This window comes from Lipophrys pholis (assembly GCF_963383615.2).
Source record: "Lipophrys pholis genome assembly, chromosome: 14".
Classification (NCBI taxonomy): domain Eukaryota; kingdom Metazoa; phylum Chordata; class Actinopteri; order Blenniiformes; family Blenniidae; genus Lipophrys; species Lipophrys pholis.
The window spans coordinates 7,127,957-7,188,904 of NC_137633.1; the positions used below are offsets into that span (position 1 = coordinate 7,127,957).

The window sequence follows — 60,948 nt, forward strand, 5'->3', positions numbered from 1 at the left end:
TTTCATTGCAGAAGGCCAAAAAATAAAAAGTGGCCGCTGTAAGGATTTGAGTTTATTCTTATACTAATATCTAACATACCTGCATTGTATGAAAACTATGTATGTTTGGAATGACAGGAAGACCTTTTGACCTTCGCGAATGAAATTTAGGTTGAAGGTTATGTTTTAGTCCACGTGTAATTATTGATTTATTGGTTTGTATGTATGTATTTTACCAAGTTTTCGCGAAATCTATTAATCTGAATGGCATTAACGGTTCAGGGATGATTTGTCATTCAAACATGAGAGACAATTCTGCTCACATTTAGACCTTTGGGCAATTTCTAGTCACCACTTAACCGTAAACACGTGTTTAATGGGAGGAAACTGAAGAAATCCGCGTGAAAACCAAGGAAAACAGGCAAACTGCACAGAAAGGCCCCGAAGCAAGTCTGTCCTGAATCAGAACAGGAAGTTCTATGAGACTATGAGGCCGTCAGTAACTGTCATCAGTCACCCGAGCTGTAAAAACACACACGCACACACACAAAGTACATACATCGTCACGACAATATAATCAGAGCAATAAAACCCAGAGATAGTCTGAGCCGGTCCTCGTCCCCTCCATTCCCTCCTGATTAGGACGGACAGGAACATTAAAGCGGTGCGGAGGAGCAGCGGCACGACTCCGTCCTGTAATTGTGGGCCTAAGAATGGAGGTGGCAAATGATTCCAGCTGTGTGTTTTTTTTTAAGCGACAGATTAAGGCGTAGATCTGCGCCGCTGCCCTGCAGTGTAGTTCTCAGCTAATCTGTCAAGCTAACACACTCCACCGGTGATTGTTTTCTCTGCTTCATTGATTGTGTGTAATTTCCCCTCAAGGTCTTGTGCCAATAGTTTGCTAAGTATATATTTTGCTTTTAGCCGTATTATCTTCGGCACTCCTCTCTCCCCGGCGATCCCCCGCAGCCTCGCGGCTTGTAGCGCAGCGTTAAAGCAAACGATGAGTGTCGGCGCCGACTGTTAGCCTTCGCTTCAGACTGTGGGAGATGAAGTTTCAACATCCTCACCTGAATTAGTAATTAGCTAATCCTTCCTTATAGTTACTAGCTGTTAAAAAAAAAAAACGCTAATTTGAGGTTCTAATAAATTATTTTTTTTATTTGGGGGGGTGGGGGGGGGGGGGGGGGTAGTGACTGAAGTGAGAATGTGAATCCCGCCTGCTTTCGTCTGCCTCTTCCAGGCTCCTGGCACTTGTTCCAACACTATTTTTGGATTTGATTTTACACGTCACTTTGGAGACATTCAGCACTTCCAGCTTTTAGCACAACTTCTGACACTTTCTTTTTTTTTTTTTGGGGCCTCAGGTGAGCTTCAGCGTGGCTCGAAATCTGCCTTCAACTGAAGACAAGACGTGACGGGTCATGCGGCCCGAACAGCAGCCGCGTGCCAAGATCCGCGATCTTCCCCGCTTCTCGTTCCATATTCGGGCGAGGCTTCGTATCCCTATTTAGGATATGATTCCTCCATCTCTTCCTTCGCCGTTCCACCTGGGAGCTGCCCGCCATAATTACAGAGCTGTCCTGTGCAGCCACGTGCGGCAGCTGTGCGGATGAGTGCCGCCTTCATTTTTTTTTTCTTTTTTGGCCAGACCCTTGGGGATTGGGACTGGCAGCCGTCCAGCCTGCCGCCGCCGCGCCGTCCTGTTTATCATCAAGCCCTCGCCATGTTCACAAACGAGCGCGCGGGGAATAAATTGACATTTTTACGACAAAATTACTGAGGGGCAAACAGATTTACGCCTCCGCAGCGGCGGGCCGTGCCAATTCAAGTGCTCTCGAATCCAAATGATTCAGTGGGGCGATAACACGGCTTCAGCCACGCCCACGTTCAACTGCTCGCTCGGTGTGAGGACGCGAACCGGACGTAACCTCCATCAGCACGAAAAATCAGATAGAGCCCATCAGATAATTTCTCAGGCAACGTGAGGCGTGAGGCAGCCTTGAAAATAAATAAATAAACGGAGATAAGGAGTTGTTGGAGGGTCTCTCTCTCGGCAACATGTTGGAAAGCAGGACAGGCGATAGGATCAGAGTGCCGATACCCACACTGACAAACACCGAATTAATTTGCTCGACCCGAGAAAAATTTTTTTTTTCTTCTTTCGCCACACTGGTGTGCGTGTGTGAGGGCAGTGTTGTTGCCATGGTGATAGTGCTTAAAAACCAGGGTTGCTTTTCATTTGGAATCGCTCCTTTTCTTTAATGTTAGTCAAAGAAAAGTATTACAAATATTTTTAAACTGTGTGTGGGTGTGTTTGTGTTTTGCGTATTGTTGATGTGTGTGTGTGTGTGTGTGTGTGTGTGTGTGTGTGTGTGTGTGTGTGTGTGTGTGTGTGTGTGTGTGTGTGTGTGTGTGTGTGTGTGTGTGTGTGTGTGTGTGTGTGTGTGTGTGTGTGTGTGTGTGTGTGTGTGTGTGTGTGTGTGTGTCTCTCTCTGCAGGGCGAGTTATTACAGGAAGGGGGGACGCGCCATGTTGCCAGTGAAGTGGATGCCACCCGAAGCCTTCATGGAGGGCATCTTCACATCAAAAACAGACACGTGGTGAGGACCCTGTCCGCCTCCGTCTGACGCTTCCTGTCCTTCACTCTTCTGTTTTTTTTCTTTTTCGTCCCTCGTCTTCGTCTTTTAAAGCTTCGCCCACCTTATAAATTGATGATGTCTTAGTGTCCTCTTCAGTTTCGAGGGTAACCGATCTTCCTCCGTCCTCCAGGTCCTTTGGGGTCCTGCTGTGGGAGATCTTCTCGCTGGGCTACATGCCATATCCCAGCCGTAGCAACCAGGAAGTGCTGGAGTTTGTCACCAACGGCGGAAGGATGGACCCGCCCAAAAACTGTCCCGGCCCAGTGTAAGTGCACTTCTTAGAGCCTATGGTCTTCTTCACTTTCTGAGAGAAGGAGCCTTTTTAAAAAAAAAAAAAAAAAGTGGCCTGTAAAGAGTAAAGCGTTGAAGAAATCTGCCTCTTGAATGTTCGAAATGAGATTACTGAATTCTGTAACAACAATCATGATCAATTACAGTTTTTGTGAAAATTGTGGGTTTTGAAGAGCTTTCGTCTTTACCCGTTTTTCAGCGCTCACTCATTTCAGAAACTAAAGAAAATAATGCACGTTACGTGTCGGGTTAACAGAATATGAATAAAATGAGATAAGAACATGGTCAAAGTATTCATAAGTAATTAGTAATTAGCCTGAAACATTCAAAATTCAAACACGAATAGTTTCAAATCCCTGTTTGCTTACAGCCCTCATATTTCTGACACTTTTGATAAGATACATGCTAAAAGGAAAGTGTCCAACAATCCCTGGGCATAAATCAGAATAGCTTGAAAGCATGAATGCTTGTGGATTTGGAGCTGCACTCCTGCAATCTACACCACTTTTTTTTTTCAACAGGTTATAGGTTTCTTTGCTTGTTGCTGAGTACATTGCCAACATTTCACAAAAAAATGAAGGAAATCCAGGATGGCCAGACGGGACATTTTGAGGAAAACTGCTGATTTTATGCGCAGTGACCCAGATGCTGAATGCATTCACACCCTGTTAGGTCTCATTACAATTCTTCCAAATGTCAATATTAAAAAGGGAAGGCTGCTTTATTGTACATGGTTGAGCCGTGTTATACATCCAGACAAAAGCACACACACACGCGCACACACACACACTTGAAAGGCTCTGATGGCTGTCTGATATTGACATGTACGTTGTGACCGAGAAGGTGTCAAGAAAATTTAACGGGAGATTGCGCTCAGTGCTTTCAGTATGGAAGCCATGCGAATGCTCCTCTTTTCATGTTCGCCTCTCAATTTGGTCAAAGTCATGGGGAGCTGATAGGCAGCTTAAAAACCATTTCCAAATCACACTATATTTTCTTGGCTGGCTCCCTAATACACTGCCTTTCATGTGAACTCTATTATAAAATATATATATATATATATATATATATCTATATATATATATATGTCTGCAGACACGCTCTCTCTCCCCATGTCGTATTGGCTGTCTGCTTGCACTTTGGCCTCCCTGTGATTTCGCGGCTTTATCCGTCGCACCTGTCGGCCACAGCTTTGCAGATTACTGCTGCTGTATCGCTTTGCCACCCGCCTCGCCTCCCTTGTAAACGTGCACCTTCCCTTCCAAAAATGAAAAAATGAAAAAATGGCCCTGTGATGCCGCATTAAGCCCGAGTTCTCGTGAGCCTCGCAACAGGACACAGATGAAAGCACATCAGCGGGATTTGAGTCCACACTGTGATGAGACCCTGTTTAAAGCTGCCATTCAAATGTGTCTCGCATCCTGATGTGATTTTCTCCTGATTGCATCCAGAGCTTCTGTAAAATAAGACTCCAGAGTCCATATCGGGATCCGATTGCGATCTGATGGTTACATCGAGCTAATATCCGTGCAGTTCCTTTGCAGTAAGACTGCCATTCTTGATCTTGTTTGTGTACTGGCCTCTAAGCACGAGTAAGACATCCAAGGTCGATCTTATTAACTATAGCTATAGTTCCTCCGTCACCGTTGAGTGTTTGGGTGGAGTTCAGTTCAAAGTGTCGACAGAGGCCACTTCCAGGTCTGGTTTGTCCACCTGGTTCCCAATCAGATCACTCTGCAGTCCTTGTCGCCTTTTCCATCACTTCTTTTGTACTTCTACACTAAAGAAAAATCCAAAATTTATATTGGTCTTAATCTGGCCTTTTGATAAAAAACATAAAACTTCATATACAACATATTAAACCTTGTGTGTCTGCTCCATTTTTGTTCGTCTTCAAGGTATCGTATAATGACTCAGAGTTGGCAGCACCAGCCTGAGGACCGGCCGAACTTCTCCACCATCCTGGAGAGAATCGACTACTGCTTGCAGGTGAGGAGGTGGAACACACTGCGGGATTATAAAAAGCCATGTGGTGAAAGAAAATACCTTCCTTCAATTTTCTAGTATTTCTTTTTAAAAAAGGGCATTGGTTTGCCACGAAATATCCCCCGTTTAGTTGTGGCACTGCCTTAAAGAGGTCTGTTTTTGGTGCTGCAGTAGTTTCCTATTCAAATGAGCAAGAAAACCAATTAGCACTGTGACAATAATACCATTTTCAGATGCATAACACTACTGTTTTTATCGTTACTGATAAGAATCATACCTACGTCAAACTGTGAAACTGTTAACATCATGACCACCACTAATATTTCCTACAATGAAACCACACTTGACTTTTAGGAGACGGAACAAAACAAGAATCAACTGAATTTCATAGTTTGCTCGATGATTTCACTCCTAATATTAATCAGCTGCATGATGAGATTTCTGGTCCTAATTGTTTCATGCAAGTAACGGCGCACAACTTAACGCACCGCGAGTGAGCTGTTTTGTGGATACGCACACCAGTTCCAGTAGCCGGCGCTCATTATCAATCTGTCCACCCATGTGCGATCATGTGTTCTTAAACAATCACGTTGTTGGTTTGAACTCTGCCGCTGTGGGAGCAAAGTTGGTGTCCAAAAACCTGACGAATGTGTTCATCTGCTCCTTTTGCTTCCAGGACCCTGATGTGGTGACGATGCTCCTCCCCGTGGAGTATGGACCCGTTCCAGAGGAGGAAGAACGTGCCCCCGTGTGCCCCGATGACCCCTCGGCTCCGACTGTGCTGGTCAACGCCCAGGTGCCTGACGGAGAGGCTCCGCAGCCGCCCCCGTCCTACCCGACAGAGGAGAGCCGGCGGGGGGGGGAGCACGCCGTCTCCACGAGCACAGCCTCGGAGGTCAAAGCACAGACGCCAGCTCCGCCGCAGCCGTATTTCCACCAGCACCAGCAGCCTCACACACAGACCGCCATGGCCATGACGACCACCAACACGGTCACCTGCGCCGCTCCGTCGATGCTCACGGCCAAGGGGCCTCACGTCATGCCCCAGCCCACCACTGAGGGGGGCCACATCAACCTGGCTTTTGCCCAGGGCCTTCCGTCTGAGAAGGACGGCAAAAGCACCAGTCTGTGGAATCCTACGTACGGCTCGTGGTTCCTGCAGCAGCAGCAGAGGAAGCAGCAGCAGCAGCAGCAGCAGCAGCAGCAACAGCAGCAGCAGCAACAGCAGCAGCTGCAGAGGCAGGGTGGGGTGGGGGGTGCAGGAGGCAGTACTGCCAGGGTCCCCGGTGAGGGGCAGGAGCACGTGGGCCGGACGGTGGCCGAGGTGGCGGGGGCGCTCGGCCTCCAGCATCAGCACAAGCAGTTCCAGCATCAGCTGCAGCAGCAGCACCAGCTCCAGCTGCTGCACCATCAGCAGCAGCAGCAGCAGGGGCTCTGCAGGCCGCTGTTACCCCCACCACCCCCTCCCGCCACCCAGTCGCCTCTGCTTTTGGATTCGGCCGCCTTGCCCCCAGTTCCCCTCTACAGACTGAGACGCTTCCCGTGCGGAAACATCGGCTACGGCTACCAGGAGCAGGGTCTCCCCCTGGAGGCCACCCACGGTAACACCAACCCCCCTCCTCCGCCCCCTCAGGGTATGTCCTCGGCAACCCTCCAGCGGGGACCCTCTATCCCCACTTCAGTGTCCCTGGCCCGGCCGGGGATGCCCGAGGACAGCCGCCCGTTGTTGGTCACCATGGGGACGGTGCAGGACCCGAGGCTGCCCAGGATGGAGGGCCACAACGCCACCGTGCTTTAGCCCCAGCAGCGCGTACCGCCGGGCCTTCTGGGCTTTTTGTGTCGGGCCCCCGTCTTCAGAGGCATCAAACACTGTGCCAGGACAGAGACCAGTTTTCACCAACACCCTACCGTCCCGCGTTCTTTTTTTGGTTTGTTCCTCGAGTGCAGAAAAAGCCCTTCTCACGGACTCGGTCACGTGGACCTTCGAGGTGCGTTTGAATCCGCGGCAGATCTCGAAGCACATCAGAGAAACTCAAACGGCTTTCGAGAGGCAAAATGCAGAATAAAGGCTAGTTTTAAAAGTTTTCAAAATGTATTTTTTCATTGCCGGAAGGATCAGGTCTGAGAGAAAGAGAGTCAGCCGAGAGTTTCGAGCACAGGAAGACTTTCCCGGAGTCCGGGATGCGAGCACTTTGGTCTGTCGGAGTGGACTAACAGGAGGGTCAAACCGGACTTCAGCTCCCCCCAAAGTTTGGTGACCTGTTTGACTGGAGCAAGTTGTTTACAGCTTGCAGCCAACATACCGAACCCACACACTGTTCCCTATCCTTTGAGGGAGAGGGGGGGGGGAAAAAAACTCAACTAAACAACGACAAAATAAACAAAAAAAAAAGCAAGTTAAGTAACTTGTATCAGACTATTTTTCAAGAACATCACAGAAACAGACACTGGATTACCAGACATTTATATGGAGAGAAAAAACAAAAAAAAAAATACTGGGAAAATGTGTTTGTTGATGTTTGCTTGCCTGCTTGTTTATTTATTCATTTGTTTATTTATTATTTGGAAGTGGCTCTATAAATTATTAATGCTTCTTCGGATCCAAACAAATTCATTTCGCTTCTGGTTTCGTTTTAAGGGGCGGGACCTTTTATTTTTAGCCGGAGCCCCACGACACACAGGTAAACAGATGTGTTCTCTTCAAGGGTGGAACAGGTGGAGGAGATTATTTCACTGGAAGAACACAAAAAGGAGCCACCTCGGCGGCATTCAGGAGTTATATCCAAACATTTGAAGCAGCTTGTTGCCAGCTGTCCTCTTTCAAACCCCCGCTTTGTTCTGCGGCGTGTCGAGCGGGAGCTTTGAGACGGCGAAGCCGAGGCTCCTCTTTCCCTCCTGGCTTTTTTTTCCCCCCGTAACCTTTTATTCATCGGGCTCTTGTCAAAAAAATGTTTCTCTCCCCTCCTCGTCGGGATGGAGAAACCGTTTGGATATTGCTGAATCAATCTTAACCTTCAAATCGCTATCTCGATGCACTCCACGTTCTTAAATTTGCATATTTTATCTTTTTCTATTACAGGACGGCTGTTGTGGAATACAAATGAGTGCGAGTGAGGAGTTTAAAAGACTCCTCGTGTGAATGAAACCCGTGTGACTCTGCTTCCACGCCGGTCTTTATGTTCAGGCCGACAACAGTTGCATACAGTGTCTCTATCAAATTAATGCCAAGAAGGTTTGAATATTTAGGTGGATGATGATTTTTTATTACTTTTTTTTTTTTTTTTTTTTTTTCTTTAATGCTTTTTGCTTGAGAGTATTTGGTAATCCCTGTCAGTCGCTCTGCTGTGAAGAGACGACGAACTGCAACCGGGCGAAGTCGGTGGCTGACGGCGACTCTTTCTGCTTCATTTCTGGTGCCTGTGTTCACTCGCTCTGTGTTCCCCTCACAGCTCATCCCCCGCTGTTTGATGTACAAAGACAACACCTGTAAATGTTGTAATTATAGAGTATTGTACTATGGCTCTGGTAAAAAGCTGTACATTGGCCTTCAGAAGACATTCGCCAAAATTAATAAATTACTATATAATATGTCTACCTGCTGCTGTCTGTGGTCGCCGTGCTCGGCTTGTTGATGGGTCAACCCGGCGGCGAGGACTCGCTGTCTCTCCTTCAGTCGCAGCAAAACATCTGAAGCTGTTCAAAGGAGAGAAAGAAGAAAAAACAGGAGGAAGAAAGGGCAAGACGCTCTGCACGCGAAATCAAACGGTGCCTATAAAGATGCCGGACCGGTTGTCACTGGTATTCAGTTTGACCTCACTTCCAAGAAGCGCTGCAATTCAGCCGCGTTGTTTCAAGACGGTCGGTCCGTTTTCACGAGCCGCGCGGAGGCGTCGCAAACAAAACCTCAAAGTCAGATCCGACTGGAGTCCCAGAATCTTCAACGAGTTGATGCCTTTATCATTTCTATGGGTTCACGATGCACACACAAATCGGTCGGTAACATGGATGTAGTGGATTTACAGAATGGCGCATAAGAGAAGTCGACATTCAGTGTAGTTATATTTTTTCAGTTAAATAATAATTACCACATTGCTCAGTTTGCAGTAATCAGACATCTTGTGACCACAGGTCAGGAAGGGCATTTCTTCTCAACTGAAACAGCTTCACCAATCAAAGTCAGTCCGATTTTATTTTTTTTTTCCCAATTTAAATTTTTTTTTTTAAATAAAGCACCTTTCTTATCCAGTTTGCATAGGACAGTGGAACAAAGGATTTCCATTTCAACTTCCCGGCCAGCCGAGTTGTAAAAGCCATTAAGTCATCTTTAGGAAAAGGGTAAGTGGCAAAGGCCGTTCACCAAACCGGGCGTTCCCCTTAATGAACGTTCAAATGAGAAACATCAATGACGATGATTTCTGCTCGCTGCGGGGACATAATCACCTGCCCAGGGGCCCGCGGATGATTTCAAACCCGAGACCTGTGTGTATTTCTGCGACAGTAATCTACATTGTACCAGCACAAGTGAAAGTGATTAGAACAATACTTAGCGTCATGCTCCTGCAGCTCACTTCGGTGAAGTGCCTGCGTAATAAACAGGATTACGTACAGTGAGCTGGTCATTATTGCACGTAAGCCCTGACAGGATGAATGGAGACCCCAGCAGGATTATCCCCGGATTGTAAACATGTCTAGAAACGCTCCTGGTACAGCAACAGCACACCGCTCCGACTCCGCCACGACCAAAACAAACAAACTTGACTTCGACCTCTTTGTTCAGATCGTTTGTCTCCCGTCAGGGATGGATTTCACGCTCTGCACAAAGCGCTGATGGTGCCGCACTGTGACTCAGCGTATCCCAAACATCTTTCCACTTTTTGGTGTTCATCACCATTTTCTTTATTTGGAGGAGCAGTAACAAGCCCGACGTTGCTCTGCATCGGAATGAGCCAACAAGCTGCAATGAAGACTTCACAATGAGCACGACCGGCTCGGATTGGATTCTCCCGCGGCCGCGCGTTACCTGAGAATCGGCAGGCGCCTTCATCCACATCTTCCATTGCTGAAGTATTTCACACTCGTGTGTCAGAGGGAGGCCTGTGCAACACTTTAAAAGATTAAAAAGAAAATCTACATTTCTTTGCTTTTGTGCCGATATGAGCTTCAAGCAACCACCGCCATGCAGAGAGGCCACATTCCTCACGACTCCGCTCGTCAACCGGAGCTCTCTCCAATTTCCATTTTTAAACCATTTGCACAAATGCCGACGATAATGTACCGCAGTCTGTGTTCTGTCTTCTCCTCGCAGCTACTTTATGAACGAGCGACTTAAAAGCGGCCTCCACGTCCGACTGAGACAGTGTCTCATATGTATTCACATCTGTTTAGGTCACAAATGACCTCGGTTGCAGTAATTAATAAGTGTAAATAGTCACCCAACCTGTGCATTGCAACTTTTTTCCAATTCATTACCTGTCGTCACATCATTAACACAATACTTTACAACATTACATGTTTAATTACTCAAAGGTTAATAACAACAGAGAGAAACTAAACAGAGTTCTGATTCTTCTGACTTCCACATGTTGGGTGCAAAGCTGGACCTGGACCTCAAATGGTTTGTATTTTCATCCCATATTTCTTTAGTTAACGTACCTCACACTCCAGCAGCAGGAGGAAACACCTTACTGGTCCTGCACATCTGGAACGGAAACGGAGAGGCTTTGGATCGACTCTTTAAATTTAATGAATCCTCTTGAGTTTCACGGAACAGAAGTTGTTTTGTCGCAATATTCTAACACTAAGATGTTATTAAATCTAATAAAGCAGCAATAATTCCTTCAAATTACTCAAAAGTAATTCAATTCATGACGGGACCGCCGGCGTTATTTTCAGGATAATTGATGAATAAGAAACACATTTCACATTTTGACAAAATGATACACAAAGTTTAAATATCTAAACTCTTTTCAGACGGTTTAGATGAGTTGGGTTACCGAGTTGGATGGAATCTGATCTTACGGCGGGATCAGACTGTCCAGGTCTTCCTCTCCTCGTGGGGGTTTGTTCATCTATCACTCACATCCTGATTTCTAGAACGTCATGGCAGAAATAGATTTTCTAATCGATGCCGACAATATGCTGAGAGTTATAGAGCGATGCAGAGAGATCTCGTTGGAGTTCTTGTAATGTCTGGTGGTGCTCTAACCTACTGCCCTGGGGCCTCATTTATAAAGGATGCTTACGCACAAACTGGGTTTAAAGATGCGTACGCCACTTCCCCCGCAAACTTTGTGATTTAAGTGAATAAACATTGCGAGGGAACGTGCGCCACCTTTGGACCTTCCCCACGCACATTTTGGAAATGTTGGAAACCGGCGGAGCAGACGGTGAGGTGGTGAATCAAAGCCAGATTCCTCCACGTCACCTTAAACAGCCAAGCAGCAGGTGTTTCTTCACTGAGCCTTTAATATGTTCATGTGTATTACTGTCATCTTCACATGATACAGAGCGGTGGGTAGAACTGATTGATTATCAATCATCACAAGGTGTGTAACAGTCTGAGTAAGCACGTGATTTGAGCGGCAACAGTCGTGCGTCACGCTGCACTATGGACGCGCTGCGGTGAGTCCACCGAGCCTTTTCACGAGTTCCTGTTATTTTCATTTATACACGTAAGAAACAGATCAAACTACTTTACTGATCTTCTCCTAACGTGTCTCTCCTTCACTCTCCGACACTCTGCCAGACCTGCTGACCGTCACAAGAACGATGTGCCAAGTCCTAAATGACGGTGCCATGGAGTAATCAGACTGTATTAAGAGAGTAACAGACTAGTTTTATTACTGTAGCCTGAATACTATATTCTGGTTACTGTCTTAATATAGTCTGATTACTGTTTTACTGTAGTCCGATTACTATATTCTGGTTAGTCTTACTGTAGTCTGATTTGTGTAGTCTGGTTACTGCCTTACTGGGCTGATTACTCGTCTGCTTATTGTAGTCTGATTACTGTCTTACTATAGTCCCATTACTATATTTGCTGAACTGGAGGAATTAAATCAACCATATTTGGCTCAGGCATCTGTACTTCTAAATATAGGATCATGTATGTTTTGTACTGCATTTTCCATGTATGTTACTTCATCTTTGTAACGGTACATTTTGCCGTGTTTACTTCAACCGCGCAGAGTAATTATGATGCACCATTTGCTTCACTGGAAGTTTTTCTTACAGATCAGATGAAACTTCCACAGTATTTCTACCTTGTGTGTCTGTAAAATGTTCCGTCCTGGTCCGTAGCATGCTCTTACCTCTCCAGGCTCGGGACTCTGCCGCGCCGTGTCTTTTTTGTTCGTTGTGGAGGCTGAAGTGGAGAGAAAATCCATTGTTGCACAGCAGGTGAGGGTTTAGCTCAAAGAAAAGCTGGGACACAGCGCTCAGCAAAGTCTGTGCTCGGTGTACTAGTGAGAGGATAAAAGCTTCGCCCATCAATGCCTTTTACTTCAGTTAGTTGTTTTTTTTTTTATTTGGGGAAGTTAAGTGATTGAACGTAGGACTCTTGTGCGATTTAGTGGTAGAAAAAATAACCTGCTGACATCATACCGGATTGATGCTTGATGACAAACATAAGCCACTTTAACCACAGAGAAGTATTTAGAAGAACATGTATTTGTTCCACAGTCGGGGCATAATGGACTACGTCGCTCCCATTCAGGAATGACTCGGCATGTACGCGGCGGCGAGGACACGACGCCGCTCCGGGAGAGAGCGGGCTGGGAAAGCACACAGACGTGGAACTGTTTCAAAGTGCTTGTGCGACTTCATTTTTGCTCCCCGGGGGACGACTTCCACTCTGTGTAAACGGTCCAGCCCTCTTCGTTAGTCCAACCACGCTAGCGTGGCGGCAGAGTTACAGGGAAGATAAAGAAAGATGAGAAAATACGAGGTAAAGTGAGAATAGACTTTTTATTTTACAAATACTGTTCGTTCTCTTTCCCCACACAACACGTATCAGACGCACACCCACATAACTGAAAACATTTTCTACGGAAGAGGAAACTCAACGAACGCCTCGGACATTTTCTCTTCGCTTCATTTGTGGAAGATATTTATCAAAACCTTTGCACTCGGACGACCGCTGTGTTTCAGCGGGGGGGTGGGGGGTGGGGGACGGCTCAACGAGACAAGGCCACCGGCGCTTCTGCAACTGCTGCTGTGGCCCACATGCAACTACTTGGATTGTAAATGAGCGTCTCGCCAAATAGTGGGGCCCGTTTTTTCACGCATGCACAATCGGCGAGCGCTGAAAACTCCTGCATGGTCGTATAATTTCATGCATCCAGTTATTTTAATTAATCAGGCATCAGTTGGAAGGACCTCCGTCTCCCAAAAAACACAATGACTATTGAACAAGCTTTGGCAGATTTAACAGGCTCGAATCAATGTGCAGTGAGATCCACTAATGGGTTTGTTTTAACTTTACCAAGAACGGCAAGAGGGGAACATCGTGTAAGAAAACCCTGCACGTGAATGACTGTTTTGAAGCTCCTCTGCCCTCATCTTCCTGAACGACCATATTTAGCTGCCATGTTTTAAATAGCGTCACCACGGCTGGAAGGAAGTTAGTTTGAACGCCCATCTCGACCTCGAATTGTCCAGGGGAAAAAAATAAATAAATTAATAAAATGCTGTCTATCACGCTTTGAGACGCCTGGAAATGCTCCATGTCAGTAAAGACCGTTTACGGGTATTTTCTTTCAAGTTTCTCACACTGGCAGATTGAAATGTAATAACAGTCTTTGCGTAAGGTACGTTTACACTATGTTCCCGGCAGCCCCGTTTCAGGCCACCGTGAACAAAACAGGATGGACGTGAGACAACGCAGGGGGACGGGTGATGGGCAAAACGTAGCAGGTGGTGATTGCCGTGCCAGATTTTGAAAGTGTCAAAAGAAATTTGCCACGGCGCAGGTGAGAAACTTGGTAGGCCGTAGCAAAAAAAACGGGATAAAACGTCACATCACGGTTCTCACGGCGTAGTTGCGGTGTATGGCAGTCGTTTTATCACGTCCAATCAACGACAGAACACCTTCTACAAGCTGCGCCACCGAAAAACGATGTCAAGAAGTATGAATGCATCCAGCAAAAGTCTCAGGTCACAATGATTGCCTTCACTTTTGGTGGCCCTTCGGGGCATAAACGTGCTTGAAAACGGTCCGGCGTCCACATTTTATCCGTGGAAAGCCTAGACAGAAAGTAAAAAAACGTGCAAGACCTTCCTCAGAATTTCCCCGGCGCACTATGTTTTGGGCAAAACGGGGCTGCCGGGAACATAGTGTAACCCTATTCTTAGTAAATTCTCCGAATGTGAAAAATAATGGCGTGAAAATTGAGGCCTCCTTCATCAAGGGTGTTCCCCGGTGGAAGTCGATGTGTCTTTGAAGTGAAACTTTCTCATGAGATGCGACGACACCAAAACCCCGGGTCATTCGCCTCTCGCTGCTCACGACCCGAAGGGCAGACGCCATCCGCTGTGCTTCCAGTTGGTTGCAGAGACAAACAGGAAAGGAAAACAACCTCTGCTTGTGTGGTTGTCGTGCGGCGGAAGTTTAATTAAATCTCTCTACCCCGCCACTGCTTGGTGAAGTAAAGAGTCGGGCGGTGAACGCGACAGCCGTCTTTCCACGTCTCCTGCAAAATCAATCGCTTGTTTTCAAAGTGCTCTGAATTAGTCGCCACATGCACGCACTCGTATGCTGGTGCAGACTTTTGGTTTCCGATAGCTCTTAAATTATCTGATATAATCTCTCAAATGAAGACTTGTGAGTATGGAAACTGGTTTGCAGGTGTGCACGTCTACAACATCCGCTTATTCTTATTCTAGTCTACCACACATTGACGTCTCGACAGTGCAATCTGACTGGAAGTAGTGCAGAGTTTAACGTCTTATTCAGACCGCTCAGTTCAGCCAAACAAAACTCTTAAGATGTTAGCTCTATAAAGTGCTTTTTGTCGCCTACATTTGTCAAACATTAATCAGTGCATTCAAGTTGCTTCGGACCTCGGCATTCTTCTCATAACAACCAGGATCTTCGGGCTGATTCATTAACCCCGATTTCAGTTTTGTCTGAGCGCAGTGCGACATCTTGTCATTACATCATCTCAAAAAGATATACAGAGAGCTCCGTCTTTGTTTTTCCTGAGGGCATGAAGCTCCTCTTGAGAATGAAATATCTCGTCACGTTGATCCAAAACAGCTTTAATGGAAGCATTTATACCCATTTCCACCCTGCAGTGTTGTGATTAACTGGAACGCTACAACCTGGATTTCCCGAGGAAAGCCCGGCTCGAGGACGCCGAGGTCAGAGGCAACTGGGCTGCAGCACAACTTCTTTTGGGATTTTCACCTCCGACACTACAGAGGATCTTGTGCATGGAGGAATTCATGAATGCAAAAAGCAATAAGGTGGATTAATCTCAACTGAAAGCTTCTTCTTTGAACCCACCCACCCCCCCGGTCCACTCCCCCCCCCATCTTCTTCAGCTGTTGTCGTTCACCAAGCGCGAGCCGTTGATGCCGCGATACGTGACGCGGCTGGGCCGGACCAGCACGCCGTGGCCGTGCCGGCAGCTGAAGTAGCGGCGGCCGCCCACCGAGCCGTCGTTCTTGCCCTTGGCGCTTCGCAGCTCCAGGCCCAGCCAGAGACCCGGGGCAAAGTCTGCCGAGCCCAAATAGCGGATGAAGGCCATCTCATTGGCGCTGGTCAGCAGGACCTGCATGCCCACGTGGAGGCGGACCGTTCCCTCGCAGACCGGCGACGGGCTGGAGTCTCCCGTTCTGCTTCCGCTGAGCGTGCTCCAGCGTCGACGGTGAGGATTGGAGCGACTTCTTTGTTTGTGGAAGGGTAAAAGGGTGGGGAAGATTTATGAGAGAAGATATGCAGAGTGAAGGAAAACATCAAAAGGAAGAAGGAGATTGATGAGCTTTGAAGGATTGATCTTCCACTTCCTTATCGCCTCTCTCATTATAAGCACAACCATGCACTGACCCTTTTCTTTTTTTTTTAAAGGAACCTTTTGCTGAGTAATACTGTGACCTGTTATCAGTATTGATTCTGTCACTGCTGCAGGGGATTAGAATGAAGGTGGGAAGAAATAAAAAGAACGGGCACCTGGTAGCAGGACTTCTTCTGCTCGTCTCCTTCGGGGTGGCGATGGCGGACGAAGTGCTGAAGCTGCGACGAATCGTCCCTGCACGCCAATCACAAGAGTCAAGTGCCGCCGCGCAGACACTCGCAGGAGAAGAACTTTGCAAGTCACTTGCCAGAGTAATAAATGCAAAGGCACATTTCAAAGAAATCTCAGACAAAGCTCGCAATAAAGGCAGGATTCTCACCGCTGAATGGGTGGCTGAGGCGCGCCGAGGTGAGCTCGGAAAGGCAATCAACAGATCCGTGGATCCTGCGAAGAAACAGAATGGAAACGGTGCAGAACCTCGACGGACACCGATACCGAGTTCATTCCAGAGGAGAATATTACAATGTCCACTGTGAAATTTCATTGCAGCTGCCCTGATTTCCTCGCTTTCCTCCCCCCAAAAAATACTGCTCCCAGACTTTAGAAACCTTTTTTGATGCAATGGTCCGAAAATACCTTATTTGTGTCATAGTGGCTCTTTCTGCCACTACCATCACTTCATCCTGTGTTAGTGCCCGTCACTGTAAAGCCCTTTCTGCCTTTAAGGACCATTTTCTTTCCATTGATTTGCATCCACAACGTTTCTCTCTCCCTCTCCCCCCCCCCCCAACCCCCCAACCACCAAGGCCTCCGGGTGCCAACAATGAGTGTCTGCCTCATTATCTTTCCAACTGCTGCAAAAATAGATGAAGAAATTAGCTCACATCTCAATTAAACTGAGCCTTGTGTTGAAATTTAGCAAAATTATTTGATACTTTCATACACTGATCGCCCATTAGAGTAACTCAATTTGGTTAAGAGTGTCAGATTTACATAGTCTCATCACATCTCGGCTCCAGCTGAAGACTCCAAAGATTTCGATAATTGCACTTTCATGCAGCTTCTCATCAGCTCTATGCATCCGTTCTGATCAGACTGTGTGGTTGTAGTTTGACACCAGCATCAGTGCCTTGTTGTGGCCTCCGTTTTGTTGTGAACGAGTCACCATTTAACAGAATACTTTTTCATCTGAGGTCCCATCCAGACTGGACATCGAGAGCGTTCTGATCAAATAAGTTACCTCATGATTTTTCATATATCATCTTTAGAAACACAAGTTCAAAAACAAGTCCATAAAGGGATTTCATAAAAAAAATAAAAGCAACAATTAAACACCAAACTAATCAGATGGATATTTCATAAATTCGAAATGTGAATAAAATTCGACAAACGGTAATAAAAGGGAGGTGAACTAGGACTTTCTCTCTGACTTGGTCATATTCGTTATGAAAACCCTTCACCAGCAGGTCACAAATCACACATTCAATATAATGGTAGAACACACCTGCTAAACATAAAACAATGTCAGATAGAACAGCTGTATGTCTGACCGTCCGTCTCCCCTGCAGACTCGCTGCGACTCCAAAACAGTGCGTCTAAAGGAGCTTTAAAAACACTTTTAATTTAACATTCTTCATTTGCATGTTTATTGCAGTGAAATTGCCCAGAAGAGGAGCCTCGTCATGCTCCGAAACTTATTAACAGTGTTTTTCCTGAATTTTTTGAAATTCGAAATGGGTCAACTCGACTCGTAAAAGAAAAAAACAAAACACCACCGGGGGAATTAAACGCCAGCACGTATTGTTGATGACCTCGTATCTGAGAACTGTTTGAATAGCAAATTCTGGCTCGACTGCATGCACGCGGCACCTGTCCTGCATACTGTTGTCTTTTTAAGCCAATCTGCGATACTGACTAATGCACTGGAACGCAAGAAGCCATTAAGAGGCAAACTTCCAATATTGATAAAAGAGCACAAAAGAAAAGAGTTTCTTTGTTTTCCAAGGGATGAGACGAGAACAGTTGAGGCATAAAAAAGGAAGAAGAAGAAGAAAAAAAAAAAACAGCGGCATGCTTGTGTGCGTGCGTATGGAAGGGGTTGAAGGGAGGCAGCGTTTGTTTTTCTAATGGGTTGTGATAGCTGCCGACAGGAAAAGAAAGGAGAGGAGGAAGCCAGCTCCTCGATAGAGAGAATATGATATTCTTCATTAGACAGCAGGAAAGCATGAGTTCACCGTGTGCCCCGAGGTTAATTAGCAAACAAAAAAGAAAGGAGAAAAGGATGGCAAGGAAATATGGAAGCCGCATGCATAAAAAGCTGCTTTTATCTTATGAATGGCCTAAAAAGTGCAACAACAAAAAAAGGATAAATAAGGGAAAAAGGAAAAAACTATTGAGATGTGTGAAGAAAAGAGGAAAACAGCAGCCTGAATGTTGAATCTATAATGAGAAGACGCCACAACAAAAGAGGAATGAGTTTAACCACTTCAGGTGAACAGTTCAGGTGAAGAGCACGTCAAGCAGCAAAGAGGAAAGTAGTTTGTGCATGTACATGTCTGCAGTTTCCACATTCTGGGGATTAAACGATCGCCATAAATAACCTTCTTGGCTCCTCCCGATACCGCTTGTTGAGTCGACACTTTGTGTGAGCCGGGTCCATCAGAAACAATCTAAATGAATACTAACCCCTTAACACTGCACAGGCTTGTTATGAGATGAGACATTAACGCTGATCCACTCTAATGGAGCTGTCCACACACAGTTCTTCTTACAGTATATGAATGAATATAGATGTTGTGGTACTATCCGATACCAGCGTATACACGTCAAGTCCATCATCTATCTTTCCCAGCTGAAGGCTAATCCAGATTCAGAGAAAGCTAATAGCCATGATTTAGCATAATTTAATGGGATTGAAAAGCTATAACTTTTTTAAAGTATCAAGGAAAGCATTCGTCAAAAAAACCACTGACTGGAGATTATAACGATTCATATTGTCACAGGTTTCAGTCACATCTCAGCCTCGTGGAACAAACTGTTCCCAACACTCCAACTTCAAAACTTCCAATCACAGATTAGATTCTAAAATAATGGCGTTCGCCGCTCCAGAAGAATTCAATAGGCTATAGACATTCCTCGCGGCACTGACGTTGTTCCATTTACCATAACAGAGCAGAGCTGCTTTTCCTTTGAGTCGTCACCCGTCTATATTTCACGTACACCCGATACAGCTGACGGCAGCTAGTGGTGGGCCAAATCTCTGCAACACTGTGAACAATAGGAAAGGAAAGTCGGCACAAGGCCAAATGTTGATTTTTTTTATTTTTAAATTTTTTTTAAATCGGCCGTTTTACATTTTGAAACCGGGGCTTTATCATTGCCCACTGCAGCAATGTTTATGAATCTATAGCACGATACGCATACATCATGAAACCGATGTCAATTCTAATGCTATGGAAACTAAAATGCGCTCATTTGCTTCGATGGCACATAAAGGTTCAAAATCTTTAGTTTTCACCGGATGCCATGATAGCATTTGAGCAGTATTGACAGCACGAGACACCCGACCACTCTGAAGCCATCATTCATTTCAATCTCCACAGAGGCAAATTACTATTTACATGCAAACATTACTATTATTAACATAAACACCGCGGCAGCGTTTGGAATCACCCTGAAGAGGTTTTCTGCTGAAAAGCTCGCCGCATTTTGGCTGTGCTTGCCATTAGCTTCAGTGTAATTATGTGTCTATTTTGAGAGGACTTGCTTGAATGCGTGGCGCGAGCAGACTGCACGCATCACAGAACTCTCTGTGAGCCTCATTAGGCACCTCCAGAGAACAACTGTACGGGAGGATTTTCTTCACCGGAGCTCCAGAACCTGTCTATATATGGACCAGTGTCCAGCTCACGTCTCTAATGGATGCAAATGCAAAAAACACTGTTTCGGTCCCGCCGTCTTGACAGAGGCGTCGGGGATTTAGTCGATTTTCAAAAGTTTGGGAAACTTGGCTTGAAACTATACATGACACAGAATTGAATTCAAAAATAGTTTTGAAAAAGAAGGATAAAAACAAATACATTTAGTAAAAGACGCTCGATGAACCCATTTGAATTCAGCCAGTTCTTTACTTTGGTTCCCTGCTGTAAGTTACTCCAAGTTCCAGGAGGGGAAAAATATGTAAAACTTCTTTCCTACACGGCTTGTTGGCAGGCTTGTGATCTAAGATTAAACAAAAGCAATCAGAGCGTTTTGTTGCATATCTTTTAACACCTTTTAACACGAGACATGAACGAACCGCTGCAAAAGCGTTTTATTCAAACCGCTTGACAAGCCGTCACAAACCTTCAAAGTTGAGATGAAGCGTATGTCAAACTGCCGGGCTGATGGCGGCGATGTGCTTCAGAGCTACGGAGGAGGCTTCGCACAGAATGCCGACGCGGAGCTCGGTGCAGGCCGTGTGTATTACGGTGGCCCTCGTATAAACAAAACAGCGACGTCCATGATCCGCGGCTCAGCTGATGTTCCAACAGTGTAACATAACGCTCTAATGGCAAATAACTACAACCTCTCAGGTATGGTCTTATTATCATATCTCATACCCTGTCGTGTAAACAGAACCCCCCCCCCACCACGTTTGTTATCCAAAATCCATATTTAAAAGCAGGGATGATTGCCGTCTGGGTCATTACAAGGTACCACAATGAATGGAGGAGTCACGCTGGGTCAGAGGCCCCTGGGCTGCACGTTTGACAACTCAGACTCTAGTTAATCACCAGTACAGAGGAGCACTGTTCGCCGCACACGGGGCAAAGTCAAATATGTCTGCGCTCACCCAAATGGCACTGTCAAAGGAACTCATTAGTGCCATCCGATGTATTGATGAAGGCGATGAAATGCAACCTCGGGCTTTGCAGAGCCCATCGTCACATTCATACTGTCAAATCTGCTCTGAAGTGCGGACGATTTATTGAAAAGACGGACCTTTGACAAATCTGTTTATCACCGCCGTGGATGACCACTGGCAAAAGTGAAAAGTCACTATCAATCAAGAGGTGAGGGGGGGGGGGGGGGGGGGGGGGGGGCTCCAGCTACCTTAAAGGACCGGCACTCACCTTTGAACACGGGATGGTGGAGCAAACACCCCGTGCTTTGGAGGGCAGGAGAAGTATCTCACGCCTCCCACCGAGCCGTCGTTTTTACCGCTTGGCTTGTCCAGTTCGATACCCAACCAGAGGCCTGCTCAGACACAAAAACAGCAGAATGCAAACACACAATCAAGGCTCGTGACCAGCCACCATTCATTTATTTATTTTCAACAATAGGCTATACAAGCATGTTCATTAAATTAAAGAGATGTTTTGTACTCAGACTGCTAACTGTATCTTTCAGGGTTGATTCCCTTTTGCTGCCGGTCTTAAGTGATTCATCATCTCTTACAACAAACAGTTTTAGGTTTTTAGCCCAAACAATAAAGCTTTCAATTCATTTATTGGCACCTGAACTGTGTTGATAACATAGAAAAAGAGCATTGGATAGCTTTTCCCTTCATAAACCAGCCCGTCCAGTACTTCTAACAGGGCAGGATCATACTGGTGCTGGTGGATGGGTGCCGAGACTCATGCAGGTTAGACATGGAAACATAGACGGACGCTAAAACGAGATGTCAGAATTTGTCAACTCCTGTTCCTTGATATATATATCGCACTGGTGTATAAGATGCTTTTTTCATACCCTGATGTAACAGCACAGTTAATGAGAGTCATCCAGGAGCTGTTATTCAAGAACCTCTATGAATGAATGTCACATGTGCAATAGATGCCGAGAATTACCCGAGTTTCCCCAACTCCCCACAAGCGTCAACAAATGGTCAAATTTACATATGAATCAGTTGCAAAGCTTTTAACAAGATGAGTGTAATGTGATTTGGTACGTCTCACGGCAAGTGCCTCAAAAGCACAATCATATTTCCTGCAATGCATATGGGGACTCGGATAACACTGTTTCGTCTTGCATTTTTTAAATACGTGTGCATAGATACTATTTAATTTTACCTCGTCGCATGATTAAATAGTTTACTCAATTTTCCAACATTTTTAAAAAGATTTTCCTCAATATTCTCCTCATGTACATTAATAGGCGCTAGATTAATTCTGTTGCTGGGCAAAAAAAAAATTGAGGGAAAGTCAAATATGGGCCGATTATACAAACATGGATAAGTCGCACCTCTGCTTCACTGTTAATATTATCCAGCAGAAAGTTAAACAAATTCACACACCACTACGACAGTCGAGTACAACAGTTCTGTATCAAATAAGCAAAACTCACAAAAAAAAAAAAAAAAGAAAAAGAATGTTTTTGCAATTTAATCCTGGCAACTTTAAATATCAGATGTGTTGGCAAGACAATTATGTTTGCTGGATAAACAGGCGCCAAGCAAGGCACACAACAGCAATCGGCTGTTGACAAAGCATGCCATGCTGGAAGGGGTGCTTCATGTCTGAAAAAGGGCTCTCCGGGTGGCGGCACACTGAAAAACCCACACTAACCAATACTAACCAAGAGATTGCTTCTACTTCCACTTCAAGATGAACTCAAGATACTTGCCAGCTTCAAATTTAGACACCGGTGCGGGGTCAAAAATAAATTAGCTGAGAAGTTTCTGGGGCAAAGAAAAAAAAAAAAAAAAAAACAGCTTTGATTTCGGCATTGAAGGGTGACTCCTCCGGTGCACTGAGGCTGAGATAACAGAGCATTGCAAGCACCGATTTAAAAGAATCAAAGGAAACTTAGGATCGAGAGCCCTTCAAACGGGTTTCCCAGCAACACGAGGTGCATTTGTGTTTATTCATACATGACGGACGCCTGGGCAGAACTGCTCCCTCATTATTAAAAGAAGAGGTAACATTGCTGGAGTTCAATTGGACACAATCCATGACCTCTGCACTGATATGTTAAAAGTTTGCAACTCCATTGGTTCATTTCTGCTTCAAGAACTGACAAGATTTCTTACAGGACAAAGAAACAGTTTGTAATCCCCCCGCCCCCCACTTAACTCCAAAGTTGAAGTGCCGTAAGTACTCACAGCACTAAATCTTTCCTTTCTGTCTACTCCAAAAACCCTGAAACTCCCAAAACCCAAGGGACATCTTAAAGAGCCACTTTGTTCGGTACAATTGTACAGCGTATGTGACCTGGCGCAACACCTTGGGCCTTAAGTGAAACTGGACATTTCTAGCTTTTTAGAGTTGAACAGAGACATTTTTGATTTTATTTCCACTGTGATAGTCTGCTGAGGTGTTGAGCTTGACCGTCATTCATGGAGAGAGATGTTTCGACTATTTTGATCACCTCATTCCCCAAAAGGTGCAGAACAAATCAAGGCAGAATTGAGAGCAGGAATTCTGTACTGGGTCACCACAGACTGCAGAGGTGTGCCTAATGCAGTGGCTGGTGAGTGTTCAGTCCGACTGCGACAGTCAAATCTTCAAAAGGGGTCGGGTTGATTTCAATAACTGACCTGGAGCAAAACTGGTCTTTCCATAGAACTGGACCACACCGGTTCTCTGGCCCACGACCAGTACCCTCTCCCCCAGGCGTATCTCGGAGCCCTCACACAAAGAGCTGCTGCCTGAGGGGGTTCGACTCCGAGGACCTGAGCCGGTAGAAGAAAGAGAGCGATAAGAAACCATCTTTGACAACGTGACACGAGGTGATGAAAAATACGGTGACCTGCAGTGGAAAGTGTCGCAGTCCCAGAGGAGGAGCGTAGGGCCGGCGAGGGCGTCGTCCTTGGACTGGGGGAGGCCCTCTCCCTGCGCTGCCGGGGGGGGAGGCGCTGCCTCAGGAAGGGGCGAGGTCGGGCGGTCGGCCCGTGTCGAGAATCCAGAGAGGAGGACGAAGACGAGAGGGAGCGGGAGACTCCTGCAGTTAAAAACACACAAGGGAATGAACAATGGCAGATGCAGCAGACTGTCACATGCACAACAACAAGTCAATCAGAAAAGTAGAGAAAAAAGCTGTGCGACATTAGTTGTTAATGTTAGACTCTGCAGTCCAAAAGGATCACACAGCACAAAATGTGCTTCCCCACTTAATAATGAATCCATCATTCATCTGTTTGAGCCAAGATAAGGAAGTGGAAAGCAACTGAATTTAATAAAGCCTGCTTTATGAGACACGTTCTATTGGTGTCTTCAGCGTATGACGGTGTCTACAGCATCAGGATACTGACCATCAAAACTGGATTTTTCAGAAATGTATGCGTCCAAATGGGAAGAAAGGTGACCGGTTTCTCCCAAGTAGTATTACCAAACACTTCACATGCCAGAACTGATTGTATTTTTTCAGATTTCGCTGTGACCTCATGTTCAAAGGCAATATCCCAAAGCCGTTTATTCGAGGACAACCTCACATATAGCACCAATTCCAGAATCAACTGATGTCAAGGTTCCAGGTCACTGCAAACAGACATATCCCATTTACATTCTCTTTAACTCCCTGAGGAAATGAGCAGATTGTGTTTGGGATAACCAAAAATCTAAATCCTTTTCACATTTTGTAAAAGCGGTATCGCAAAAAGCCTTTTGAAATGAATGTATTGGCATATGGATTGTATGACGAATGCAATTTTCTGAGAACGATAAATTTTTGGGGAAAGAAACGTCACCTTGATTCACTTTTTACCTTTGGAAAGTCCCAGCTGTTCCCACTGTCGTGCGCACAGACTGATTATAATGTTGGATTCAAATATTAAGTTGCACAGATTGACCACACCCAAGTGACAAACTTTGATTTGCTCAATCTCTACAATTCTAACAAGGACAATGCTAAAAAAAAACTAAACTAAACTAAACAAAAAAAAGAAAGCGCACACGCATTCCTACGTCAATTCTGCGGCTCCAAGTGCACTGAAGTCTGCTCCTCTGTAACAGCGTTACCTGTCTTTAAGTCGCCTTCTTCAGCTCGACTGTGACCAGGTGGGCTGTTTTGCACATCGGTTGCTTTTGTAACACTGATAGATAACCCTTTTCACCCACACACAGACAAAAGAAACAGTGACTTCATCAGATTCGAAAATTTATTCATAAGGGCCACTCTGACAACTAGGACCTCTATTAAGGATTGTAAATTGTGACAGGTTAAATTGACAGAATGAGGAAAAAAACAGGTCTGTCACAAGGATTTCTATTTGTGGCACAGCATATCTGTTTAGGGCAGCCTGAGCATGATGATTATGGAAAAAGCACTTGGACCGAACATGTCAAGAGGAAATATTATGAAAAGGGGAGGAACAGTTTTGCATGTAAAACAGGCATCAAATTTACAGCGTGTGCAAACGTCAATCCAACGTGTAGAAGTACAGCTTATGGAACCCATGAAGGGAGGAAGTAATGGAACAAAAACCTCTAAAAGGTACACTGAAAAGGTACCAAAAAAACAAACAAAAAAACAAGTACATGAGAAAGAATAAATGCAAATAAAGTACAACATGACATTGTGAAGCAGCACTTAAAACAATAATCACTGACACTGATGGTTTCTCCGTTTCCAACACACAAAATATGGACTAAAATATGCTAAGACAAGCACCTGGAGGCACACAAAAGCCCTGAACACCAAACTCCTTAAAAAAAAACCTAACATCTCAGTGTGAGGAATACCAGAAGAAAATGCATTAGTGTTCTTTAACTGGAGCATAATGATAGCATTTTTCACATTTCAAGATTTTTATATTGCTTGTTGACTTGAATCAAATCTACAATTAAACAGACAAAAGCTTTTTAGAGACTGTTCTTTATTAGGCAATAAAATCATTGTGCATGCATTTAAACAGGAAAATATAAAAATCTTTGAGGAGGCTAAGCATTTATAGTCTGATCAGCCACACCAGTGAGACGACAAGTCAATAAATAAGTCAATAAAAGAGAATATGCACGTCTGATTTATGGAGGCCTTGATGTTTGGGCACCGAGAAGGGAACCTAAATGAGATGAGGTAGTCATATTGTTATGGCAGATAGGTGTCACTCTGACAGATTAACTGTCTCTGGCTCGTCACTTCATTAATAAGCTGCAATACTTTAAGGTTTATATTGCCGTTTGAAAAGGTGATGGAAGGAGCTCAGATCAGCCCTGGTATTCATTTATCGATTCAGTTCACATTTACAGGGAGCTGCTGGGAAATGCTCCCCTCCAGAAACTGTGGCGTTTCTTTCCCCAGTACTGTGAGCAGCAGACTCCACTCCAAGCCGGAATGCCCGACATTTCTTGTCACATGACCTTTAGCTTGAAGGGACCTCCTGGCTCCCAACAACCCCTCTGCGTGCAGACGCTCACTTTAAGTGACACTGTGTGGCAGGCGACATGAATTAAGTGAGTGGGCACACACACACACACACACACACACACACACTCGCACACCAATCTTTGGGGCCTGAGTTGCAGTCGATGCACAGAGGCCGGTCTGGTGTTCCTCCGAGTTTCCTATTAAGTTAGAAGGGACGGTTTCGTAATGATCCATCGATAAAGATGAAGGTGGCGCCTGCACAGGTGCTCAAACATGGAACGGTCAGAGAGTTTGGCCCGTGTGAAGCTCACTCAAAAAAGAAAAAGAAAAAGAAAAAAGCCCTGTAAAGCCTTTGCTTTTAAATCAATCCAGTTCCTAGGTTGTGTGAAGGTGCAGCCACACATGCGCCCTCACAAGCATCGCACAAGACACACAAACACTCACACACCTTGTGATGAATGGCTGCCAGGATACTCAGCCTGTCTATGCCCTAGTTATTAAACCCTGCTTAATTGGACTATCAATCACTGAATTCTACAGGCTTCTCTGAGGTCTGCTATTCCGCTCACGCCCAAATCAATGGCCATTCAAAACCCCCACTGCATATTACAACGGCACGATGCAGCTGTAAACACTGGAGGAAGGAGGATTGGCAGAAACATGGCAAGACAATGTTCGGAGGTGACCAGAGTCAGAAAATGAGGGGACGGGTGTCCAAGGACTCTGAGAGCGAGGTCCTGTCAGCGGTCTAATTTATGCAATGGCCCTTGGCACCAGTTCAGAGCCCACTTTTTCAAAGTATTCTGGAGAGATTAATATAAAATCCCAGATGCCATAAATCCTGCCACACAGTGACAGGGCTCAAGCAGGATAGGGACGTGGAAAAAGCCTCATTTTAGCAGAAAATAAGAGGCTGGAGTCACGACTTTCGCTGATGACCTCATCTGAACAGTGACTCAGGTCCTCCGCGGTGGGTTGAACAGCCCACTGTGCGTCACAATGACAATTGTCAGTAGAAGCACCCATTAAGACCTCCAGAATCAGCATGCGACAGAAACTTTACTCAGAGAAAACGAATTCCATGCGATAGAGCACGAGTCTATAGATAAATTGGGTGTTTGCCAACATGTGACATCATTTTTAAAATTTTGACAGCAGCAGGTAATGGCACACGATTGCCCCAAAGAACCTTGTGACTGTAATAACAGTTTCAACAAGAATTCATTACCGTTCACAGAGAACTGACCAGAAGTTGCTAACAGATGGTCTTACAGTCTGCTGCCAACAGTAAGTGCAAAAGGCCACAATGACCAGTTCTGTAATGTTTTATACAAACTACCAGGAGCACTCGTAAAAGACGGCATTATTCCATCTTGAACTGCAACAAGTAACCTGATCAACACTGAAACACAAAAATACAATACCTAAAAGAGTTTAACTAGAAGAAAATATTGGATTTACAGCATTTATTAAAGTCACTGTGAGGGGGACTGAGTTAGCTCAGGGTTAATAAGATGATCCTCTTTCAGAAAACAGGAGTTTAGTGGAATAATAACACAGTTGTTTTCACTGAAGACAACCGCTTTTGGTAATTGTAAGATCAGTGTCAGTATGAGCGGGACAGAGAGACCGCAACTCTCCCACAGGTTTCAAACATAAGAAAAATACTGTTGAAACCAGTGAAGCTGGTCGGATCGCTGAGGGGATATTGTGTTGGAATAAACAAACTTAATATTAACTTTCTGTTATTAAAGAGTTTTGGACTACAGTTAGAAAATTATCAATTAATTGCTTAGGTTTTTGGACTTAAACTGTTATAACTAAAAATTATTGCAAAAAAAAAAAAAAAAAACTTAATTCAAGAAAAACACTTTTAGGTTGGAGTACACAAAGCTATCCAGTATTAAGGACGCGACAGTAAGCAGCTGGAGGAAAGCTTTGGTAACAGCATGTGTGGGAACACGAGCAAAGACGTCAACATCACAAACAAAAGGCCAACAAATGAAGCAAACTGCAGTCATCTCTTTTTGTTTTTCACCCATAGGGATGACCTTCCCTCACCATCAGGATGACCCCGAAGAAAGATGAAGTCAAGAGTACAAATAACACTGATATCAAACAGGCTGGATCGTTTTGAGAATCCGCTCATATTTCATTGCTTTCAGGAGAGATGTTTGGCCGTAGGGCCTGCCTTACTTCAAAAAGCACAGATAAGTAGTCTGTGGTGGGCTGTATTGAGCAATGCTGCGCGGCACTTGAGAATATTAGTATCTCTCCTTTAGAAAAAAAAAAATTAAACATACTTTCGGGAAAAGAATATGCTTCTGTACATGATGATGATATTAGTTATATAACGGAGAGAGAGAGAGACGAAGGCGATGATCGCCACAATATCACACATTATGTGCTGTGATCTAGTTAGTGGAGAACTGGAGGGCCATTATCATCAACCCTCTCTGCTATTTCTCTCTTTACATCTATACAAGCCTCTCCTCAACCCCTTTGAATTAGGGAACGTTTCTTTAAAAGACAACATAAGGAATTATTTGTTTAGACTAATGTGGCGATAGTAAAATGCTTCTCTCAATGAGATGTGTGTATATACGAGTTGTACTCTCCCAAACAATGTATCCGTGGTCGTCTCCAGGGGACCGTACATGAGATTACCTGTGACATGAGCAAACACCTGCCCCCGTGACATCTTATTTTCATCTGCGCTCACAAAAGGTTCCTGCACTTCTCTGCCTTCAGGGCCCCACCGGCTATTCTGCCTCCCTGTCTGTGTAGTTTATGTTCTGAATCATCAGTTTAGGTATTTCATTAAAGAACAATGTGGCAGAGCTCCTTAGGCTGTTCTCCCAAATCCTGGTGAGGCTCACCCCGACTGGCTGTGTTTAGTGAACCTGCCGGGCCCCGAGCACAGCTTCGCTTGAGCTCCCGCATTCAAGCAGTCACAGCTCTTAAACAGACCTTTCCACTTTCATGAGACATTTCTTGGATGTTTGTTAGGGTTTTATTTTTTTACCAGTGTTGATCTTTGAGGTGATCCGGGACAGGTCGATGCGGCGAGAGGGGCGGATGGGAGTGGACGTCTTTATTGCGCTGCTTTTGTGTCTTTCTGAAGGTTTGCTTATCTTGGACAACGGAGCAAAAATTCCTGGAAAAAGGTTAAAGGATACACATGTCAGAAGGTTCAACATACTAATACCACATTAAAAACACTTTCCAACAGTGTGAGATTTATTTACAGGACGTTTTGTTTCAACGACTACATAATGTCCCGATCTGAACAGTTTATTTTTCCATTTTTATTCGCCTGGGTTAATACAACTGATGTGGCCCCCGGTTAACAACTTAAAGCGTTCGATTGAGTTGGGACTGCAGATTTGTGTCCTGGTCAGCAAAAACAGTGAAAAAGGTTTCTGGACTGAGCTTGGGAGGCTTTATGTGAGTAGGTCGTCACAGGATACACCGATTTTACATCTCTCAGTCCTCAGAAGCATTCGCTCCGGATCAATCTGTGACTAATTTGATCATCGTGTGTGACCTGTCGAGGGCGTGCCCTGCCTTGAGATCAGCCATCTTGGATAAGACAATATAGAAGATGAATGGATCCATTAAATCCATCAGTAGTGTTTGTAATACCCACCATGTTTGATTGGGCAGGTGAAGTACTGAACCCCCGCCACCGAGCCGTCGTTCTTTCCTTCGGGTTTGTCCAGTTCCACTCCGGCCCAGAGGCCACCGGAGAACTCGGTGCTGCCGCAGAACCTCAGAGTTCCAACCTGCGCGCACACACCCACACACACGGACCAAAACAGATGGGCCAAATGAACAGAAAGCAGAAGAAAACCCCATTCTGTGTAGCAAAAGGAAGTGCTCCAGTCATTTCATCTTCTTGCAGCGCGTCGTGTCAAGGGCAGAACCCCTATCAGAATCTCAACAGCATTTTAATACATCCGTTTCCACCAAGGCAGCAGAAGCCACAAATAATTAAAAGGGAAAATAGAGATCAAAGCACGAGACTGAGCCAGAAAGTGGAGGGGAGATAATAAGAGTTTTGATTAGCCAATCTCCACAACTTGGCACGCTGCGATTCTGTTCTCAGCGTGGAAAAAATAAAAGCTATTAAAGGCTCATTCATTCAGAGCGCATGTCTGACTGGGCGAGAATTAGAAATTTTGTGTTGTCTGCATGCCTTTGTTTGCAGCGTGGGTGGTGTTAAAGGAAGCGTGCGCGCACATGCACACACACACATCCAACACCGTTACTTTTACGTGGCAGGGTTTTAGAGGTTCTGAACTACTACTGGAGAAGACGGTAGACTGACTGGTGGTTTTCTGTCATTCTATATAGTAGATTTTCTGAACAAGCACTCAGCCGTTGGCGCCATATTAAAATGCTAATGGCGTGCACAATAAATGAATAAGAGAGTAAAAGAGTGACTGCTCGATCATAGGGACAAGTTATATTTTATGTCATTGGTTAATGGTGACCCAACACGCCCCCAGGATATTCAATTTTAGAAATGTGGCAGACACCGTTTTTTCCAGTCTGTGATCAGCCCAAAATGGACGCTCCCACTCGAGTGAAGGTAACAGACAGTTTCCCAGGTCTGTTGGGAAGTGTAAGCAGGCCCCAGGGTGGAACAGTCAAATACTGGCTGGGCCTTTCTGTGTGGAGTTTGCATGTTCGTTGGTTTCCTCCCACAGTCCAAAAGAATGCATGTGAGGTTAATCGGTATGAATATGAGTGATTGTTGGTCTCTCTGTCTTTGACCCGTGACGGACTGGCGACCTGGCGACCTGTCCAGTGTGTATCCTGCCCTCAGGGGACTGGCTGGATGAAGATTAGTATTATTGACATATTCAAGACTTCAGGCTGGGGCACCGCTAATCAGTTTTATAACAAAATGACATAGCATTATACATCGCTTGACATTTGCTCAAAGTCCCTTTAAAACAAAACAAAAAAAAAACACACACACTTGCTAAGAGTCTCTACTGTGTTTAATGTCACGACAACATTGGATTTTTTTTGCGCTCTCATTCTTGAAACAAACTAACTAACAGAAAAGATGAGCTGTACACAATTGCCGTTATCCCGTTGATGAAACAGGTTCAGTAGTTGTGTTTGACGCGGAGTGGCGTGGCCTGAATGAGCCAGAACAGATCAACGGATTGCATTAAAAGTATATGTGTGCTTACTGCTTCGTTTGGTGCAGAGATGTCGGGCAGCATCAGAAATGCTGTTATTTAAAAAAAAAAAAACACAACTCATACAGATTCACATCAAAGATGTTTAAATCCTCATTTCGACATCTTGTAGATTTCAAGTAGTTTCAAAGCCAACAGTGTTACTCAAGTGTTCAAAGAGACTCGCTGAATTTTGAGTGAAAGAGAAACTCAAAGAGGGAAGCGTGATTCCTATTGACATTATGCACACAATTCCCGGGTTGGATTTCAAATTGTAAATTCACAAATAATACAACAAAATGGTCCGAGTTGTTGACGAGCTGCATTTTCAGTTATAGATTAATATAGTTATTAAAGATCTACGATGCGCCTCATCTTTAGGCAGGAGTTCCCAAACCTGATGGTCACAGTAGAGGAGAGACTATAGAGAGCAAACGTGAACGCGTATCTTAGTTTGCAACTCAAGGAAAAGTTTTCAATGTGGAGAATTCAATTTCATGCTACTGTCAATTTTTTCATACACGGCGAAGAGCAGCCAATCCTATATCCACAATAAACTTGGCTCAACGGGCTTAGTCGCTACGCTGAAATCAAAACTAATGACCAGCTTCGTCGCTGTGCACTCAAAGCAGCAACATCATTTGTGTTAGCAGCCCGCAGCCTTCCTGCGCCGACTGTCTTCCATTTGCAGGTTACCCTTGCGTGGTAAACCCGCCACCACGAAGCCACTGTTTACCTGGACAGACAGATGGAACTAATCCAGCCAGGGAAGCCCCGCACCATTAGCCGCTTAGCGCTTTCTTTTAAACAAATTTTTAAAATAAAATTCAAACTTCTTCAAATCATTCAGGTGCGGCAAACACCCGCATTGCACAGTGTGTTATCTCCAAAAGCCTTAAATTCAATAAAACTGTATGATTTTCAGGGCACTGTTGAATCCTGAGAGCAGCATACACACTCCCTCATCTAATAAGAGTCAGCATCTTTTTCTTTTTTCTTTCCTGAACATAAGAGTTCCTTTCAGAATGATTGCAGCACTTTCTGGCCATGTCATGGGGTCAGGAAGATCCAAACTGTGCACTTCAGCTACCCCGGTGTAAATTTCAGCACATTGGTGTTTCCATGAGGCAATAACAAGCATATTGGTTTATTTCCCCCCTTTTAGTGGGTTTATAGAGGGAGCACATTAAAGGTCAGAGAAAAAGGTGTTATATGGCGTCGAGACTGCGGAGAACCTTTAGAGTATTTGTAACATTGTGTTATAGAAATAAACCTGGCTGACCCATAAGGTCCAGCATACACGGATTATAGTGCTCTTATATTAAGTGAACACAATTTGAATACTTGCTGGTTTACTATGCTTTCTCTCCTATTTTTGGATGCGGTTTTTAGTCAGACGGCGGCAACAACCTAAGTCAGGAAGCTAAAGGAGCAACTATTTGCTTCACTTAAGTTCCCTCTGAATGCATCAGATGTTTCAGGAGCGACAGCACTGTGGGTCTTTAGGATGCAGGCAGAGAGGAGTTTATTTTTATGCTGACTTTACAGCCTCGCCACCACAGAAACGTGCTCCCCCTCTTTCATGTGTACGGTTTAGCTTGTGTGCACAGCACAGAAGACGGAGTAACTCCAGCAACACACACTTTTCTGCTCTTGATATCAAACAAGAAGCTGTTGACTCTTAACTGATTTACCGCGACTGAGGCTACAGCCAAAGTTGTCGCTTAATGTCTTATTCACCAATAGCTGGCTTTTTGAGAATGAACAAAATCTAAATAAAGGTGCTTGATTTATTTATTTATTTTTACAGATCGAGAGGTCAGTGGATTGCATTTGGGGCGAAGTTAAAACTTTAACAAAGACCTAGAAGCTGCCATCCCTTTATGATGGTTCACAGAATCCTTCAACTCGTCGGTGAGGTGTTCCTGTTCGACAAACAACACTTCTGTGCAATACTGTCACTACTTCACCTGGACTGCGGATCAGGGATGTGTGAAATGTCAAGAGCAAAAGAAGAAAACAAACCACATTGAAGAAGTCCATCTTAGTAAGCCAATACTGTAATTCATGGGTTTGAACCTGACCTACAGTTCCTTTTCCTTTTGTTGGCAGAATTGTGGCCACTATCTCACTTTTTTTTCCCCCCCCCATCGCTCTGGCAGTTCTTATGTAGCTGTGTCATGCTGCACTCTTTCGGCACGGTGCTTCTATGAATTACCAATGTTGAATTACCTGCCATAAAAAGTTTTTTTAAAAAGTGACTTTGGCACAGAAGTGGATGTTTCTTTCTCCCGCTTTGTTCACCCTGACTGAATACACGTGTGACTTTAACACACGCTTTAGAAGAGAGCGCTCAAGACTTCTTGTGGAAGATTTGAAAGTTTGCTCTGAGGTGCTCCTGCTTCTCCTGCGCCATGAAACTAGATAGGAAAGTCAATTCTACAAAAAGAAAAAGACCTTTGGGCCTCCACCGCCTTGACTGCTCTTCAAGTGCGTTTCACGTCAAGAGGATTTCGCACAGCAGCAAACTGAAGGCAGGGACTTAATGTTGAGCATGTAAAGTGAATTTTGATTGAAAAGCATCTGTTATTAGACCGGTCTTTTTGCATGAGTTCATAAAAAATTGAAATGCACTGAGAAAAATGTTGCAGCAACAGCTAAACTCAAACATCAGATCACACACAGAGCTGCAGTATGCAGATCCCCGAGCCGACAGAGGAGCCAGTGTGTTGAAACCATATAGTGTGAAAATGAAGTGCATTGATTGTTTTTAATATTTGTTCCAGACCGATTAAACAGATCAAGAGATTTATACTCGAAACGCTGACGAGGCAAAATTTAATCTATAAAATATGATCGTGAGTGCTTGAGCGCAATAATAAACGATCCCTGCTACAAAGAACCAACACAGTGTAGTAACTGAGGAGGAGGATGATCCTTGACACAAAACAAAAATGAGCACAGGCTTTTTAAAAACTTCTCATACTCTCCCTAAAATTCAACAATATAATAACCATTGTTCGTTGAACATGCACAGATAAAAGCTGGTGATTTGCCAGAGTGAGGAGACAGACATAACCCTGGATGCTGGAAGGATGCCAAAAAGAGAGTTGCTAAGCAACTGGCAATGACTTTTTTTTGTATTTTCTTGGTGGAGGCCTGAAATAATTGTAAAAAAAAAAAAAATAAATAAATATATATATATATATATATATATGTATGTATCAAAAGCTTATGTCTTTGTTTAGGATAACCCACTGCATGGCTGCGATATGAAGCGAATGCAGGCATGTAGCTGATGGTGTGAAAATGCAAACACATAACAGATTATTATACTTGGTAAAACACATTAAATCCATACATGACCTCATAAGAAATAAAGTCCATGTCCTGAGAAAGCACATGGCAGGAAGTCAGCCTCAACCTTCGTGGGACTGAGCAGGTCATTACTCTCAATGCACACTGAGTATAAAAAAACCCCCAATAAACGAAACAGTCGACTGACGTAAAGTATTATGCACGCTCTGCAGGAAGGAGTTTTCTCATCACCGAAGCAGTTCCAGCTTAAAATACCACTTTAACATGAAGGATACGTTAACCGGGGGATTCTGATGACTTTTCTCATCCGAGGCAACGTCGTAAATAAGAAGCGGTCAGCTCTGCTCTCAGACATTGTCAACAAGTTATTTTGTCTCAGGAGCTGGCTGAAAATGTTGTTAAGTGTTGTTGAGTGCACATATAGTCTCTTCCTTTTGCCATTTTCTCATGCAAAATGAAACGAGATTAATACAGATTAAAAATGAATTTTAATTGTGATTAATCGAAATTGATCCAAACCAACACTGTGACTAAAATGATTTAGCACTATTTCTAATATTAAATGGCTGCACAATAGTGAGGAACATGCATTTGTGGCATGAGAAGTAGAGTATGTACCCAGAAAAAAAGTTTTTTCTGCTGTCGACACATGTTTGGTGTTTTTTGGTAAAAAGGAAGATTTCCATCTAAAGAAATACATACTGGCAATATAATCATTTAACAAATAAGAGTTTTTACTTTGGGTGTGAAAGAACCACAAACAGCCACAACTACACCAACCTTCTCGTCATGCTCTTCACACACTGATCTGTCCAACGTGGTTCTATTGGGCCGTTAGATGTGAAGCGCCAGCACAAGCTGGGTTTAGGTCACCTTTTTGTAAACACATGGAGGTACAAAGGGCTCAATTACAAGCGCCAAATAATCATTTTCTTATGGGTGCAACCCACACACTCAACTTCCCTGATCGTCCCACAACACCTGTTCCTTTCAAATATTTAAAGGGCAAATAACAGTACAAGATTTATTGCCAACATAAAGCAAATACAATGACCAAACACAAATTTCTTGACTTGCCATGTTTACATGAAGAAGTGCATATTTCATACCTGGGAGACCCTCGCCGTCGCCACCTGTCATGCGTCTGAGCTGACATGCAGACACTGCTAATGTGAACATTTAAATAACAATATAATCACTTTCAGCCTTCTGCTGGAGCGCTTCCAGCCTGCTTCCGGCGGCTCCATCAAACACCAATGACTGTTTTAGTGCGATGGGAAGCTGATGAGAGATCTTGTTAATGTCACAGCGCGAGTGACTCATACTGAGTGGTGTGGCTCCTGTGCCGGGGTGGGGGTGGTGGGGGGCTGTGGACATAAAGGTCCCCTCAATTTATTTTTATAGGTTTGGGTGGAGCCTTCTTACAAGTGTGTTGTCCACTGTTAATGTCAACATGATGTAATGATTATCACTGGGGATTTCTGAGCTGTAACTTTGTGCGACAATTATTCTTTAACAATTATTCTTCTACTTTTGCCTTTACTTTATTTTTAACATTAAAGAACAGGACAGACCTGCAGAGTGATTCTCTAGTGTCTATCAAAGCAGTGCAAAAAGACTAAAAGAGTGAACAACAAAGGTGTTGACAAATATAACAACAGTGGGCTGGAATAATGGGACCATGGGATTACATGGATGCTCTCTGTTGTACACTTCAACAATGAAGGTCTGCTGCAAGGACACCAAGGCTTTGTTCACTCAGACATTCTGCAGCAGCACAGTATTTCACCCCGTCTCTCTGCTGGTCATTAGCGAATTACACTGTTGGTCAAAAACACCCCGTGTGTGATTTCCAGCAGCCATGGGCTTTCTGTGACGGAGTCCCTCGACTTTGACTTTGTAGCCAAAATCAACAAATCAAACAGCAGGCAGGCGCCTGACTTAAAGGATGCTGATGTTGATATCACCGTTTCTTCAAAGATTTGTTTTAATTAATACTTAAAATAAAGTGAATGGTGCAATATATTTTTAGATGAACGAATGAAAATAGGAAAGTCTCAAATTCGTAATTAGCCAGTTTTTGTTTGAGTCCAACATTACAGCAGGGACTGCAGATTCACGGTCTTATAAGTCCAAAAAGCCTTTGTGTTTTAAGCACCATTAATAAATGAAACTGTTTCAGTTCAGGAGGCTAACCCTGTATTCTCATTATCAGGCTTCAAATTTCCCTATTTGATACAGCTTACAATTTAGCAGGCTGAGGTCTCTCTCAACTGTTATCTATGTTTAGACTAGTGGGGAAATGATTAAACAAACTTGAGTTTCTACTTCTCTTCACTATCCAGAAATTTGTGAAATTGTTGCCTGTCATTACGTTTTGAGTTTCTCTCCTTTCCGTGTCCTACAAGTTGTTGGTTTGTGGTTCCTGCTCATATCTAATTATTAGTTCCCCGTCTCGTTATAGTCGATCCTCAATGTTCACTAACCCCACCCAGTCGAGGCAGAAGATTTCTTCAAAAATGTCTCGTCCTGTTCTAAAGTAATTTTCCACATCTCCCTCTGCTTATTTGAGTGGAAATACTGAAGATTTGTACTTTATTCTATCCTTACCGTGAGGTGACAAACTGACAAATTTTGTCATCCGGTATCATTTTGAACAATCTGTAAACATCAGTGAGATGAAAACCTAAAAAGTCTAACTTTCTGTCTGGTTTCCACAGTAACCGTCTCCCCTCGCTGCACCATTTGGGTTGTGACTGAAGCAGAGCTTGTGAAGTGTTTTGAAAGCAGCACGAACCAAGACGAAACCCAAGTGACGGAAATTATGAAGCAATGAAAGGAAAGTATCATTTCTAAAATGGTCATAACAATTATGCGCGGCGCAGCCAAACCTGTTTACAGAGTACATCAGCTAATTGTCTCATTAGTGATTTCATGTGTCTCACAAGAAAAGGCTGTTGTGTCATTTGTTTTTGTGTGTGTGGTGTAGTTGAACCGAGAACAGGCTCAAAGTCCTGTACTACAGTGTGAGTGACCACAGAGAGAGTCCTGTACATTGACAGAGGTGTTACACAAAACACCATAAAGATAGAACGTTAGAAGGAGAAAGAAAAATCTTTCAGCGTTGACTGAATGTGAAGTCATTACCATGAATAGTTCTCGTTCTGTGACGCACCTTCTGTCCAGCGATCACCACTCTGTCGCCCAGCCGGATCCCCATGGAGGTGAGCTGGACCCTGGCCTTGTCGGAGAGCGCTGGAGGGAGCGACTGCTCTAGCAGCGTGAGCGGCAGAGGAGAGCTGGGCCTGGGCAGGGCCTGTCTCAGCAAGGCGTGGAGTTCTTTGGCCGCCGCCGCCGCATCCGCCATCTCCAAGGGCATGTCGAGGGGGTCAGGCACCACGTCTGCTGGGGACTGTCCCTTTTCGTTCTGTAGCAGGAGAAGGCAGGCACAAGCACAGATGATATACTGCCACAATAACACACTGAACTTTCTTGCATGCAAAATGAACATAACATCATCAGGAGTATCGGTTTAACAATAAAACTGATCCCTCTCTGAAATCATGTAACACTTGTGAAAATGTTTTCCACCATCATCTGACGACCTCCTGAAATCATCTCGTCCCCCCCGTGGGGTTGACCTTGGGCCTCTGAGTAGGGGCATTCGTATGGACAGACGACCAGGTTGAATTGTTATAACGGTGACTATCAACTATAAAGCCACCAAGTCCCAGGAGAATATGGACTGAAAGTCATGACACAGTCGAGAAAGACGTTGATTTTTGACCATAACTTAACAGAGTAAAAACAACAGGTCAAACTGCTCATTACCATCAATAAACCCCGAAACAGCTCTGATTTACAAATCATGTGGCAGAGGATTATTAGTGAGTTACTAGTACACATTGTCTCAACAACTACAGCTCCACCATCTGCTGTCAGTCAAATACACTTTCCCCACATGTACTTTCCAGCCAATGATGGTGACAGACACTGCATCAATACACCAACTGATCGAACACCCGGCCACAACCAGCTACCAACAGAATCAAATTCAAAACAATCAATGGGAGATAAAGCAACCGCAATGTGTGGTGTTTATAAAAAAGATAAAGAAGACTCTGGAGTAAACCCTGTATTTTTGTGAGCGCTTCATTGATTAAACTCAAGTGTAACTGCATCTAAACCAAAGCTTTTATCTGTATAGGCAGGAGAGACTTAAAAGACAAAATGTTAGGAAGACAAGAGTTAAAGTCCAGGTCATATCTTTTATCTCACTAAACAAAGTGATAGTGTCCTGGTGCCGAAAGGTTCTCTACTTAGAGACAAGGTACTCAACAACGTGTTCTCAATCAATTAGGGCTGAGAAAAAAGTGAGCCAGACACTCTTATGGATTTTTAAAGTTATGTCCAATAAAACTGCTCCACTTACTGAAACGCTCCTCCGATAATAAAAACTGCCCAGAGCAGAAATTCAACTTCTTGATGGCCTTCCTCATGTAAACAACTAAGGAACAAGACGGAGCCATTTAGGTCTCCTGCGTAAGGCAGGAGTCCACCCCCCCCCAAAGGAAAAAATTAATTACAAGAGGTAAGGGTTATAGTTCTGATTTTATAGTACTTCATATACCTGGAGTGTATGTGCATGAGGACAAAGTGTATGCTAGAAGAAAGGAGTCGGCCTGATTTTAATGTTGCAGGAATTGAGGGCCTGACAGAGCTTGACTGATCAATGTACGTTCGAATCAAATGAGCTGAAACTCCATCTGGTTAGAGACATTTACATTTGGTGTGGGAAAAGAGGTTTGTAAGTGAATAAATGTGAGTCAAAGCACCCTTTTCTGTTCCAAATTACCATAGTTTCCGGACTATTGAACGCACCTGAACATAAGACTCACCCACCAAATTTGAAAAGAGGAAAACATTTTTTACAGATATAGGCCACAAGTGACAGAGAGAAGGTAAGTGAATTACAACCAAGAGCTCAGCAGGTCGGAGTTACGTGATGCACCTGAACGCACCACCCATGTATTGGCGGGATGAAGCTCATTAAACCCGTAAAAATCTACAAATTGGCCACGTCATTGTTTAAGCGGCAGGGTACAAAGTCTGTGAAAAAAGCAGCGGCTTATAGTTCGGTAGTACGGTAACCAAAGTTCCCTTAATGTCTACCTTTAAACAAAGATGTGAGGCAATGGAACGTACTTTCATTCTGACACATTTGTCAATTCCTCGTCCAGTATCAACAGCATGACTGTGTGTTATTCAACCAACTAAACCCAGATTATTAAATCAGGGTTCTACACATTTTTAGGGCAGGTTATGGTCGAGTGTGTCATCTTCCAGTCACAATCCCTCACCTCAACAAGAGACTGGACACAAAGTTGCCTGCAATGTTGTTGCCAGCAACTTGTGTGGCAACCATGTGTGGAAGTGTGACATTTGGTTAATGCGATGGATTATGAAAAGCATGCCGATGCTGCCAGAGCAGTACTGTGCTTGAGTAACGTCAATTCAACGTTTTAATTCACACGCGGTTGGGTCAAACCATTATCGGAAGCAGGAGACATTGACTTTGTTGAATACCTGATGCAGCTTGGAGGTTGTACATGGTGTCACAAAAGAAAGTTGAGATGATGTTATGAGTCACAACTTTTCTTCATTTAAGAATGGTGGACTGTCATCAGTCAGGTTCTTCTTAATCTACTTTTCTCATAGACGAGTTTGATTTGATTCGATAAAAAAAAAAATACAAATCTGGTTCCTGTCATGTTTTGGCGAAAGTCACCAACAAATGGGGATAGCTACTATATGCTCCAACCAGCTGCTATCAAAGCAGCAGAAGTGGACCTGAATATGTATAAATGTACCATTGCGATGTGCTTTAGATCAGTGAGATAAAGTAAATTCTGGATGAGGGTGCTGGGTTAAACGGGAGCCCTTAATTTGATTTCTGCTTTCATGAACAGAGTCCTCCTTGATGTGTCACAAAGAAGCCTTTTCGGCAGATGCACAGCATGACCATTTAGTCGAGTGGCTCAAAGAAACTTCAGTTAGCGAGAGCTTAGAAGAAGCCAGCTTAAAGCGGTGGAGGTAGGACAAGATGGCTGTGGAGGCGTGACAGGCGAGGGGAGCTCATCCGGCACTGCTCTGCCGGAGTAATTGGGGAAACATTTGCCAGCCCCTCCGGCAACAATGCAAGGAGGTCTTTGATTGAAATCAAAAAGGAGCTGGTCTCTCAATGCTGCGGCATGTGGATCATATGTTGTAACATCGCAATCCCCCTGAATGAGCATGTAGCTAAGACACAGAGCTGGTCCAAGCAAAGAAACACAAAGATGATTTTGGGAGAAGTTATGTAAATGCTCTTCTTGGCTCAAGCTTGAGATTGGGGGATTTTCGACAGAACAATGACAAAATCTAGACAGCTCCAATGTGTTTCATTTACTGTAAGAGTGCTAATGTAGTTCCATGCCAAGCTCTCACAGCGAAGCGCTCTGTACACTGTGGATGATGCAGCCATATCGTGTCCACTCACATTATGTTAACTTAATGTCAGCACTGCGCAACAGAAGCCTTGATGAAGTTCCTTGGCCTGTTTGATGGCTCAGTAGTAAACTGCTTTCACCAAAAGGTCCATTTGACGTTGATCAAATGGCACACCGACAGAAAAGCAATTTGAAGGTTAATACACTGTAATCTATTAGACCATGAGCTGTTGCATCACATTTAATTCATCCAAATATGGGAATGTATCCACTTTTACATCTGGGGACATTCAATCATCTTTAGGTGAGGCGGTAAACACGCTCTATAAAACTTGCTTTTCATTTTGTTTCCAAATTCTTTCCCAAATTACAACTCTTACTCATAATAAATCATCAAATGACACAGTTCACCATTTCATCAAACTATACGAGGCCTCTTTAAATTGGAAAAAAAAAAAAAGTTGGACCAGGGCCACGTTCCTCGTGTGGAGCTTCCCTTCTTTTGGCAACAGCATTCTGGTAATTATCTAGTAAATGAAGCGACCAGTGGTTTGAGCTTTAGAAGAAAAATGGCTCATTCTTGTATGATGCACTATTCCAGTAACAGTTCAAGCTCTAATTTTTCAGAGGATTGCTTTTATAGGAATTTAACGATTTTCTGTTTGGACTGCAGGCTGGCCAGTTCAGCACCTTGTGATGGATGCAGCATGCTATTTAAAATATGCAAGGCGTCCCTCAAAAAGACATTGTCCAGTTGGGAGCAGATGCAAACCTCTATACACTTTCTAGCACGGATAATGATCTATACACACACCGTAGGCACCAATGCAACTCCAGCTTTTAAACAGTGCAACCACACCATACAACCCCTCTCCTTGTCAGTCTGCAGGAGGAAGTGACGTCGCAAGGCTTCAAAAACACTTGCATGATGCAGCTTCAACTTTCAGTTTTCCAGGCAGTAGCTTCCAGTACAGAACTGTGACAATTCTTCATGCAGTACTACTCAAGAGATCAAAGATCAGCAAAGATTGATGTTATTTAGTTTTGTCCTCTATGCACAGATATTTCTCCAGAATCTCCGAATGGTTTGATGATATTGCTAACACTGTAGATGTGGGATGTTTTGACTTTGCATTGAAATGCTGAGCAAAAACTTTCTGATATAGTTTGATATATTCAGACAGTTTTTTTCCACAGATTTGTAAAACTGTATTGCTTATCTAACTGTACGTTTTGTACTACATTTCCAACCTTTTGTAGCACTTGTCCCAATTCTTTTTTTAAGTTAGGAAAGCGCCTCTAAATGAAAAGATAAGCTCAAATATCTTACTTTTAACATCTCATACGTTTCTTTGTGTTCTATCGCAAATTCAATGAGTGTTTATGAGACTAGCTGATTAAAGGGTTCTGGTTTCACTGCACCAAAACAATCAGAGATAAATCGACCAAAATTTTTCAATAAAGCAACCCTAATTTGAATCCGACATTTTTGAAAATGAGTTACACATTCAAATGAAACTGTGAGGTTAGAGGAGGCTCTCGTGCTTATTGTCAGGGTTCATTTCATGTTCTGAAAAGCTGCTAAGAGTACCCTCGAAAAAAATTCTGCTTTTTTTTTTTTTTTCCCCATCGGCAGTGAAAAGCTGGTGTCAAATCACTTTTTTTAGTTTGTCAGTCTCTTTATCTGTCGCCTGCCTGATCAGTTACGGGCTGATGTCTGCTTGGTTTGATCATTATGTAACTAAGACTGTAATGTCAAACATGTGCAAGAAAATGCAAAACAGGTTTTCTTTATGGTAGATGGAGTTCAGATCAATGGTGCATTTTCCACTTGCTCAATCCATCGACTGGAAGCAGTGTCAAAGTCTCAGTGACATTCACTTCCACAAATGGACAGGAGGAGATGTCAGTGTAATATCAAAGCAATGAGGAAGGAACCTCCTCAAAAAGTCTTTACCAGGTAGTAGTTGTAACTCTGTGTAAATTCTCTAGGTGCAAAATTATTTAGAGGCTGCAGTCAAATATCTGGGAAACGTCTATTTACCCAAATGCAAAAGGGACCCGCAACAGTGACTCCCATCAAAACTGAGGCTGAAAGAATATTAAGTAAGCAATCCACCAAAAGAAACTCCTTCCTTAATAGAAAGCATGAGGAGTTGCCATAGCTATTAATCCATAAGATGTGTGGGAAGAAAAGCATGAAAGGCCAGCCACATTTTTATTTTTCTATACTCCCCACCCGAAAAAAAAATAGAAAGGAATAAAAGGAAAGGAAGGAAAAATGTTGCACTGCTCAGACTGAAGGTTTGTTGTGATGAATCTTTGCAGGGTCAGAGAAGACAAACATCAAATTAAACCATTTCAAAGTCTGACCTTTCCAAAAAAATAAAGAATAAAAAAAATAAGGCAAACTGAATTTCTTGACTCCACCAGCCAACGCCACCATTTTTCAAACGTGAATGCTGCAATTTAAGTATTTTAAGTACGCTCAAGCACATGAGGAGTCGGAAGCTTCTTCCTCCACAGCAGTGCTGGAGAAGCTGACTGACAATGAGGCAAATAAACAACACAGCAGCTAAAATGGGTTTTTAACACAGAGACATAGCTGGTGTTTTCAATGATAATAATAATAATAATCATAATGGGTTGTGTTCTGCAAGTTACTGAAATCGAATAACTGAATACAGGTACAGTAGCAAAGTTCCATTTCTAGTTAGTACCTAATGACTGATTCACTTGAACTGAGCCGAGGCTATGTCAATTAGCTGGAAGAAGATGGATGTTAACACAAGAAATCTATGAACCAATTCCAGAAGAAGACAACAAAAGACAAAGGCACATGCAGACAGCACCTCTCGAGAAGATGAGCGATTCTATAGTTTAGGGTGCAAATGCATCACAGGTACAGGGGATACAGAATAATGCTAATGTCACACAAAGCCAGACATATTTTGTGTCCAGTGAGTTCAACATTAATGAGGCACAGCACCTCTGAGGACACAGATTAGCAGATCTGTGCCCCTGTAAGAACCATTATTGCTCAAGCTAAACGTTAGAACATAGAATGCACTGAAACGTAAATAAAAATGCAAATATATCAGCAATATAGCCAATTGTTCCTGTTTAACTGCAAACATTAGTAGTGTAAAAGCAACACATTAAAAAAAAAAACAGCCTAAAGGACAAGGTTAATTGAGAAAAGATGAATAAATAGCAATATGAGAACTGATAAAAACCCGCAGAACGTATAGCTGGGGCTTAGGAGCAGCAGCAAAGACTTGAAGTGATAAAGCACACAGAATATAATCTGCTCTTTGTGGCATTTTTTACTTTTGCTTTGTAAGATAAGAAGCAAACATCTTTGACCTGGAAATCCTCCAAACACAAGGATTTTTAAAGAATTATAAAAGCCAGGCTGGATAATGCCAAACCAGTGTCCACATGCCCTGTAGTTTGCATTCAGTGGAGAGAAGATATTATTGGATTATGGTGCTCTGGTGACCTCCAGTGGGAAAATCCATGCATACAAAGAACTGGCACGGCAGCTGTTTACAAGCGGCTTTGATGAGAAAATTCTAAATAAAAAAGAAGATTATGTGTCATAATTGATGCCACATTATGATCTGGTGGGACCCTGTTGTGTACCAGCATCGGTTCAGAGGAGCAGGATCGGCGCTGTTCAGTAAACGCCCTCGTCCGATGTCTAAACGGCTGCAGATCGAAGGCAGTCCAGGCGAAACACTCGGAGATGTAGTGAGAAATATCTGGGAAATCTGTATTCTAAGCAGCTGCCTTTTCCCTGCATGTCTTCTGACGGCTGTGTCAGAAAATGATGAACAGGAAATGTGGACCAGAAAAACACAGTGCTATCAGAAATGGAAGAAAATCCAAGGCCTCACAGATTACCTGGTGTGACAGAACCAAAAGATTGCGATCTCATATGTTTTGGACTGAGGAGTAATTCTGTCTGGACGTCCAGAGAAGTGACACCACGCGAGGACATTTTTTGTAGACACAACCCCGGGGAGAAGAGTGGGAGGGAGTTTTCTGTTTCCAGGGAGTTTTGAATGATGGGATCTGTGATCAAATGCAAGGAGGGGGCACAAACAATATCATCAACACACCAAGGATCTAATGAAATCCAATACAGAAGCTGTAAGATAAACTACTGTGGATATAAGTAAATAAGCCTGTGTGCGTGTGTGTGTGTGTGTGTGTGTGTGTGTGTGTGTGTGTGTGTGTGTGTGTGTGTGTGTGTGTGTGTGTGTGTGTGTGAATGAACCTAAATGGGAGTCTAGCTTTATGACAATCTGTTCATTTTGTAGTAAATGATGATTCATGGTTCAATACGCTTTTATGATGACTCGTGTTAATGAATGTCCAACAGTAAAGATTTGTGTCATTTGTTCTGGGAGACAAACCTTTTTCATTAACTCGGATTTATTTACAGACTTATCAGAGATTTGTCTTTCAAAACAAATATATTTAAATGCAGTCAAGAAAAAGCTCATCACAGGCTGTTGTGAGACTATTAAGGTTGTTAATCTATCCATCCATCACTACACATTTGCCATTAATATTAAATATATCCAAAAGCTCAAATAATGACCTTAACCACATGTCTTATGCATGTGTGAAGTGTAATGAAATGTTCTGAGCTTAGTTATAGTTTTATTCTCCTACGCTGACCTTTGAATGGGAACATGACCGTCTGTTCTGCTCCACAGACAAGCCGCAGACCCGACAATTGTAGAAAATCATCAACTTTTTTGCAAACACATAGCTGGATCATATGTAATATATGCTACGTTACTTCTTCTGAGCACATATAGCCTTTAGACATATGACCTAACAGTAACATCAACCGAGCAGCAACATCAAATAATCTATGAATCCTTATTATTCTCTCCAAATATATAGCCTAAATATCCCAGACAAATTTGAGGCCTGCTCCAGCCCCTCGTCACCCTGGGTTTGAGGAAGTGGGACAGGAGTTAGATGAATCCATGACAATCCCAGCTCTGTAAAGCTTTACACTCGGTAAACTGCAGACAAATATGTGACTCTGGGATGGGATGGAGAAGACATGAGGCTGAAAACAGCTGAATTGTATAACCTTAAATGAAGACATGAATCCTTGCATCTTTCGGAGAAAGCATGTTTGACTCCATGCTAAACGCTCTGTGAACACTGGGCCGACTTGGTTTTTTCCAGGGTTTCAATTATAGCAACATGACGTAGATCCCGAGTTATTACAATACGAACATCAAGGTTGTTTGAAGATTAAAAATAATGATCACAGGCGGCGGCATTAAGGCAAGATAACTTTGTGTGTGTGTGTGTGTGTGTGTGTGTGTGTGTGTGTGTGTGTGTGTGTGTGTGTGTGTGTGTGTGTGTGTGTGTGTGTGTGTGTGTGTGTGTGTGTGTGTGTAAGGTAAAGCTTTCCGTCCATGTGAGCCAGCAGCAGCTTACAGGAGTGTGGTTGCTGAGGATGATTTTCTGACTGTGGTTATCTCACAGACAGCTCAGAGACGGCAATTACAAGAACGTTGGTTGGGGGGGGGGGGAGCACTCCGGGTGTGTGTTTGTTTACGCGATGTTACGTCTGACTGTGAAAATCTATTGCGAGTGGATTCTGCTTGAGTGTCGCTGACAGGTAGCTCACACCGACATCTCCAAGCGATGCCAAGGAAACAGTGGCCAATAGTTTATGAACGAAGGTCCTATTATGGTGGGAGAAACAAATCCAACTGCTATACGTTTCAGAAAGATTGGATTTTGCATAAAAAAACTGCCCATTCGTCTGTTGCTTCTGTCTTGAAGCTGAAAGAAAAACTCAAGAGCAATTTGCAGTTTGTTTGGCCCTCACAAACTTCACCACTCCAAAGAAGTGTGTTGCGGCAGTTGCACATGAGTGGACATAAAGACCCGTGCACTTGGGATGGCAGAAGAAAAAAAAAAAAGGGGGAAAAAAAATAAAAATCTGAGACAGAGAAATCAATACCTCAATCGATGATTCAGTGAAATTAAGTGGCCCTGTAAGCCGTGACAGTGAGTCAGCGTGCGCAGCAGCAAAGCCTCTTATCATAAATATGCCTGTGTCTGCCATGAAAAAGCTTCATGATTCAGCTTCTGTCCTGTCTGCGCTCCAAGCAATCATGAAAGGCCGTGCTTAGCTGATGCATCTGGCACTGAGAGTCTAGGAGAATATGTACGGGAGCTAATTTGTTTTTAAAAAAAAATATGTAAAACATTGTTGGCTCTGCGAGTGATGCCGTTCTCTCAGAGTAATTTTTCTTTGTCCTGCATTAAGCAAAATCCCCCGGTAAGCAACATCAGGAAGACAACAGTGTTTGCTGACTTGCTGAAAGACATAAAATGGATCAAGTCTGATCTTTATTTCAATCAAATTCAGGAAATCTGTGCCCATAAGTCGCCCTTATGCATCCATCTTCACGAATGTGATGTTAATTTGAAAGGCAGAGAACAGCAAAAGTTTTACAAGATACTGAACTGTCAAAATAAGTCAGACGTGACACTTCAAGGAGGCAAAGGATTGAGCAGGTAGCAAGAAAAACAAGGAAGAGATGCACGAAACAAAAGCCGGAGAGGTGTAGTCCTTCATCTAAATGACAGTCTGAAAGCACGGAGGGAGGAAGACGACCGTTTTCTACATCTGCATATTTTCCGTATTTATGCGGCGACTGAATGATTTGCACCTCTACTGGCAGGAAGCCGTGTGAGGGGGATGTTGGTGAGAGTGCTTAACTCTCCCCACCGCCCAGAAGGAAGCCACGACAATGAGTTGCCGAGGCGTTAGTTCATCACGGGGTTGAAGAAGCGGATTTGGGATCTGAGGTTCGCTGGTTGGAATCCCACGCTGAGGGCCCCTGAGCAAGATCGTTAACCCACATTGTAGTGTCCCACCGCTCCCAATATGTCAAGTTAAGGTTAACTCCAGAAATTAGAATAATAACGCATGCTTTCGTTGTTTCTTCTTTTTCTTCACAAGGATGTTTTTTTGGATTAAGAAGCGGAAGATGAAAAAGAAGAAAAATGCTCATATGAACCTGCAAGCTCCATAAAAAGTCCAGAGTCTGGACTCAAACCCAGATCTTTCCTCTGTGACACACGGTAGTAGTACAAAATACCGTTGGAGCTCACGAGAATACGAGACGGTCAGAGAGTTTTGTTAGAGAATAGCGCGGGGCGACGACACTCACTCTGAACGCAGGATTGGCTCCGAGCTCCAGGAGACATCTCACCGCCGAGGTGCACAGGTTGGACGCAGCGATGTGCAGAGCCGTGCCGAAATCAAAGTCACTGCAGGTGGCATCGACGTCTACAAGCAAAGAAACGAGACAAAACATTTGCTCGGGTCAGTGCGGACAGCTTTCTCGGCTCTGCTGTATCACTAACTAGTAAGTTCCACTTTGACGTTGTTTAATATCGCTTGAATTTTTTGGGAGTATTTTATTGTCGTATTACAGCTTCACTACAAATAAATACTACAATGTTTCAGCATGTTGGGATAGGAAGGAAATGTTTTAGTCTCTGTGTGGATGAGGTTCAAGTAATTTCTTTTACTGATTAAGTAAATATCTAAGTACTTAACTAAGTAAGTAATTAACCAAGTATTGCAATTATGGTTTGATCAATATGAATCAATATGAATGATTATAACAGAGGAAAACTGGAAACATTTCAGTGTACTTTTGAACCAGTAGAAAATATCTGTGATACTCTGGTCTGTTGACTGCAGTTGTTGAGTGCTAAAAATAACAAAACAATAAAGTCTTCAGCTTAGAAAACACCTTATAACTGTATGCTGTGCAGTAATTTCTTCGGATGGGACGTGTAATTAAATCAAAGCACCGTCGACGCAGTGCTACACACCTCACACTGCAGTGCGCAGTGCACAGTGTGTGTGTGTGTGTGTGTGTGTGTGTGTGTGTGTGTGTGTGTGTGTGTGTGTGTGTGTGTGTGTGTGTGTGTGTGTGTGTGTGTGTGTGTGTGTGTCCCCTCACAGGGCTGAATCTGATCTGCTGAGTGTTGCTTTTTACTAATCTAATGCCAAGCTTGTGTAAAATGAGAGGTAATCCAAAGGAATGGAATCAACTTCTGCTGCCACCATTAAAGTTTGTATTATCTGTGTCAACACTGAACCTCACAAGGCCACACAAACTACTGCACTGGACATCGTGTTCGTGGGTGCCGCGGCCGTTTCTATCCCACCTCCGGGCTGAGAGGCCTGCAGCACCACGCGGATGAGCTGGGGCACGTCGAAGTAGGCGGCGTAGTGCAGGGCTCTCATGTTGGTCCAGCGTGAGCGGAGGTTGGGATCGGCGCCCGCGATGAGGAGCTGACGGGCGAAGCCGGCCGCCGTCTCCGCGTCGCCTGAGGAGCAGAGGACAGAAAGATGTTGGCGGGTGTCTCGTACGCGAGCGGAACTGCAGCGAGTTACGCAGAATTACTTCCAGTGGTCAGACTGGCAACATAAAGTGAGAGCACGTGCGTGCTCCTTCGCAGTGCAGCCGAGTGTGATCATGCAACCAACCGATGCCCGGCGCCCCGGCCTTGCAGCAGTAGTGCAGGAGGCTCATGTCCGTCAGGCCGTCTCGATCATTCACTCCGCCGCCCCTCTTCAGGATCTGCGCAAAGACGACACACTCAGTGTTCCCGCTGAGGGCTCCGGTGTCGGCGTGGGGAAGTGTTACATAATGGGCGGTAAAGTGAAACTCGGGAGCAACGATGTGACGAATGACAAGCGAGCGGGGCCTCTCAATAACTCCACTCCTCTTTAAATTTGGACAAGAATTGTTGTGCGAAGCGGCACCGAAACGAGGCGTTTAGTCCTCAAGGGTAGCAACTACTAAGTGAGAGAAACTAATCGCCTGCTTTTACCCTTGAGATGCCTGCTTTCGCTGCACTGCAGCGACTTGGTGGAAGATAGGGAAGAGATGCTTTGAGGACGGGCTGGCCATGAAGAAACTAAAGTGTGATTTGATTTTTACATTATTATTTGTTTTTAATAATCTTGTAGTCCTAATAACACCGCTGATTTAAAACACAGTATTTAAGTCAGGGTGCAAAGTGTGATGAGCGACAGGTTGGGAGAGATCTCGATCAAAAAGAAATCAGTGAAGGGTCAAATATTTAAAATAAACTTATTTAAGTAAAAAAGTGAATATTACAATGCCAGCAAATGAACTTATAAGTGGAGCAGATTGTACGCGGGGACTTTGCCGTGTGCTTGATGAGTTTAGAGTTTAGATTTAGCGGTGTGAGCGCGAGCATTTCTTAATTCCACCCTGAATACAGTGAAAACAGAAGAATCTGGCGGAGGCAAAGCAGGAGAAGCATGACAGCGTCACCTCGGTCCCGATGAGGCTGATGTTCTTCTGCACCTGAGGCACCCACTGCCTGAGCACAGCAAACAGCTCCGGTATGGTGGTGCTGGGGTCCAGAAGGACCTCCCTGCACTGCGGCTCACTGGGGTCAAAGAAGGAGAACTCTACAGGAGGGGGGGGACAAGAAGCACACGCACATTATTACCTGCACTGGTTAGTGGAAGTGAGAATCTCAAGCTTTTTCTGGGAGAAAAAAAAAAAAAAGAGAAAATAAGCAAGAATGAATTTCTGCAGCACTGAGGTGCGTTAACTTTCCACAACAGACTCCTCAATCGATTGAGTCCAAATTACTAATCTGGGGAAATGCCCCTCGCTGTGCTTACAGAGGCGAAGTGAAATCAGATGAGACAGAGGAGGGCCCGCCGTGAACCAAATGAAGCATTAGAGGGCCCGACTGAGGCTGAAAACAAGTAGCAATCACCACGAGGGAGCTTCTGCATGCGCTTCACTCATTGTGCTAACTATCAGGAAACTCCGATAAGGAGCCTGTTGCTCTGCTTTATCACCGTATGAACGACACTCGTAATACTTTGGAATCAACAAAGCTTGGTGAAGTTGTGAAACTAACATTTCCACTTCGTCATGGCCGAGGAGAGAGAACGTTATCCTCCTTTTGTGGACACCCTGACATCAGCCGGGAGGCAGCTTAAGCCCGGTATTAAGTATGCATATTCATATTTATATAACTCCTGGACAGTTTATGATGTCTACAAAATGCATAAACGAGCTAAAAGCAGAGGAATGGTTTCATCGCAGTAAAACCATCCCATCACAGACGAGACTCACGAGCAGGTCACAAATTTGGAAAATGATCAGTCAAAGAAAATTAATATTGAAAATTGCCAGCTGGTAAAAGTTTAAACTTATTTAGGAAAAAGAAGTTAAAGCACTCATTAATTGCACTTTTATTTAATTCTAGAGGGATTAAAATCTAAATAACTCGACAAGAAAGCAATGAATTATCTGCTCTCTGTTAGATGTCCTGTGCAGTCGTGATATTTACCACAATGAGGACGCGAACTAACTAACCAACTAACTTGTAACACCACTTTCTGAAACTATGTCCTTTTTCCCCAGTTTAACAAGAAGAGAGAGACATCAGTGGAATCTCTAGGACTCGAAATACGATTGAGTCAATATTCTCAAACTTTCCAGATGCAAAACTTAAAACTCATGCGGGAACATGTGTCCATGTGCGCGTCCTCACCACAGTCGCTGGGCATGGGCGCAGAGGCCACCTGGTGGATGACCGGCCGCTGGTGAGAAGGGAGTCTGGTGCAGCAGCCCAGGACGGCGTCCCCTTCCACTGGCTCTGAAACATCCTCCTTTGTCATGTCCCCCTCAGGACCTGCAGCTGGAAATACATTAGAGGGTCTATTATTAGAACACAAGTAGGTCTGAGGAGCAACAATCTGAGCGCTGAAGCTCATGCACAGCGAGAAAACTTAATTGTGCAGGGCGTCGTACTCGGCTCTCAGGCAGTTTAAAAACGACACGGGGACGATCAGGTTGATACTGACTAACAAAGTGTCCTGGTCTGAACGTTTGAAAAAAAATAAAAAAAGAGCGAAGAGTTTGGAGTTTAGTTATGTTTGTGCCTACATGGACACGTCTACTTCTACAGCTACTGCGGTTCATTTGCCTCCTAAATAACTTGTGTGATGCCTTTAGTTCTGTGGGTTCAACCCTGAAATGATGCCGCAGGAGGCTCAGAAAGAGGGAAAACCCTTTGGACAATATTTACCAATGTTTGGTAACTCACGCATCTGTTTATGTTGTATGCTCCTCAACTAGCAATGACAAATACTAGAATATAAAAAGAAAAAGAAAAAAAAACTTGTATCAAGTATAAGGAAAATCAGCTCTCTGCAAAAGGAGCTGAACGACTTGAGCAAAGAAGTGAAAAATGGCAACGTGAAATCTTCTGACAAAGACATGGAGCTGGTGTGCACCTCAGAGGAACACGTTAAGCAGGAGGAGAAGAAGAGGGAGGAGAAACAGCTGGAAGATCAGCAGCTGGAGGAGAAGCAGCTGGAGGTGGAGCAGGAGGAGCAGAGGGAGGAGCACGATAAGAAAGAACAGAAAGGAGGAGGAGCAGGAGGAGGAGAGACAGGAGGACCATGCGAAGAGAGAGCAATAAGAGGAGGAGCAGGAGAAGAGATAGCTGAAAGGAGGAAGAGGTGGAGGAGAAGAAAAGAATTGAAAAGACGACAACAGAGAAAAGATCTTGTCAATGAAGAACCTGAGACCATAACCCCACCCCTCTCCCACCAGAGCAAAGGAGTGTGTCGTTAAGAAAATAAAACATCAAATACTGCCGCATGATCAGTCTTGTTAGAGTCCAGGATGTAACAACAACCCAACATGTTGACAACCACCTGAATTGTTCTAAAATATACTGTTATAACAATTCAGGTTGTTTTTTCATTTTGGCTCGTCGTTACTTGTTGGGTTCTAATATGCCCGGCTAACACCCCCACTCACCCAAACCACAGAAATAAAAGTTAAATAAAAAAACATGTCGACATCTTAACACTGTGGCACTGCTTTTCTACATTATTAAACAGGCTGTTTTTATTGCTTTACACATTAAAAAATGGTGGGGAAAAAAATGATGGAGTAATCAAGTTGTGAGGTTGTCATGTGAGCTACGCACAAACTATCAGAGAGCAGCTTAGTGTGCAGTGTCTTGATCAATGAGGGATCGAACCATTAAACTTGAGATTGTGAGACAGGTTTGTTTCTTTTAAGATCCATTAACATCCAAACTATAGAGCTTCGTCCTGTGCCAAGCTTTAGCTGCACTTAATGACAGAACCAGATATTAGACAGGCCAGCGAACATTTAAAGGCACAATGATCATTTTTATACGTGTGTCTTATTAAGAAATTCGTATTCGTTTTGTTGAGACAAAAGCAATCAAAAGGCTGTTTATCCAACTAAACTGTCCATTTGTGTTCTCAATAACTAAGACAATTACTCTTCACATGGTCAGTAACATATGAAAATGATATATAGGAGGGACAATTCGGACGTACCCTCGGTGAAAGGCGATCACGTTGGTGTGGCAGTCGAACCGCACTTTCACTTAGTGAAGTCATAATAATCCGACGGCGGCGCAAGTTAGTGATGTCCGCCGTGGTGGAGGAAAGAACTACAAGTTTCCGAAAATGGACTACAAAAAGCGCATTTGGGTTTTAGATGATTTAAAGTTGTTCAATCAGATTATTGCTTTGGTAACTTACATGATCTGTTCCCTTTTTCCGACATCGTGAGTTTCCGTAAATGCTCAGATGAGCGGGTCCCGTTAAATGTTGTCGCCGCAAGGAATTGTGGGGCAGCGTGAGCTCGCCTCCTTCGCTAAAGGATGCATCAGTGGTTCCTATGCCAAAGGAGGCTGTAAACGAAGCAACGAGCCTCCTTTCCTTTGCTTATTGAGAATTTGGACAGTCCTTTACATGGCCGCCACACAAAACACTTCCAGGTTTAAGGAAAAGTCGATAGGAGGGACTATTCGGACGTACCCTAACTCCTTTAGGAAGCCTCATAACACCTTTCCTTAACCCCGTGACGTCATCCACGGGGTTAAGGTAAAGTCAATAGATAAGGAGATAGGAGGGACAATTTGGACGTACCCACGGTCATCTTCTGCTTTCTCCTCTTTTCCTCCATGCGAGCTGCCCAATCAGGCTAAGCTTAAAAATCAAGAGAAGCAGACCGGGTCCAGTGGAACATCTCACCCAAATCCCCTCTCAAAATAACTCCTGAGCTGACTCCTCCTCAATCTGCAATAGCACACCTACCCTCAGCGATTATACCCGACTGATCACCCCCCCTGACTCGCAGGTCCAGGAGCTATTTACAGCCTTGCTGTTCTCGCTCAGTCTCAGTCTGAATTAATGACGCAGCTAAAAGTCGGTGCCGCCACTTTAGGGTGACAGCCTAATACTACTGTGGTGCGAAAGGGCAGCAAAGCCGCCACCGTAAAGGCTAAATTTCCCTTCATATTGAGAATCAAGGCTGCACTGGTTCTCCTCCAGGAGGGGTCGCCTGCTTTGTTTGTGGTCAGTATCCATCAAAAAGCTGAGCCATCCACCACTGAAAGCACAAACAACGAGCATGTGAGCGTCAGGACTGACCAACAGAGCACAGAAACAGACTCTTTCAGCAGGATAATGAGCTCTGCTCTGAATCAGCAGTGTTTGAAGAACACAAGTACACGGTGTTGACGTGGTCTTCCAATTACCAAAATGTCACTCCAATAGAGCGTCTGTGGGATGTGCTAGAGACGCCACTCTGACCAATGGTGGCAAAACTTGGAAATCTCCAGGACTTAAAGGGTCCTTCAGTGACATTTTGGTTTCCAGACACCGCAGCACACCTTCAGAGGTCTAATGGAGTCCAAGCTTCAAGAGAGAACTACACAATATTAGCCAGGTCTTAATCTTATGGCTGATCGGTCTATATGAAAGGTGTATAACAATTTACAAATTTTTAAAAGCCAAAGCCAAACAAAAATGGTTGCAGACTGAATTGCGAAAAGAACGTCATGGAGAACATAAAAATAAATAAATAACGTTTTGTGCCATTTAACATAAAGTCGGAATGAATTTCCTTCAGCTCAGTGAAGATTTTCACATCATATTCAATTTCTGGATTAGTAGGCAAACTAGCATTGGCGCTAAAGTGGCAGATGGCATTGAAACACTGGTAGCGCACCCTGTTCTACTTCTGATATCTGTAGAACAGCAGCGAACACTTAAAACACGTACTATAAAGTGGGTACAAGTGATGGAAACCACAGCAAGAGTGAGACGAAAATAATGTGTGGTTGTTTGTGAGGTTGCTGGCAGGCCGTGTAGAGATTAGTGTGACTTGGGACAATGGCCTACTTGTGCAATAAGCCTCCCGTTGTTTATCTGGCCCATGACGTCACCCTGCTGCCATCCTCTCCCAGCTCATGAAAACACCATGCTGTCACATTTTGCGAACTGATTGCTCCAAACGTTTTCCTTTTTCCCCCACGTTTTGTTTCAGATTTTTTTTTAATGTTGTGATGTCATCCTGTGGTGTAGTCTGTCCATGAACATGGCCTCAGACACTCCAAAGGTAAATACATCAACCTAGGGATAAATTTAATTATTATTTTTTTTTTTAAACCAACATAACAAAACAGTGTTCGTGTAAAGTGGAATATAACTATCGTTATCAGATAAATGTGTCTCTTACTACCACAGCAAAGTGGGAAAAAAATATTAACATGAATGTATTTGTAAGTTTATTGCCCCAAATCCAGCTTTTCCTTGATTTTCAGCCATTTGAAAATGTAATCATACGTGCTGCATTCAGAATCTGCTGTGTCTGTGTGAGCTGGACTGGCTCCGCCCACACATGCCTATCTTGGGAAGAGGAGGAAGTACTTCCTCTCATGGTGCCATGTGCCAGAGCAGAGCTGCCTGATTGTGGGCGGGTCAAAGGGAGGGCCTACCTTTATTGGGATTGGCTAAACCCCCTGTGACACAATACAGGGTTTGATTTATGATTTGCTCATTGGAGCAACACACTTTTTAAAAATTGAAACAAGCCAGGGAGAGAGATGACTGACTTTCCTCGCTTCAGTGGCATCATTCCAAGATATGGGGACGCATACTACTGTTGGAAAACCATTAGAAAGTGAATTTTGCAAACTATAACCCTTTTAAAATATCAGGAGTGTGCAACCTGTGTCGCAGGTTCGAGTCCCCATACAGAACATATATAATTATTCAAGTTGAGCATAGATTCAACCTTATAGCAAAATGGTTGTATTTATATGAGATCCATACATTTATAGTGGATATAATATTAACGTCTGTGCCTTCACTTCTTCCATTATTAAAGCGATACATGCTGTTGAACCTAGCTTACGTGCTAGTCGGCTAGCATATGTTGAAAATCCGGCTGGGGCTGAGTGGCAGATAAAGTGCATCTTTTGTGGCTAACACCACGTTTAAAGAGTGCTCGGTTAGCGGTCAGTGAGCAGTCAGCGGCCGCAGCTTGCACTCCATGTTCCGGTGATGTGGGGAAAGTTACCGAGGAGCCTCCTGTCATTCACATTAGCCCCTCGGAGGAAAACCGGTGTTTCGAATTAAGTGGTTTCCAAGTTAACTGGTGGTCGACTTCCTTTAGGGCTTCTTGCACCTAATAACAAGAGATGTTAAAATAAGGCTCACGTAAGGTGAGGCACTTCGAAATTCCATTGTAAAGTTCGGTTAAACGGCGTTCGCTAGGAAGGCAACGAATATTGTATATCTGCAGTTACTAGCAGTAACGACGGAGTCTAAAGGAAGCCGGTCACCAATCAACAGGGAAACTAGTTAATCCGAAACACCGGGGGTCGCCTCCGTGCACTAACCCCCGGGGCCAGGCGGGAAGAAAATACTTCCGGTGACCGGGAAGAGGAGCTAAATGTGCCGCCAGACTGTGAAATGTGCTTGAAATAAAGATCCTGCTTACCTTCACAGCACCGCTCGTCTCAGTTTGCTCATGGGGAAGATGAGGAGCCACAAGCGGATCTAGTTTCCGCCAAGTTGGAGTGTATGCCGGACAGCTAACCATTTTCCGGTGTGAGCGCCCAGGCTTCAAAATAAAAGTAGTTAATATTTACTCTGGTGATTCAAAAGAAAACTGCTGAGCTGAGCACTTGTAACAAAAAATATGCAAATATATATTAATATGTACATGATTATAAGATAAGTTTTTTGGGGAAAAACGTATTAGTCACAATGCGTTTCACTTAAAGTGATCATGTGAATGAATGAGAGGTCCAAATGGCCAGCAGGTCAACTGCGACACCATAATCTACTTTTATAAGTCCCCAGGACTCATCAAGCATTACTTAGTGATGTACCATGAATGAAAAAAGGTACAATGGGAGACGAGATTCAACAAATACATCACAAAGATAAGTCACTTTTAGGTGCAATACAATTCAAAGACAAGTGATGAGGCACAAATAAATCCACCGTTGTTGGACATGTAAAAGTTTGTCAGGATTCATAAAAATAGCCATCCATCCATCTTCTCCCGCTTATCCGTTTCCAGGTCATCACAGTCTGAGCACTGTCACCCAGATCACATTGCACCGATTAAGAACCTTTCCTGCAGGTGGTGAGCCCACGGGAAGGTGGCGCCCGACGTGGGACACAAACCCAGTACCTTAAAATTTGCGAGTCTCATCCAACTGAGGTAGCCAGGGGCATGCATAAAAATATATACAGTACTAAAATTTACTTTTTCATAAAGTCTTCATTAGTTTGATACAGACAGACAGATAGAAATTCATACACAATCATAATTACAGTGTTAGGGACACCCATATAAATTCACATGTACTTGTTGACAATAATCAGTCTGAGAATTTGTTGTTATTCATAGGCTAATCTTTTCCTATTTAAATTGTTTAAATTGTGACTTTTCTGACACATAAAGAACTCAAAGTTTCCTTAAACAGAAAGTGCAGTGTCATGCTGGAAGGCAACGAGAGGTGGAACTGAGGGAGAATGGTCCGAGAGGTCAATTTTAGGTGCAGCACCTCTTGTATCACTCACAATCTCTTTGTTCAGCAAATGGTAATTTCCCAGGGGCAGAGGTTGGAGATGCAGGAGACTTTTCAAGGCAGATGAAAGTTTCACAGATGGTATAACTTGAAAGTCTTTGGTCTCTTTGAACTTTTGTGTTTGACACCAACTATTCCCACTCACTAAGGTGTAGTTCTAATTAACCCCCCCCCCCCAATAAAAAAGTGACCTCTGGAATTTGGATAAATGTGATATGATCCATTTGTAAAAGTACCAAGTCTGAGGTGTATCAGCATGCACAATCATGGAAAGTATACACATAAATTCATTTTTCCTATCTTCTTGATCCAACTGAGGGCAGCAGGAAGTGTGAAGCTGATTCCAGCAGGGTGAAATAAAAATAAAAATACATTGATCAAGCTGTAATGTTTTGAACAATATTTTAGTTAAATGTTTCATTTGGATGTTTTGATCACCCCACACACACACACACACACACACACACACACACACACACACACACACACACACACACACACACACACACACACACACACACACACACACACACACACACACACACACACATTTTAGGTGAGGCTCCCATTTATAACCTATTATATTCCATATTTTGTAAATACTATTCTTGTTTATGTTGGAATGTTTTTTATTTTTTCTATTTACTTTCATATTCATATTTAACTTTACAAGACAAAGTCCTATTTCTGCCGTCCTTACCTTGTTCACTGTGTTTTTATTAATTAGAATAGTTCAGAGTTGGAACTGTAGGAATATTGCATGCATGTAAGGGAAATATTTAATTTATTTAGTTTAGGATAGAATGTGAATGAATGAATGGTTTCGTTTCAGTTACAGTTTCAATGCAAAGGTTGGATTTTTGTGCATTCAGTTCATAGCGCTTGTAAGTTCATGCACACATGAAAAAGTGACAGAGATCATTTTTCACTGTAACCATTAATTATTTTACTTTTTCCTTTTCTTTTTTGAAACACAACAAAGATTTACTCAATTTGAAGTCGACATTAAGTCCATTCCATAAAATGACTCCCAGAAAGGAAACACATTTGTCTTTAACATTGGTACCTCTTTCAAATACACACAATCCTCTTAAACTATAATTGTTTTCTCTAAATTTTAAAAAATAAAGTTGAAAAGCTGTGGGAAGACTTTTATTCTTCACTCGAATTAGTATTTCTAATGTTTTTAAGTATACAATATCTATGAATTTTAAGGTGCAAGGGTTTACAAATAGTTTCTTAGTGTTTTCTCTATAGGAAGCTTTATTCATTGTTCTAGTGATTCTTTTCTGGAGTTTAACGATAGGGTCTATATGTGTTCTATATGTATTTCCCCAAACCTCAACACAATATGTCATATATGGCATAATAAGTGAGAAATACAATATGTGCAAACATTTCTTGTTCAGAAAGTCGTTTGCTTTAAAAAAATAATACCAATAGTTTTAGATAATTAACTTTTTCATGTATTCTATATGTGGCTTCCAACTGAATTTATCATCTAGGATAAATATAATAAAATATATACTATATATAATGTATATATAATAAATATATATCCAGGAATTTGGTCGCATGCACTCTTTCATTCTTACTCTATTTAGTATTAATTGAATGTGATGACTATGATAATGGTTTTGCGTTCGTTAACTATCAATAGGTGGGAAAGTAGGGCCCCCAAACGGTATCCCGCTCAGGGCCCCCAGATATCTAGTGCCGGCCCTGGCTGAGCTCCACGTTAATCCTGTAAAAGACTATTGTTCTGTTTGTTCTCAGCTGCTCGGCACCGGTTGGTTTTTTTTTTTTAACAGAAACTCCGTTACCATGGAAACCTATAAAACAAAACAGCAGCAGCAGTGAGTTCTGTCTCAACCCAACAAGTCATTGTGTGTGTGTGTGTGTGTGTGTGTGTGTGTGTGCGCGCGCGCCACAGCCGCTTTACTTCACCGCCACAAACGCCGACATCCTCTTTTATTTTGTACCTGCCGCGATGGACTTGAATAGAGTCCGGTGCGCATCCGCGGCGGGTTGCCGGTTCCCGCAAAGTGCGGACCGGAGCGACCCGGTGAATCTGGACCGAGTGTGGCGGGAGCTGCTGTGGACGGAGAGGAGAGGCGTGAAGGACTGGTGAGATCCACGAAGCCTGACCGGCCGAGGTCAAACTGAAAGTCAAGTGTACGAATTGACAAGAGTCTTTGGTCCACAGGGAGAGGAGCTGGGGATTTCTGAGAAACTACGATCAAATGGTGAGAAACGATGGAAGAGTTCAGAGTTCAGATCCCCGCAGGAAGAGAAACTCAAATCAATGAGTTGTTTCACACTGAGACTTTTAAAATTTCACAATCACGCGAGCCAACCTCGGGGATGACTGATGAAAGGAAATGTTAAGGTTTAAATTTAGTTATTTTTTTAACTGGTGTAGTTTTTCTATTTGTTCTTTCATCTTTTACTGTCATGTGCTGTGGAAGCTTTTGCATTCACGTCTCGGTTGTTGTTAGAAGACAGGATGGACAGAAATCAGTCAGGGAGCGATTCAAAACTTTAAGAGAATTTTATTACATTATTCTTACGAGAAGAGACAAAGTTTAGCGGGATCATCCAGGGGTTTGTCTAACAATGAAGTAAGGTTGTTTTGGGAAGGGGCCACGTGCATTCTCTGCACTGCAGACATTGAAGGTTACAAAAGTGGTGACACAGGTCATCCTTGAAACACGGACTGCAAATATACACATCATTCTTG

General features: G+C 43.6%; 2 protein-coding genes across 3 annotated transcripts in view; one reads left to right on the forward strand and one right to left on the reverse strand.

The window, feature by feature from the left end:
• alk (ALK receptor tyrosine kinase) overlaps nucleotides 1-6,696 on the forward strand; it is a gene marked incomplete at both ends in the record, with an annotated part of 444,001 nt that extends 437,305 nt beyond the window's left edge. Inside the window, 4 exons of the mRNA XM_080479669.1 lie at nucleotides 2,481-2,582; nucleotides 2,752-2,886; nucleotides 4,811-4,901; nucleotides 5,575-6,696. Coding sequence (XP_080335795.1) covers nucleotides 2,481-2,582; nucleotides 2,752-2,886; nucleotides 4,811-4,901; nucleotides 5,575-6,696 — 1,450 coding nt within the window. The remainder of the gene's footprint in view (nucleotides 1-2,480; nucleotides 2,583-2,751; nucleotides 2,887-4,810; nucleotides 4,902-5,574) is intronic.
• Nucleotides 6,697-12,845: 6,149 nt separating this feature from the next.
• On the reverse strand, nucleotides 12,846-57,191 carry LOC308119359 (CAP-Gly domain-containing linker protein 4; the record flags this gene model as incomplete). 2 transcript variants are annotated; one of them, XR_013935947.1, is made up of 16 exons in its annotated part: nucleotides 57,107-57,191; nucleotides 51,819-51,965; nucleotides 50,576-50,715; nucleotides 49,759-49,852; nucleotides 49,437-49,598; nucleotides 48,425-48,543; nucleotides 37,889-38,140; nucleotides 29,850-29,985; nucleotides 29,226-29,357; nucleotides 23,645-23,836; nucleotides 23,433-23,567; nucleotides 21,028-21,151; nucleotides 16,293-16,357; nucleotides 16,069-16,147; nucleotides 14,239-15,785; nucleotides 12,846-13,716 (listed from the first exon to the last, which is right to left on the reverse strand). XR_013935947.1 is itself a non-coding variant. In XM_080479314.1 (15 exons), exons 1-15 carry the CDS (start codon nucleotides 56,577-56,579, stop codon nucleotides 15,437-15,439), a joined length of 2,187 nt encoding a protein of 728 aa, XP_080335440.1. In that variant the 5' UTR covers nucleotides 56,580-56,606. The 2 variants fall into 2 exon arrangements, 1 of the variants encoding a protein (XP_080335440.1); XM_080479314.1 differs by lacking the exons at nucleotides 12,846-13,716; nucleotides 57,107-57,191 and adding an exon at nucleotides 56,519-56,606 and having other exon boundaries at nucleotides 15,437-15,785.
• Between the last annotated feature and the right edge of the window lie 3,757 nt (nucleotides 57,192-60,948).